Source organism: Cetorhinus maximus, chromosome 21 (genome assembly GCF_964194155.1).
Source record: "Cetorhinus maximus chromosome 21, sCetMax3.hap1.1, whole genome shotgun sequence".
NCBI lineage: Eukaryota > Metazoa > Chordata > Chondrichthyes > Lamniformes > Cetorhinidae > Cetorhinus > Cetorhinus maximus.
The window spans coordinates 64,937,064-64,988,924 of NC_135899.1; the positions used below are offsets into that span (position 1 = coordinate 64,937,064).

General features: G+C 43.6%; 1 protein-coding gene across 1 annotated transcript; it reads right to left on the reverse strand.

The window, feature by feature from the left end:
- Positions 1-9,406: 9,406 nt before the first annotated feature.
- LOC144695923 (tissue alpha-L-fucosidase-like) lies at positions 9,407-30,806 on the reverse strand. The gene is made up of 8 exons (XM_078567012.1): positions 30,428-30,806; positions 27,396-27,530; positions 26,190-26,327; positions 25,300-25,405; positions 24,023-24,223; positions 17,155-17,342; positions 13,567-13,666; positions 9,407-10,025 (listed from the first exon to the last, which is right to left on the reverse strand). Exons 1-8 carry the CDS (start codon positions 30,790-30,792, stop codon positions 9,885-9,887), a joined length of 1,374 nt encoding a protein of 457 aa, XP_078423138.1. The 5' UTR covers positions 30,793-30,806; the 3' UTR covers positions 9,407-9,884.
- Positions 30,807-51,861: the final 21,055 nt, after the last annotated feature.

The following is a 51,861-nucleotide window of genomic DNA, read 5'->3' on the forward strand; positions in this document are numbered from 1 at the left end:
GCGCACATCTCCCTGAAGCTAAGTGCAGCCTCAGGGAGATCGCTTCCACTTTGAAAAATATTAAAAATAGAAAAAATAATTCCCTAACATGTCCCCCTCATGTGACAATGTCACATGAGATGGGACATGTTCATAATTTACAGAATAACTTTATTAAAATTTTTAAAACCCTGCATGAAACCTCATCCCGCCGCTGGATGAGGTTTCATGTTTTCTCTATTTGCAGCCGGGGCTCCTGGCCTGCCCACCAAACTTGTCCTTTAATTGTTTCAATGATCCTATCAATGGCCTCAATTGGCCCACAGCTGCTTTTGCTGTGCCCCCACTTTCCTGAAAATTTAAATGGGGCAGGATGATGTCAGGGGTTCCGCCCGACATCATCCTGTGTCATTTTACACGTCGGCGAGCGGGCCCCGCCCCCTGCTTGCCGACGACAAAATTCTGCCCCATGTCTTTTTTTTGTTACAATGATGCACACAGGCCATCGACATTGTAGCTAAGCTAACTTTTTGATAACACATTTTCCTAACATAAACACATACCCCTGCAGTAACTGAATTCTACCAAGACAGGCTCCAACATGTAGTATCTGATCTTCAACTCTCAGGTCAGGTGACTCCCTTTCTAGTACAGAGTATCATATAGTATCTAATACTGGAATCTACTACCACAATCAGCTATTATCAAGAGATTTCACTCTTCCCCCTCTCCCTGCCTCTCTGTCTCCCTCTCTCCCTCAACACTCTCTCTCTTCGCTAACCCTCTCTCTCCCCCTTGTGTGTATGTGTGTGTGTTTGAGAGACAGAGAGATTGTGTGTGCATGAAAGCGAGAGAGGGACAGAGAGATTGTGTGCATGTGAGAGAGAGGGACAGAGAGATCGTGTGCATGTGAGAGAGAGGGACAGAGAGATCGTGTGTGTGTGCATGTGTATGTGTGTGAGGGACAGAGAGATTGTGTGTGAGAGAGAGAGACAGACAGATAGATAAACAGACAGAGAGATTGTTTTTGTGTATGTGAAAGAGGGACAGAGAGATTGGATCTGTGTGTGTGAGAGAGAGAGAGTGGCAGAGAGAAGGATGGAGAGATTTTGTGTGTGTGTGTGTATGTGGGTGAGAAAGAGAGACAGGCAGATCATATGTGTGTGTGAGAGAGAGAGACTATGTATGAATGTGGGTGTGAAAGAAATAGAGAGAGAGAGAGAGACTGTATGGGGTACAGGCCCTACACACATTGCCTCTCACTGGGGTAGAGTCCCATACACACTAATACTCACTAGGGTACAGGTTCCACACACAATGACTCTCACTGGGGTACAGGTTCTGCACACACTGGCTCTCATTGGGGTATGGGTTCCACACACACGGACTCTCTCTGTGGTATGGGTTCCACACACACAGACTCTCTCTGAGGCATGGGTTCCACACACACGGACTCTCTCTGCAGTAGGGGTTCCACACACACAGACTCTCTCTGAGGCATGGGTTCCACACACACGGACTCTCTCTGCGGTATGGGTTCGACACACACATACACTCTCTGCGGTATGGGTTCCACACACACGGACTCTCTCTGTGGTATGGGTTCCACACACACGGACTCTCTCTGTGGTATGGGTTCCACACACACGGACTCTCTCTGTGGTATGGGTTCCACACACATGGACTCTCTCTGTGTTATGGGTTCCACACACACGTGCTCTCTCTGTGGTATGGGTTCCACACACACGGATTCTCTCTGTAGTATGGGTTCCACACACACGTACTCTCTCTGTAGTATGGGTTCCACACACACGGACTCTCTCTGTAGTATGGGTTCCACACACACGGACTCTCTCTGTAGTATGGGTTCCACACACACGGACTCTCTCTGTGGTATGGGTTCCACACACACGGACTCTCTCTGCGGTATGGATTCCACACACACGGACTCTCTGTGGTATGGGTTCCACACACACGGACTCTCGCTGCGGTATGGGTTCCACACACACGGACTCTCTCTGCGGTATGGGTTCCACACACACGGACTCTCTGTGGTATGGGTTCCACACACACGGACTCTCTCTGATGTATGGGTTCCACACACACGGACTCTCTCTGTGGTATGGGTTCCATACACACTGTCTCATTGAAAATAAGGGATTCAATTTACAGGAGTTTGTTGCAGGTGGATGGATTTGCCAAAGCAATGATGATAGGGTTTCACATTCCTCGGTGCCACCCTCACAGCGGGAATTCACACTCCTGCAAGACCAGCACTTAGGACATTGCAATTCAGGGTGCAGATCAGCTAATTTCCTCTGAGGGATTGACTAGATCTATCTAATCCAATCCAACCCGCTCGGTCAAAGAATTGGCAAAGCACTAGTTAGCAGGCAGACACTGGAAGCCACTATCTTCCAAGGTGTAGCAGGCGCATCTCATTACCCAACAGCCAGAGGTACAATTACCACTTCCAGTCTTGAGACAAACATTAAACATCAGCAGCCTATCACTATACTTTCTCCTGACATTCAGAGAATGTTTGAATGTAGCATGAAATGGGGAAGTAGAAGCCTTATATGCTCACCTAGAGAAAGGACAGTGGTGGCGTTCAGACAACATCCATATGCAAATATCAGATGACAAATTTTAAGTGTTTTGTTTCTCCTTTGGGCGCGTCAATTTCATTTGGCAGGTCCACACTAAGGTAGCAACTGGTGGTAGCATAGCATAAGCCAGCAGTTTGTCTAAAATGGATGGAAATATGCAGTATGATGTGACATTTAATTCATCTATCACAAGTGGATAGGTTTGCCAAAGCCTTTACAGTGGGATTCACATTTCTCAATGCCAACTTACAGCCAGTTCTTAACACAGTTCATGAGTCATCCTGTATGACCAACATGGATTGGATCTGGGATTCAAAGAAGCAGTTATCAATGAGTATCTACCACCAATCTTCCTGGCCACAAGAATAAAAGGAATAGGAGCAGGACCAGACCACGTGGCCTGTCGCGGCTGCCCTGCCATTCAATACGATCATGGCTGATCCTGGGCTTCAACTCCATTTTCCTGTCCACTCCCCATATCCCTTAATTCCCTGAGAAATTAAAAATCTGTCTATTCTCAGCCTTAAATGCTGTAAACCTCCAATGCAAGTATATCCCTTGTGAAATGTGGAGACCAAAACTCCATACAGTATTCCAGGTGTGGTCTCACCAAAACCCTTTACAGTTGTAACAAGACTTATTTATTCTTCTACTCCAATCCCTTTGCAATAGAGGCCAACATGCTATTTGCCTTTCTAACTGCTTGCCGCACTTGCATGCTAACTTTCTGTATGAGCGTACCCAAATCCATTTGAACATCAACAGTTAAAAGTTTCACAACTTAGGAAAACTATTCTGCTTTTCTATTCTAAATGGCCAAAGTGAATAACTTTGCACTTTCCTACATTATAATACATCTGCCATCTTGGTATCCTGTCTATATCTTTTTGCAGCCCCTTGGTGCACAAACCACCCCCACCCTCTCCTCCCCACAAGCTTGCCTTCCCACCTAGCTTGGTATCATCAGCAAATTTGATATGTCACTGTCTGTCTCTTCATCTAAGTTTTTAATACAGATTGTAAATAGCAGAGGCCCCAGCACTGATCCTTCCAGCACTCCACTATTCACTGCCTGCCAACTTGAAAAAGCCTCATTTATCCCCACTCTCTGCTTTCTATCCATTAACCAATCCTCTATTCATGATAAAATATTACCCCCAATTCCATGAACCCTCATCTTGCCTATTAACCATTTGTGTGGTGCCTTATTGGATGCCTTTTGAAAATACAGGGATACTACATCTATTGATTACCTTTTATCTACCCTGCTAGTTACATCCTCAAAAATCTCTAATAAATTTGTCAAACAGGATTTCCCTTTACTAAAACCATGTTGACTTGTTCTAGTCATACTATGTTTTTCTAAGTGCATTATTAAGATTTCCTTAATAATAGATTCCAGCATTTTCCCAACAACTGATGTTAGGCTAACTGGTCTCTAGTTCAAAACCAGAATTACCTGGAAAAACTCAGCAGGTCTGGCAGCATCGGCGGAGAAGAAAAAAGTTGACGTTTCGAGTCCACATGACCCTTCAACAGAACTGAGTAATATTAGGAGAGGGGTGAAATATAAGCTGGTTTAAGGTGGGGTGGGAGGGGGGAGAGAGAAGTTGTGGGGGGGTGGTTGTGGTTGTAGGGATAAGCAAGCAGTGATAGGAGCAGATAATCAAAAGATGTCACAGACAAAAGAACAAAGAGGTGTTGAAGGTGGTGATATTATCTAAACGAATGTGCTAATTAAGAATGGATGGCAGGACACACAAGGTACAGCTCTAGTCGGGGTGGGGTGGAAAGACTAACAGGGCATAAAAAGTATAGATTTAAAAATAATGGAAATAGGTGGGAAAAGAAAAATCTATATAAATTATTGGAAAAAACAAAGGGAAGGGGGAAGAAACGGAAAGGGGGTAGGGATGGAGGAGGGAGTTCAAGATCTAAAGTTGTTGAATTCAATATTCAGTCCAGAAGGCTGTAAAGTGCCTAGTCGTAAGATGAGGTGCTTTTCCTCCAGTTTGCTTCACTGGAACAATGCAGCAAGCCAAGGGCAGACATGTGGGCAAGAGAGCAGGATGGAGTGTTAAAATGGCAAGCGGCAGGGAGGTTTGGGTCTTTCTTGTGGACAGACCGCAGGTGTTCTGCAAAGTGGTCGCCCAGTTTGCGTTTGGTCTCTCCAATGTAGAGGAGACCGCATTGGGAGCAACGAATGCAGTAGACTAAGTTGGGTGAAATGCAAGTGAAATGCTGCTTCACTTGAAAGGAGTGTTTGGGCCCTTGGACGGTGAGGAGAGAGGAAATGAAGCGGCAGATGTTGCATCTTGTGCATTTGCATGGGGAGGTGCCATAGGTGGGGGTTGAGGAGTAGGGGGTGATGGAGGAGTGGACCAGGGTGTCCCAGCGGGAACGATCCCTATGGAATGCCACCAGGGGGGGTGAAGGGAAGATGTGTTTGGTGGTGGCATCATGCTGGAGTTGGCGGAAATGGAAATCCTCCGCCATTTACCTCTATGTGTGCCATTAGTTCATCTACCTTACTGCAGATCCTTCGTGCATTCAGATAAAGAATCTTTAATTTTTGTTTTTTAACTTCTATTCCCTGCAATGACCTTATTGGCCAATGTACAATTTTTGTTAGACTCTGTCCCTTCCATTCCTGCCCCAATCTGCTTGTCTTTACCCACATTACCTCGACATTTCTCTTTGGATTTCTAAATATCCCTTCACCTGAACCACCCCACCCCCACAGCCCTAATTCTACGATTAGCCAGGGCACAGGTCCTAGCTCCCATTCTAGTAATTGTGCCTTCTATGCATGTTCTGAGAATGGTGTACACAGTAAGAAACATCACAGACTCACTGTATATCTGTTTCAATGCATGGGCTAGAAAACAGAGATTTTGGGTTGATTTTCAAATCTTAAAAATACTAACTGTATTTTACAACAAAACTTTCATAAATAGCTCAGTCTATAAAATTCCTTCGATTTGACTGTAATGTTTGAAAAATTAATTTGTACATCAAGTTAGCTTATTTTTAAAAACTTGTAAACATTGATGTTGTTCTTGAAGTGGATAAGATTTAGTTGTTGCTCAACAGCGCCACCTGCAGAGATTTGTCACTCCAACTCCCATTTTTTTTAAACTCAATTTAAAAATGTGCTTACAAAAGTCAAATACTGTTCATGCTGGAAATTAGAAATAGAAACAGAAAATGCTCTAAATACCCAGCAGGTCTGGCAGCAACCGTGGAGAGAGAAAACAAGTTAACATTTCAGGCCTGTGACCTTTCATCAGAACTGATAAAATTCTGTTTTTCTCTCTCCACAGACGCTGCCAGATCTGCTGAGAATTTCCTGCATTTTTGGTTTTAATTCAAGGATATTTCATCCTTGATCTTACTTATTCTGTATGTTTTTTCCAGGTACACGTGATGTAATACGTAAATTAGTGAGGGAGGGATTTCCAGAATTTTGACCCAGCACAACAGTGAAGGAACGGAGATATATTTCCAAGTCAAGACGGTGAGTGGCTTGGAGGTGAACAGGCAGGTGGTGGTGTTCCCATGTGTCTGTTGCCCTTGTCCTTCTAGATGGTAATGATCATGGGTTTGGAAGATGCTAAGGAGGCACCTAGTAAATGGTACACACTGCTGCCGCTGTGCGTTGGTGGTGGAGGGAGTGAATGTTTGTGGATGGGGTGCCAATCAAGTGGGCTGCTTTGTCCTGGATGGTGTCAAGGTTCATGAGTGTTGTTGGAGCTGCACTCATCCAGGCAACTGGAGAGTATTCCATCTCATTCCTGGCTTGTGCTTTGTAGATGGTGGACAGGCTTTGGGAAGTCAGGAGGTGAGTTACTTGCTGCAGGATTCCTAGCCTCTGACTTGGTCTTGTAGCCATAGTATTTATATGGCTAGTCCAGTGCAATTTCTAGTCAATGGTAGCCCCCCAGGATGTTGATAGTGGGGCATTCAGTGATGGTAGTACCATTGAATACCAAGGAGTGATGGTTAGATTCTCACTTGTTGGCAATGGTCATTGTGGCATTTGCCTGGCATGAATGTTACTTGCCACTTGTCAGCCCAAGCCTGGATATTGTCCAGGTCTTGCTGCATTTGGACATGGACTGCTTCAGTATCTGAGGAGTTGCAAATGGTGCGGAACATTGTGCGGTCATCAGCAAACATCTCCACTTCAGACCTTATGATGGAAGGAAGGTCATTGATGAAGCAGCTGAAGATGGTTGGGCCTGGGACACTACCCTGAGGAACTCCTGCAGTGATTGCCTGGAATTGAGATGATTGACCTCCAACAACCATAACCATCTTCCTTTGTGCTAGGTATAACTCCAGCCAGAGCAGAGTTTTTCCCGATTCCCATTGACTCCTTGAAGCCACACTCAGTCAAAAATGCCTTGATGTCAAGGGCAGTCACTCGCACCTCACCTCTGGAATTCAGCTCTTTTGTCTATGTTTGGACCAGGGCTGTAAAGGGGTCAGGAACTTAGTGGCCCTGGCGGAACCCAAATTGAGCGAAAGTAAGCAGATTATTGCTAAGCAAGTGCAGGTTGATAGCACTGGTGATGACCCCTTCCATCACTTTATTGATGATCAAGTGTAGACTGATGGGGCCATAATTGAGCAGGTTGGATTTGTATTGCTCTTTGAGCACAGGACCTACCTGAGCAATTTTCCACATTGCCGGGTGGCTGTCAGTGTTGTAGCTGTACTGGAACAGCTTGGCTAGGGACGTGGCAAGTTCTGGAGCACAAGTCTCCAGTACTATTGTCGGAATATTGTCAGGACCCATAGCTTTTGCACTTTCCTTGTGTTTGGCTTTCAGCTTAATGGAAGGGTGATGATTATTGGGCATATTGATGAATTTTTCTAATTCTCCTTCTGTAAGAGTTCAGACATCAACATTCCATGGGGAGGGGGTGACATAGTGGTTTATGTCACAGTTTTTATCACTGGACTGGTATTCCAAAGACCCAGGGTAATGCTCTGGGGACCCAGGTTCAAACTGCGCCATGGAAGATGGTGAAATTTGAAATCAATAAAAATCTGGAATCTGATGATGACCATGAAACCATTGTTGATTGTTGTAAAAACCCATCTGGTTCACTAATGCACTCTAGGGAAGGAACTCTGCTGTCCTTACCTGGTTTGGCTTACATGTGACTCCAGACCCACAGCAATGTAGTTGACTCTTAACAGGGATGGGCAATAAATGCTGGCATAGCCAGCAATGCCCACATCCCATGAACCAATAAAAAATTTCAAAATATCTGTAGTAACACATAGGGAGCCCGGGACACTTTTTAAATACGCTCTCTTCTCACTCTTCCATGTATCAGCTGGGATAAATTTCTTACCCATTGAGTGTGGAGACAGAAAGGTTGTGAAATGTGGTAGCTTGTTTCCTCGCTTTGCTCCAGACTAATAAATCTTTATAAGCTGATGTTCTGATATATTGGCTTAGTGAATCGACATCCACTTTTAACTTTTCAAAATGATTCTTAACCACTTTATTTAATTTGTTGGGTCATTGTGTAGTATGTTATAATTAACGGTTAACTTGGTGTTAACGTGTGTTGCAACAGTGGGTTGCCCAGCACTCTCAAAAAATTAGACTTTACATGTCCAAGGAATCTTTTTGAGTATCCTCTTTATCTTAATGCAGTAAAAAGGGTAGTAACTACCTGGCTAAAACCTTTTGGTTTTGTGCACGTGATGAAACGCATTCGCAGTGACCTCACCAGTCAGCGCAAGATATGTTTAGGGTGATCACTCTTTGTATGCAGAAGTGCGTATCAATTATCTTGAAAGAAACTTTTGTCACTAGCTTATGCCAGTTGTTTTCTTGTGCCAGATTAAATACTGTATGTCTAGGAAATTAACGCTTTCCTGTGTGTGGCTTTGAGTTCAATGAAGGGGTGATAATTATTGGGAATATTGATGAATTGTTCTAATTTTGCTTCTGTAAGAATTCAAATATCGCCAATCTAAATATCTGTACTAACACATAGGGAGCCTGGGAAACTTTAAACACACTCCCTTCTCGCTCTCCCATGTATAGGTTTGCATCAGCTGGGGTAAATTTCTTACCCATAGCTGTGCCTTTGGTTTGGAGTTAAAATTCATTACTGAATTCAGTCATTTTTTGATAAACATAAGTGTAGTAACTGCATTACAGCTTCATCTGGTCTTGTCAGGCTGGAGAAATTTATTGAAGATACTTCGGACGGCCAGCATAACTTTGTCTGTTTCTATATTTGTGTACAGACATTCAATGCCCATTGTAAAATGTATGGGATAGCAGGGGGTGGGTGGAGGTACAATTAGTGAGTTAACCATCTCTATAAATTTGTATATGTCTTTAATGCAACCAAGGGGTTCCAATCTATGTATCACTAGAGCACGGATGATCACATGAGAAAGTGCATTACCTTGGGGAAACAAAATCACTGAAATGTGAACTATATGTGAATTAAACTCATTTTTTAAGCTGATGTCTATCTTGGTGCTGCAGAATTAATTTGTGTGTGTGTATTCCCCTTGTTGTACAGTTCGATCTTTTGGAAATCAGCATCCAAATGTGTTCATCAGCAGTCACTTCAAACAGAAATATTGAGGGGAAAGAAACTTGAAATTGGCAGAACAAAACCAAAAAATGCTGCAGTGCACTAATTGCTTGCAATTAATTTTTAAAAGGGGCCGCAGATGTGAGATCCATTCCTAATAATTACCTTGTGCCAAATAGTTAGACTTTTCAGTTTGGAAATGCAGCATGGGAGATTTCTTTATAATAAATTAACAAAAACACCTTATTTATAGATTCCAAGTTAAAAGCTTTAATAACATACAGCCTTTGGTATTTGTGCTACCTTATCCATGTAAAGAAGGAAATCTTTTTAAAAATCAACACAAATGCAGAAGGTAATATTTCTACATGACTGCATCACTTAAAAAAGGAGTTAGCGAGATTGAAAAAAGGAGCTCCGAAAAGCCAAAAGGTAACCCCAAAACAGAGTCAAATTCCGCCACTAAGCCTTGCAATGGGTGACATAAGCTGTGATCTGCACAATAACCCTATCACCATCATTTTTATCCATCCACTTGGCACTGCCAAATCGAATTTCTGATTGTTATCAAAAAATAAAAACCACTCTGATCTATAAAAATTGAATCATACTGATTTATATTACAAATTTTAAAGCAATTGCTTTGTCAAATAGGTGCAAAGTCGCTAAAAATCATTTTCAAGCCAAGAGCTACTTCAAAGGACCGAGCTGCTTCTCCTGATTATGAAACTCCTTCAAGCTTCAATGTCCAACCATTTTGCGATGGGAGAGTAAACAGAGAAATAGAGGACAGGAAGACGAGGATGCCCTGCCCAGGAGAACTCTTCCATTTCAGAGGCTCGGGGATTCCCAGCATTGTCACCTGGAGACAGAACACAAGGATATGAAGCAAAAGGACAATCAACACATCAAGCTTGTTTCTTCCCCAAACCAGATACAATCCATTTCACCACAGAGTCTACACAACTATTTAACTTCCTGAGGAAGCTTTTATAAGTTCCCCCCCTAAATCCCACAAGTAACTCTAGGACTTGCAATATTCATTCGAACCTGTGCTCATTATTCCTCAACTATCACATTATGGTGGTTGATGAAGATGGTTGATGAAATCATCAAGTTTCATGCAGCATTTTGTCTCTATCCAGATTCATCTTTTTGACTTTTGGCTAATTTATAGCCAGATATATGGGGATACTTATAACGTTTGAGAAAGGTTATCTTGTCCAGCATTAACTATTTGAATTGGGAATCTGTTCCATGAGCAGATCGATCAAATCTCATTCATCTGCAGTGATTACATTTCAAAACTGCAAGCTTTCCTGAGCATGAGAAAAATTGGATGGGTTCGAAGTGGAGATAAATATGGAACTAGTAGAATTTCTGAAACCTGACTAGAGAGGATGAAAGGGAACAAATAGAAAAAAAGACTCGCATATAGATAGTGCTTAGCATGACTGTTGGACATCTCAATGTGCTTTACAGCCAATGAAGTACTTTTTAAGATGTTGTTGCACCTGTAATGTAGGAAACAGCAGCTAATTTATGCTCAGCAACAAGGATAAATCTGATAATAACCGGATAATCTATTTTTTTGTGATGTTGGTTGAGGTACAAATACTGGACAACTCCCCTTCAAAACCATGCCTTGAGACCACTTAGGTCTGCAAGCAGGCAGATGGGGTTTTGGTTTAACATCTCATCCAAAAGACAGCATTTCCAATGATGATGATGCTCCCTCAGCATTGGCCTGGGGTGGCAGCTTGATTTTTGTGCTCAAGGCCTCAGAGTGGGACTTGAGCCTGAAACCTTATGATTCAAAGGCAAGTGTGCCACTAACTGAGCCACAGCTGACACACAGGCTGGCTTACGCTTGCTTTAGGGAGATTAGAAAAGAAACGAAGATCTACAAGATGACACAGTTTATCAAGGAAGGTTACTGAGTACTGCTGAAAAAAGAAACATGTCGAAGCTTTTAGTCTTATACTCTTCAGGACACCTCAAGTATACCAATATGGCAACACCTGTACCACAGAATTTTAATGGCATAGGAGGAAGCCATTCGGCTCATCACGTCTGCACCAGCTCTCCAAATGACCATTATGACCTAGTGCCATTGCCCTACCTCTTCCTCGTGCCCCTGCACATTGTTTCTATTCAAATAATCATCTAATGCCGTCTTGAACGCCTCGATTGAACCTGCCTCCACCACGCTTCCAGGGAGTGCATTCTGGACCCGAACCACGTCATGTGTGAAAAAGGTTTTTCTCACATCACATTTGCTACTTTTGCAAATCACTTTAAATCTGTGCCCTCTCGTTCTTGATCCTTTTACGAGGGGGAACAGCTTCTCCCTATCTACTCTGTTCAGCCCCCCTCAATCAGAGTCCATGTGCCAACCAATCAGCACTCTCTTCACATACAGTATAACTTGTCTTCCCCCTATATTGATATTCTTGCAAAGTGTCCTGAAGAGTCAAAAACAAAAAATTTCAAAGCATGTCTCGTTTTTCAACAATACTCAAGTTCTGTACTACCAAACAACTATTTGAAGATTACTGAGAGGAAAGAATTGGGGATTAGCACAGAATCTTCTTAGGTGGATCTAGAAAGTAGAAAAGGGAAACAAGTCAGCGGCAGGAATAATGAATAACATGGAGATGAATGTACAGTCTAGAGAGGTTATAAAGATTAGTAGTATGGCTTCAGTTGTGATCATAATAGATTTTAATCTTCCTGACATAGATTGGGATTTGGGATCAGTATGTACAAGGTAATGTATTTCACAAATCTTACGGAAAAGGGGTACTGAATTGGCTCCTGGCCAATAAGGATATGCCAATAAGCCAAGTTTAAATGGGAGACCATTTGGATCCCAATGAATATAATATCTGTTTTTTTTTATATGTAACAACAAGAAAGCTAAACCAATGTGAATGAAAAGGGATGTCATGGAAGGCATGAAGGAGATAGAAAGGGCATATATAATTCTGAAATATCCTGGGAAGGAATAGGAAGTAACAAGGCAAAAGAACTGGAAAATTCAAGCGAATGAAGTACCAAGAAACTGTTGAAAGATGTAAAACAGGATCCATTAAATGAATATAGAAGGAAATATAACAGACAATAGCAGAGTGTTCTTTAAGTAACTCAGAAGCAAGAGAAGGTCAAAGAGAAATATTGGATCAGTCAACAGCAGCAGGGGGTTGAGGGTGGAGAGTCACTGAGGACAACGAGGTGGCAGAATGACTAAATCATTACTTTGTGATTTTTGATACCAGTCAAAGATGGGATGTGCGGGGGGTGGGGGCGCAGAAGAGAAAGAGATATCTGAGTGGAAAAGGAGTATGAGGGAGATTTCAGGCTGGAGTACTCTGAGTATCACAAGACAAGGTAAAACTATTATTAAAAATTCCTACAGTAAAATAAAAATGATTATAGCAGTTATTAAAAAAATGCACAAATTCCAAAAGGCATTCAATACTTAAAAGATTTAACAAAACAGGAGATAACTGGAAACAACATCAACTGGCATTTATATATCATAAAAGGTCCCAAGATGTTCCACAGGAGCTTCGTAAAGCAAAATCTCACACTGAGCCACATAAGGGTATTAGCATAGATAATCTAAAGCTTGGTCAAAGAGTTAGGTTTTAAGGATTGTCTTAAAGGAGGAAAGGGTGGAAGAGGAGATTAGGGAACGAACTCCAGAGCTTAGGGTCCTGCCAGCTGAAGGCATGGCTACCAATGATGGAGAGATTAATAGTGGGGATATTCAAAAGGCCAGAATTAGAGGAGTGCAGATATCCCAAGAGAGCTGCGGGGTGGAAGGAGATAGATAAATTTGAAAACAAGGGAATTTTGGACTTGTGGTGTTGCTTAACCGGGAGCCAATGTGGATCAGCGAGCACAGAGGGAGGTGGGTGAACGGAAATTGGTGCGAGTTAGGTCAGAAGTGCTTTGGATGATATCAAGATTGTGGAAGGTAGATTGTGAGAGTAAGGTGTGTTTCCAGTGGCAAGAGAGGAACATGGCTAAAGATCAAAATGTGAAAGTGAGACAAAGGAATAGAGAGGATAAGTACAGTGTATAAAAAGCACAAATAGTGGATTAAACAAGACAAAAAGAAACAGACAAAGAAAGATAAAGGAACGAATATCAGACACTCAGCTTTTTTTCTATCCAATCTTAGGACAATAATTGCAGAACCCAAGTAACACCTTTGCATATTTGGCAACTTTCTTGATAACTACCAGAGGCAAAATCAACTATGGAATTTCACTGTCTGCTGGTCCATGGGATTAACAGTCATCATGGATAAGTCTGTTGTCCAGCTCCTCTTGCAATTCTAGGTCAGGTAAAGGCTAAGAAACAGTCACCAAAGGAAACAGATCCTAAGCACTTACTTTGGTGCTCGATGAGCTCTTTGGAGATTCCAGTTTCAGGACATTATCAGTGGGCCACTTTGTGAACACGGCATAAACTGAGGATCCCTTACTCGTGTACCTGGGGGCAAAGACTCATCACATCACTGAATTCAAAGCAGAGGCTTGCGGGAAATGAGACAAAAAAAAGCAGCAAAGTTGCAATACATTAATATTTTTACAATAATCGTGACCTGCTTGATTATTTGATTACACAGTCCAACAGTGAACTTTCTTATTTCATAACTTTGTTTTTGTTTTTCCCTTGAAAACGCTACAATAACTTTATTATCTAGCATAACTTGTACTGGATTCAGGCTTTACATACACATCATACGTCAACACTGAACGTTTCTATCTCCAAGCTCCAGGCATTACTAAACTCAAAAATTCTGTTTTTCAGATATTCAGTGACAAAGTCTCACAGGGAACATAAGTGTTGAAATTGTGCAAAGGTACACCTGAAATTCGATACCACAGTTCCAAGCGGGTCCTAGGAAACCGACAGACGTGACATCACTTCCACAAAACTGACCTTCATCAATTGCACACAGGTGCAGTAACTACAGAATTTGACACTGTCCTCGAGACATTATCAACACTCAGATCATAAGCCATAGCTTTAGCTTTAGTTTTGTAGACCCATGGCGGGAATCACTTTTGAAAAATTTCCTTCAAAATTAATGATTGTTGGGAAAGAAGCAGCATTACAGAATCTGCTGCTACACATCCAGCACTTGTATGAAAAGCTGCATGTGAGCTCTCTTGGTGGCTGTGGGTAACTACACTGCCTGGTGTGAAAGGCTACAAGACCAGCAAAGACCTAAGATTGATATTCAAATGCTATACTAACCCCAGTATAACAACTGAATTTTGATATTGACATTGGAGAGCATACGAACATATGAATTAGGAGCAGGAGCTGCTCCACCATTCAATAAGATCATGGCTGACCTAATTTTAACCTTAACTTCATATTCCTACCTACCCGATAACCTATCACCCCCTTGCTTATCAAGAAGCAATCTACTTCTGCCTTAAAGATATTCAAAGACTCTGCCTCAACCACCTTTTTGAGGAAGACAATTCCAAAGTCTCACAACCCTTTGAAAGAAAACATTTTCCTCATCTCTGTCATAAATGGGCAACCCCTTATTTTGAAACAGTGGCCCCTAGTTCTAGATTCCCCCACAAGAGGAAACATCTTCTCCATATCCATCCAGTCAAGTCCCCTCAGGATCTTATATTATTTCAGTCACGTCACCTCTTATTCTTTTAAACTCCAGCGGATACAAGCCTAGCCTGTCCAACCTTTCCTCATAAGACAACCCACTCATTCCAGGTATTAGTCTAGTAAACCTTCTTTGAACTGCTTCCAATGCAATTACATCTTTCCTTAAATAAGTAGACCAATACTGTACACAGTACTCCAGATGTGGTCTCACCAACGCCCTGTATAACTGAAGGATAACTCCCCTGCTCCTGTATTCAATTCCCCTTGCAATAAATGATAACGTTCTATTAGCTTTGCTAAGTACTTGCTGCACCTGCATACTAACCTTTTGTGATTCATGCACCAGGACACCCAGCTCCTTCTGCATCTCAGAACTCTGCAATAACTTAGAGAATATGCTTCTTTTTTATTCATCCTGTCAAAACCTCCTCATATTTTCCCACATTATACTCCATTTACCAGATCTTTGCCCACTCCCCTAACCTATCTATATCCTTTTGCAGCCTCCTTATGTCCTCTTCACAACTTACTTCCCTACTTATCTTTGTGTCATCAAATTTAGCAAATATACCATCCAAATCCTTTGTATACATTGTAAAGAGTTGAGGCCCCAACACTGATCCCTGTGGCATACCACTGGTCACATCCTGCCAACCAGAAAGTTACACCCATTTGTGTTTCCTGTTAGCTAGCCAATCTTCTATCTGCCAATATGTTACCCCCTACATCATGAGCTTTTATTTTCCACAATAACCTTATCAAGTGCCTTCTGCAAATCTAAGTACAGTACATCCACCAGATGTCCTTTATCCATAGCACCTGTTACGTCTTCAAACAACTCCAATAAATTAGTTAAACATGATTTCCCTTTCACAAAACCATGTTGACTCTGCCTGATCACCTTGAATTTATCCAATTGCCCTGTTATAAAGTCTGATAATACCTTCTAACATTTTCCCTATGACAGATGTTAAGCAGGAACTGATCAATATTTTGCTATAGAAACACTAATATCAATCCACAAAGATTACTTTGTGAAAGTGTTTTTTTCCCAATAGTCGTTGTTTTTATACTTTTGTTGACCATGTATTATGACACAGCCAATGGTAAAGGCTGAGTTGTTCAAATCCCAGAGGGAAACTTGAAACAACTGTCATAACCCATTTTTGCAATTTGTACGTTTTGAGATGCAGGCTTTGAATTCAGTAGTAAAAAGACCACCGAGTCTCAAGAGGGTTTTATAAAACTAAATTAAATATTTATTAATACAAGGAAAATTGTAAGCGCACATATGTCTACAAAATTGCTAATACAATAACTACAAAAATCCCTAATTAATCTGATTCTCAGTTAGACCCCCGGTAAGGCAACAATAAATCTCATAGATTTAAACAGACACCTGACAAAGCACACCCTGGACAGTCACATTCAAAATGAGTTTCTTTCAGCTCTGGGTCCTTGCAAACAGCAGCTTGAGGCTTACAGGCTGGAGGCTTCTCATACTTGGTGGATCTTAAAATGTCTCTGCCTAACCCACAATCTCCTTTCTCCTTTATATATATATATCTTTCTCTTTGAATTTAAATTTTCCATTGTATCACTAAGTTTTTAATTTTACCTCTTCTAACAATAACATCCTTTCGTTCCACCAATTTTATTAGTGAGCTGAAAAAAAAAACCACATTGCTTGGTGTCTTCTAGCTAGGTGCAAGATTTCATCCATTCTTTAGAATGGTTTATTTAAAAATGCAAATTGCCCCTTGACACCTGTTTCTAAACTTCCCCATGTTTATCTAATTACCATTTCAAACCTACTTCTTTCTATACATCAAAGCCTCTAGACCAGCTGACTTTAATCCAATTAAGAAACACACACAGACACAGACATCACTAAGGTCGATTTTTAAAAAAATTTCCAATAGCATTTTAGACATTAATATCCCTTCATGACTAATGTTTCTTGTTCTTTGTTCAAATCCTTCCATCTCTACACCTCACCCTACATCCCTTCTCACCTCTGAAATCCTCCTTGTTCCCCACACTTTATACTGCACCATTGATGACTGCTCCTTCAATTACTGTGCACCTGACCCTCTCACCTGTCACCTCTTACCCACCCCCAGCCTCTCTTTTTCTCTTTCTTCCCTTCTGCTTTGTATCTACTCTTTGTCCATGGCCCTCTCTGTATTCAGCTGTGTCAAAGAAATGCAAGTTGTTTTCCATTTCTTGCTTTGTCTTTAAGCATGAAGTGCAAGTGAAGGTATCTACGGAGAATTGGGCAATAAAGTAAGGGAAAGAGAAACAGCTGTGCTATATTTAACCCTGATAGACTTTACCATATGTTCGTAGAGTTCTCCTTCTGAACTCGCCATGGTTTTGATGCATATATTGCTTCACCATTAACATTTAGCCATTGTCCCACGGCCTCCAGCCTTTCTTGGAAAATGACAGGGATAGTGCCTTCTTTGGTCGGACCAATATTAAGCAGCAAGTTGCCTCCATAAGACACTGTGTCCAGCAAATTCTGTCAGAGAAAGAAAAGTTAGCAAGATAGAGCTATTGTCTACGTTATCCTGTTCCTGTTTTAATCCTTGACCTCATAACAGTAATGGCACACACTTTGTTGACAGTTCTCTCGCACCCAACACATTCACAGAGAATTTACTGTGTTACCATTGTTAACATCATTTCAGTTCCTGCTGAATAAGTAGCCCTAATTTGTTATGAATAACATTGACAAAAAAAATGTGGCAAACATTCTTCCATTCATTTGCAAACCCTATAAACATTGGTATAAATCATGTCAAAACACATAGGCCATAATTTTTGGGTTGGCGAGCAGAGGCATTGCCCGCTTGCTGAGGCGTAAAATGACGCACGGTGACGTCGCGCGGGCGTCATTTAGATTTTCAGTTCGGCGGGCACACAGCAATGTCGGCTACGTGTTCGCCGAACTGTCAAAGGCCTATTTGGCCATTTAAATATCAATTAAACTAATAAACTGATCTGCCCATCCAACTTTAAGGTTGGCGGGCAGGTGAAGAGCCCAGGCGGACTTCTTATTTTTCATGGAACCTCATCCACGGGCGGGATGAGGTTTCATGAAGGGTTTATAAATTAAATAAATGTTTTCAATGATGTTCATTGACATTTCCCAGTTCATGTGACACTGTCACATGAGGGGACATGTCTTAAATTTTTTTCTTCCTTTTAGAGTAGGGCCCATAAGGGACTAAAGGGGCAATCTATGGGTGGAGCCAGAAGACATTGCTAGAGTGCTGAATGAATACTTCACATCCGTCTTCACCCAAGAGAATGAGGATGAAGGTATCGAACTTGGGGAGAGAGGCTGCGAGCTTCTTAAGCAAATTGATAGAGGGAGTGACAAGGTATTGGAGGTGTTGGCAGGCTTAAAAGTGGACAAATCTCTATGTCCGGATGACTTATGTCCCAGACTGCTGAGGGAGACAAGGGAGGAGATCGCAGGGGCTCTAACCCAAATTTTTAATTCCTCTCTGGCCACGGGGGATGTGCCAGAGGACTAGAGAACAGCTAATGTGGTTCTGCTATTTAAGAAGGAATGTAGAGATAAGCCAGGGAACTACAGGCCAGTAAGTCTCACGTCAGTGGTAGAGAAACTATTGGAGAAAATTCTGAAGGAGAGTATCTATCTCCACTTGGAGAGGCAAGGTTTCATCAGGGATAGTCAGCATGGCTTTGACAGAGGGAGGTCATGCCTAACAAATTTGATTGAATTTTTTGAGGAGGTGAACAGGCATGTAGATGAGGGTAGTGCAATTGATGTAGTCTATTTGGATTTCAGCAAAGCCTTTGACAAGGTCCCACATGGGAGACTTATAAAGAGGGCAAATGCACATGGGATACAGGGTAATTTGATAAGGTGGATTCAAAATTGGCTTAGTTGTAGGAGACAGAGGGTGATCACAGAAGGATGCTTTAGTGACTGGAAGCCAGTGTCCAGTGGCATACCACAGGGATCTGTGCTCGGTCCCCTATTATTTGTCATTTATATAAACGACATAGATGTCTATGTGGGGGGTAGGATTAGTAAGTTTACAGATGACACAAAGACTGGACGGGTGGTTAATAGTGATGTTGAGTGTCTTGGGCTACAGGAAGATATAGACGGGATGTTCAAATGGGTAGATAAGTAGCAGATGGAATTTAACCCTGAAAAGTGTGAGGTGATACACTTTGGAAGGAGTAATTTGACAAGAAGTATTCAATGAACGGCATGACACTAGGAAGTTCTGAGGAACAAAGGGACCTTGGCGTGTGTGTCCATAGATCTCTGAAGGCAGAGGGGCATGGTAGTGATGTGGTTAAAAAGGCATATGGGACACTTGCCTTTCTCAATCGAGGCATAGATTACAAAAGTAGGGAGGTCATGTTGGAGTTGTATAGAACCTTGGTGAGGCCACAGCTGGAGTACTGTGTGCAGTTCTGGTTACCACATTATAGGAAAGATGTGATTGCACTGGAGGGGGTGCAGAGGCGATTTACCAGGACATTGCCGGGGATGAAACATTTAAGTTATGAAGAGAGGTTGGATAGACTTGGGTTGTTTTCATTGGAGTAGAGAAGACTGAGGGGCGACCTGATCGAGGTGTACAAGATTATGAGGGGCATGGACAGGCTGGATAGGGAGCAGCTGTTCCCCTTAGTTGAAGGGGCAGTCACAAGGGAACATAAGTTCAAGGTGAGGGGCAGGAGGTTTAGGGGGGATGTGAGGAAAAACATTTTTACCCAGAGGGTGGTGTCAGTCTGGAACGCTCTGCCTGGGAGGGTGGTGGAGGCGGGTTGTCTCACAACCTTTAAAATGTACCTGGATGAACACTTGGCACATCATAACATTCAAGACTATGTGCCAAGTGCTGGTAAATGGGATTAGGTGGGTAGGTCAGGTGTTTCTCATATGTCGGTGCAGACTCAATGGGCTGAAGAGCCTCTTCCACACTCTGTGATTCTGTGATTTAAATTTTTAAAACTTAGACTAAACAAAAGGTCGCAGGCCCCGACTCAGGTAACCTTGATTGGCCCACCCATGTAAAATGGCGGCGCAGACTCGATCGGTGACACCGAACGGGTCCCCGCCCGCCCACAGACAACTCCCTCCCCCACCCTCACCCCGATGGGGGGGAAAGTTCTCCCCATTGTGATAAAAATGCTCACTCATCTCTTTCAGCTCTTTTCTGTCCCTAAATAAAAAATAAATAGTTAGTCAGACACTTTATCCGATATAAACGATCCCCCTTTAAATATAAAGATTTACTTTTTGCTGCTCATTATTACAGCTCATCAATTTTCTCCCCTCTTCCTTTAAAGATATCAACTCCTTGTTCGAGTTGATTGTCAGGAACCTTCAAAACCCTTATGGTTATGTGCGAGTGGTGATATGGAGCATCATAAGAACATAAGAGATAAGAACAGGAGTCGAGCATTCAACCTCCCAAGCCTGCTCCGCCATTCAACAAGGTCATGGCTAATCTGCTTGTCTTTTGAATTCCACATTCCCATCTACCCCCGACAACCTTTGATCCCCTTGCCTAACAAGAATCTGATCAACCTCTGCCTCCACCGCCTTCTTAGGCAAAGTTCAGAGTTCTCTGAGATAAAAAAATTCTCCTTATCTCTATCCTAAAAGGGCGACCCCTAATTTTAAAACAGTGCCCCCTAGTTCTGGACTCACCCACAAGAGGAAACATCCTTTCCACGTCCACTTTGTCAAGGCCGTTCAGGATCTCGTATACTTCAATCAAATCATCCCTCACTCTTCTAAACTCCAGTGTTAACAAGCCCAGTCTGTCCAACCTTTCCTCATAAGACAACCCACTCATTCCAGGTATCAATCTAGTAAACCTCCTCTGAACAACCTCCAACACATTTACATCCTTCCTTAAATAAAGAGACCAAAACTGTACACAGTATTCGAGGTGCAGTCCCACCAATGCCCTGTATAACTGAAGCATAACACCCTTACTTTTAGGTTCAATTCCTCTCATAATAAAGGATAGCATTCCATTAGGCTTCTTAACTACTTGCTGTTCCTGCATGCTAACTTTTTGTGACTCATGTACTAGAACACCTAGACCCCTCTACACCTCGGGAATTTTGCAGCCATTCTGTTTAAGTAATACTCTGCTTTTTTGTTCTTCCTGTCAAAGTGAACAACTTCACAGTTTACTACGTTAAACTCCATGAGCCAGATCTTTGCCCACTCAGGTCAACCTATCTATATCCATCTGCAACCTCCTTATGTCCACTTCACAACATACTCTCCTACACGTCATTGTGTCATCAGCAAATTTAGCTACCATGCCTTCACTCCCCTCTTCTAAGTCATTGTAAATAGTTAAGGCCCCAGCACAGACCCCTGTGGGACTCCACTTGTCACATCCTGCCTATCCGAGAAAGACCCATTTATGCATTCTCTCTGCTTTCAGCCAGCCAGCCAAACTTCTATCCATGCTGATAGGTTACTGCCTACACTTTGTGCTTTTATTTTCCGTAATAAGCTTTGATGTGGCACCTTATCAAATGTCTTCTGGAAATCCAAGTACAGGCATGTTATTCCTTCAAAAAAACTCCAATAAATTGGTTAAACAAAATTTTCCTTTCACAAAACTATGCTGACTCTTCCTGATTGCCATGAGCTCTTCTAAGTGCCCAGCTATAACCTCCTTAATGATCAATTCTAACAACTTCCCTATGACAGATGTCAAGCTAACTGGCCTATAGTTCCTGTTTTCTGTCTCCCTCCCTTCTTCAATAGAGGGGTTATATTTGCTACTTTCCAGTCTGATGGTACCTTTCCAGAATCTAGCGAATTTTAGAAAATTAACACCAGCGCATCGACTACCTCATTAGCCACCTCTTTTAAGATCCTAGGATGTCGCCCATCAGGACCCAGAGACTTGCCAGCCCGCAGCTCCATCAATTTGCTCAGTACCATTTCCCTAGTGATTTCAGTTTTACCAAGCTCCTCTCTCACTTTCACCTCCTGATTTGCAGCTACTACTGGAATGTTTTTTGTACCCTCTATAGTGAACACAGAAGCAAAATATTTGTTCATTTCTTCCACCATTTCCTTATTATCTACTATTAACTCCCCACTGTCACTCTCTAGAGGACCAACATTCACTTTACTTACTCTTTTCCTTTTTGAATACCTGTGGAAACTCTTTTACATTTCTAGCTACCTTCCTCTCAACTCTAATTTCTTTCTCCTGGTTAACCTTTTAGTCATTCCCTGCCATTCCTTATATTCTGACCAATCATCTGTCCTGCCACTCAGCTTTGTGGAGTTGTACACTTTTTCCTTAAGTTTGATGCTTTCCTTATCCTCTCTAGTTAACCACGGATGGTGGATCCTCCCCTTAGAATTTTTCTTTATAATAGGAATGTACTTATTGTGAATACTCTGAAAAATCCCCTTAAATGTCTGCCACTTCTTCTCTATTGATCTATCCTCTAGCCTTTGCGTCCCAGTTCACTTCAGCTAGCTCAGCTTTCATGCCCACATAGTTGCCCTTATTTAAGTTTAAGTTTAAGATACTAGCCTTAGACACATTCTTCTCTCTTTCAAACTGGATGTAAAATTCAATCATATTGTAGTTGCTGTTACCTAGGGGTGCCTTCAATCTGAGGTCATTAATTAATCCTCTCACATTACAAATACCAAGTCTAATATACTCTTCTCTCTGGCTGATTCCAGAACATGCTGCTCTAAGAAACTATCTCAAAAGCATTCTAAGAACTCCTCGTCCTGGCTACTACTGCCAACCTGATTTTTCATGTTTATATGTAGATTAAAATCACCCACGATTATTGCCATCCCTTTATCACAAGCACACAATACTTCTTCTTGAATACTTTGTCCGACATTGTAGCTACTGTTAGTGGGCCTGTGGACCACTTGTGACTTATTTCTCCTACTTTTCCTCATCTCCACCCAAACCGATTCTACATCCTGACCTCCTGAACCAAGGTCATCTCTAACTATTGCACAAATGCCCTCTTTGATTAACAGTGCTATGCCTCCACTTTTACCTAACTTCCTAATCTCTTTGAATCTCACGCACCGCTCAATATTCAGGACCCAATCTTTGTCATACTGCAGTCACATCTCCATAATTGCTATCAGATATTATTTATTTACTTCAATGTGGGCCATCAATTAATTTACTTTATGAATGCTACGCGCAGATTCGGAGCCTTCAGCTTTGACTTTTTGTTACCTTTGTAACATCTAGTCTTGACTGTTGATGTACTCTTAGGTTTTTTTTTCTCTTTGTCCCTATCTGCCATTCTCTGACCCTCATTTCTCATATTACTATTTTGCTCTCCTGTCTTGACTCTACGCCTTGAATTGCTACCTCTACCCAAACTTGATCCCCCACCCCTCTTGTTTAGTTTAAAGCCCTCTCTACTTCCCTGGTTAGGCGATTTGCCAAGACACTCATCCCAGCACGGTTCAGGTGTAAACCGTCCCAACGGTACAGCCCCCACTTTCCCCAGTACTGATGCCAGTGCCCCACAAACTGGAACCCACTTCTCCCACATCAGTCTTTGAGCCATGCATTCATCTCTCTAATCTTATTTGCCCTATACCTATTTGCACGTGGTTCAGTTAATGATCCAGAGATTATCTCTGAGGTTCTGCTTCTTAATTTGGTACCTAGCTCCTCATACTGACCTCTTTCCTCGTGGTACCAATGTCATTGGTACCTATATGGACCACGACAACTGGATCCTCCCCCCCAACCACTGCAAATCCCTCTCGAGCCCTGAGCAGATGTCCTGAACCCTGGAACCAGGCAGGCAACACAGCCGTCTAGACTCTCGCCCCTCGCTGCAGAGAACAGTGTCAATCCCCCGCACAGGCTATTTACCATAGAGGCATCACTGCTGTACCTAACATCCAATGCACTTTCAACATAGGATGCTTGTTGACAATCAAAAACACCATTCCCAAATTCAGGAAGATTCAGGTCAACTGTAACATCCCGGAACAGGCTGGGTAACAACCTGGGAACAATCCTGATATGAATGATTAAGCTACTCATTTGATAAACTCTGATTCAATTGTTGACAAGCCAAGCACACACCGAGCTCCACTGCACATTCACATGAACGTAATACCATTTTAGTAATGTTCACCATTAATTAATCAGGAGTACGTACAGTGATAATGGATTGCAAATCCATCAATTCATTCAAATGCATGTTTCTACGATATCCCCATGACCTTTTGTCAACCGTGGTGCACTTCTCCCATTTGTGGTTTGGCAATGTGCTCGGGGTGTATTTGTCCGCACAGTTGAAGAAGCCGCCATGTTTACAGCGACAGTCGGATCCCCAGCGGTCATTGATTACCACAGTATCCTAGCAACAGAGATAAAGGAGCAGATATTTATATAGTGCCTTACAAATCCCTCCGACGTCACTAAGCAATTTACTTTCAACTCAGTACTTCTGAAGTGTAGTTACTGTTAAGTGTAGGAAACATGGCAGCTGATTTATGCACAGCAAGATCCCAAAACAGCAGTGAGATAATGACCAGTTGGTCTCTATTTTTTATTTACATAATCTTGGTCGAGGGATTCAGTCCAATAATTTCAGGTCATGACCGCTACCCATCTTTTTTGTCTGGATCGCAGCATTTGGTGATCATCCTGATACTCCCACTTACACCTCCTCCAGACGCATTTTTTGTTTCTTTACTTTCCCCATTACCATCTCCTTGGCCTTGCACCATCATCCCTTTTGTCATTTAATCTCTCATGCCTTCTACCCAATCCCAGACCTTACCTTTTGTTCTGTCCTGCCTCCCCTCACTACCCCTTTTTCCCTACATTGCATTCCCTAAATTACAGGCAGGTTTTTCCGGTTGGCCGACACGTCAAATGACGTGGGGATACATCAGGCGTGCGTCCTGACGTCATCCCGCGTCATTTAGACTTTCAGTTTGGCGGGCGTGCAGCCAATTCGGCTTTAATGAGCTATCATTAAAAAACTAATTAACTTGATTGATGGACCTGCCCATTCAACCTTGGGGTTGGTGGGCAGGCCAGGGGCCCAGGCAGGCCTCGGAAAAAGCATGAAACCTCATCCACGGGCGGTTATACCAGCCCTGAGGGTGGGGAAGGAGACACTGGCCACAGAATGGCCAAGTTTAACATGAGCTGCAAACAGGAACGCCCAGAACCAGAAGCCAAATATGTCATTTTAACACAGCTAAATTCAATGCAATGAGGGAACAAGTAAAGCAGCTGGATGGTGGGAGGGAGGGCAGTTGTTCAACAAAGGAAATGGGACATCTTTAAAAGATATGATGCTGAATACGCAGGGTAAAAAAGAATAAACTCAGTTTAACAAGCCTGAGCCAAATCGGTTAACAAATTCAATGCGAGGTAATTATAATCCTCGGTAATGATCTTGTAAATATTGACAATGAGTACCTTGACGGGGCTATCATTGTAAAGCCAGGCCAGAAATTCAGTGGAATTCCAGTAGGAACCTGGTGCTTCCCAGTCTCCATCTGACCAGATTACATCTGGTTTGTACCTGTCAAGGGAGAAGAGACAAAATTCCTAGTTATTCCCAGAGTGTGACCATGTAAAAAACAGAAACAATTTATCACTAACAAATGCAGTCTTCTTAAAAAATGCCTCTGATCATTGACTGTGGTGGCAATTTAACCAACTTTAAATGCAGCTTTTATATTTTTCCTGAAACACAAGATGCTTCCTGTGTTCCTAATAGCAGGATTATTGGCACTGGAGAAATTGGTGCATTGTTTGGGGTCTATTCTGAATGGTGTTAAAAGCTAACAAAAAGGAATTACAAAAAATTATACCACCTTAGCTATAAGCCTGGAAATTACACTGTGCAATATCATTGTGCAAACACCACATCACGTGCCTGAAATGATTCTGCTGTTATGTTAGCAGGGCTATTTACCCATTTGGAAAGAAAGGAATTTGTTGCTTTCCCATACCAATACCACACTGTATAATTTCCAGGCAAGTTTACTGACTTGGGGGCAGCACGAGGACCTTTCAGTTGAGATGGTGGAGCAGATAATTCTTGTCCATTTTAAAATGAATTCTGCTGAAAAATTCTCCCATACCTAACATGTCCCTCTCTCTCTCTCTCCCACCCACCAGCAACACCATTTAAACTGATGATCCCAGCCACCTTTAGGGTTTGAAATACTTTCAGGTCTACATAGTAAAGGCAGAGAACTGAATTGAGTCTGAAGTTAATGCCATCACCTGTGCATAAACTCTGTGTTTCAGTAATGAGGTGAGCTCACAGACAATACTGCAGAACTGCCATATTTCATTACCTCATGACCAATTCATACAGCTCTGGTAACGATTTTTCCGCAACAAATTTCTGGGTCTTGAAATGGTTCTTTTTATCATACAAGTAGAAAGGATGAAACCAGTCAAGGAGAGAATGATACACTCCATAATACAAATTCCTGTTGCAACAGAAGAACGTTTGATATAGTAAATTTCAAAATTCATTTCTTTTTCAAAGCTTTCACACATTATGGGAAAAAAAAACGCCCAGCAGTGTAAGATCAATAGTGAAACAACCATTGTGGGTATAAATAACCTCGGGAGCAATCTTATTCTTTTTACAAGATCAGTAAGGCACTAGATGAAGAAAACCTGGAGTTCACAGAGCATTTGAGAATCCACAAGGTTGTAACTAGTAGAGGTGCGGAACAACAAAAGATTCAGCAACGAGGAAATGAATGCCTCAAGTGCATTGGCTGAGACTGTATGGAGGGAGGAGGTAACTGTTGAGAAGGATAGGTGTACATGAAGTAGTCAGAGAGTGGGCTTTTAAGAGTGCTTGTGGGACTTTCCAAATTTACCCAGGCCATTATCCCCAGCAGTGCATTTCGATGGCTCAGACTCGCAAGTAATCCTCATTCATTGAGAATAGGAAACTCAGCTAAACGTTAATGGTTTCTTTTAACACACCACTCCCCACTTTCCCTTAACTAATGAAATTTATTTTCTTTGGCATGCATCTGCCATCTGAAGTTTCAAAAGCTGAAAAATGGAAATGCTAAACTTCAAATTTATCAGCAAGTTTCACTTCAGTTCTCAACATCAGTCTGGGGATATTCCTGTTGAAATTAGAAAATGTCACAGAAATAAAATGATGGTTAAATAATAAAATGATAATAAAGTAATGATTATAAGACATTGCTTTAATTTTATCTGATATTTCTGTAAATACAAGAATAAAAACAAAATCATATCATCACAAAGACAGTTCAATAATTGCAGGGATTCACTGCACAGGAAAGTCTATGCACATTATACCAAGATACAAATTCCCAGAGAGCTTCCAGCTTTGTATTAAACATTTGTGAAGGTATTATTGAACAAACCCTGACCTGTATCAGGATGGTACATTTCGGAACCAGTCTGCCATATTGTGTGGGTTTAGCGTGGGTTTTCACTGTCAATATGCATCAATGTGATTATAAATACATTGCAATTTCCCCAAATGCATAAAATTAAACACAAACCTTTTTCGAACTGCGGCTGCAAGATCACCCACCAAATCTCGATGTGGACCTGTATCAACTGAGTTCCAGTTCCAGGACACAGGTGATCCCCAGTTTGTGAATCCTTCATGGTGTTTGGTTGTCAGAACCACATACCTGAAATCACAAACCACAAGCTGTTGAGAATCGACACTTCTGTATATTATAGATTATTGCAAACTAAGGTCAGTCTATGAGAAGCAAAGGGTTCAAACGGAAACTACGTTGCACAGATTAATATACAAGCAAAATACTGCGGATCCTGTAAACCTGAAATAAAAGCAGAAAATGCTGGAAAAACTCAGCAGGTCTAACTGCATCTGTGGAGAGAAAAAAAACAGTTAACGTTTCAAGTCCTTACGGCTATTCTTTAGAGCTAAAGAGAAGTAAAAATGTAAGGAAATTTATACTGTATAAGGTGGGGTGGGACAGGTGAAGCTGGATAGAAGGCCAGTGATATGTGGAGGCAAAGGAGAGATCGCCAGAGATATCATGGACGAAAGGACAAAGGGTAATGATAGTGATATTGACTTTGTTAGACCTGCTGAGTTTTTCCAGCATTTTCTGTTTTTGTTCCAGATTTTCACCCTCTTTAAACAGCATAAATTTCATCACATTTTTACTTCTCTTTAGCTCTGAAGAAGAGCCACATGGACTCGAAACATTAACTTTTTTTTCCTTTCCACAGATGCTGTTAGTCCTGCTGAGTTTTTCCAGCATTTTCTGTTTTTGTTGTACAGATTAATGTTTGACCTTCAATTCAGATTTTGTGTTCAGCTTTTAGCAAGTATTGGAAAGATTTTCTTTCTACCAATTTTTTTTCCCCCTCGGACCACACAAGTGACATTAAGAAATACATACTGGAATACTTCCAAAAGGGGTCCGGTGTTATAAATGAGATTAATGCATTGAAATCCATTGAAATCCATGGTGGAGTTAGGAGTTTTTTCAATGCACAGCAACAAATCTGCAGGAAGTATGCAGCAAATGAACAGATTTAAAGTGATTTTGGAGGCTATTTTGGTAACTGAATGTAGATTTGCAAACAATTGCAATATGGGGACTATGTTCATAGAAAACACCAGTCTATTACTGGGATGTAAAAGCAGTCAATTCTCACCTGAAAGACAGCAATGCCAATGCCTAAAATCCACTACAGAATAAAATCAATCTTCTGACTGCGTCACAAATATATAATGTTTCTGACAAAACATTACAGACACGTTAAACAAACAGAACATTCTAGCTATCATGGTGAGGCATGAAGAGAGGTGATCCTCTACACATCAATAGGACAGACTTCAGTTTTAACAATATATTTTAATGATGGCCTTCATTACAAGAGGATTTGCGTATAGGAGTCAAGATGTATTATTGCAATTATATAGAGCCTTGGTGAGACCACACCTGGAGTACTGTGTGCAGTTTTGGTCTCCTTACTGAAGGAAGGATGTATTTACCATAGAGGGAATGCAACAAAGGTTCACCAGGCTGATCCCTGGGATGCAGGCATTGTCCTATGAAAAACAATTAAGTAGACTAGGCTTTTATTGTCTAGAGCTCAGAAAAATCAGAGGTGATCTTTTTCAAACACATAAAATTCTTACAGGGCTCAACAGGGTTGATGCAGGAAGGATGTTTCCCCAGGCTGGGGGTATAGAACCAGGGGACACCATTTCAGAATAAGGGGCGGGTCATTTAGGACTGAGACGAGGACGAATTTCTTCACTCAAAGGATGGTGAATTTTTGGAATTCTCTGCCCCAGAGGGCTGTGGTGGCTCAGTCATTGAGAATGTTCAAAACTGAGATCGATAGATTTATACATATTAAAAACATCAATGAATACAGGGACAGTGCAGGAAAATAGTGTTCAAGTAGATCAGCCATGATCTCATTCAGTGGCAGAATGGGCTCCAAAGGCTGAATCTTGCTCCTATTTCTTACGTTATAAAAATAATGTTTAAAAGCAGTGGATTACAAAGAAACTACTCTTAACCCCAAAACAGATTCAGATGCAGTAATCCTATTTACAATATCGGAACCCATTTGGAAGTACTTTCCTGTATCTCATACGCTCACCATCATCAGTAGGTTTTATTACAGCATCTAATAATGAGCCCCGAACAGAGGGATTCATTTGGGAACAGGTTTGTGGGAATACAGAATCAATTTGTTTTGGGATGAGGGATCGAAGGTGCTAACAGATCTCTGCCAGAGTAACTTCTCTGTTCTCAGAAACTGCTGGACCTGCTGTGGTTTCAACATTTTCTGGTTTTAATTCAAATTTCCAGCTTTTAAACTCTGTCACTGTGACACAACTCTGACCAATTTACTGAAGAAATAATTCGTGGAGCTGGCTTCAGTTTTCACATTGCGGGAGGAGGATACAATACTAGAGCAGGGAGGGGAGGTGGTATGAAATGAGCAAAGGTAAACAGGGAACCACACCCGGATAGCAGAATAACATTTGCAGAAATGTATCAAGTGATTCTGTGTCCCATGGTGAAATGTCATGTGGTGCGAGTCTCACATGATCAAACCTCAAAGAGATGCCGGCAGCCAGAGTTCAGCAGACCTGCTGAAATAGGCATTAAATATGACTTTGCTGGTATTGACCATACCCAGGACAATGAAAAGAAATTGCTGTCGGACTGTCAGATGCCATGATTATTTGAGTGGCAAATACTTTAATTACAGTAACTGCCCCAGGATTTTTCTCACCCTGAAACTCTTTCGAGTTATCAACAGTCACAGATTGCAACTCTTTCGAGTACAATCACAGTTCTTGGTTTCCGGGAGTGGGACATGAACCCACAACCCTCTGATTCAAAGGCGAGGGTGCTATGAACTGAGCCACAGCAAGGCTCCCATTTGAGTGGCAAATACTCTTTTTGCTTTAAAATTGTGACTAGTTTTGTTGTCTGTCAACTCCATAAGCAGCACTCAGTAAATATTAACTTCCGCCACTACTCATTCATAACATTTTCTGGGTTTTGGAAGTTTAATCTTGTACCTGGCTCCGGATTTCTGAATCACCTCTGCCCACTGATCCGGATCGAAGAACTCCGCGGTAAACGCTGTGGCGAACTCGCTGTACGTGAACCCCTCTGGGTAGTTCTTTTTCATAAAGTCTACATATTCCAGTCGCTGCACACCTTTCCAGTACCACCAGAACCACTCGGTCCCGAAACTGGGCACGGAAAAGACACCCCAGTGAATGAAAATTCCAAATTTACTCTCGTCGTACCAGGAGGGCAAGGGTCTGCTGTCCAGACTCTTCCAGTCCGGCTGGTAGCGGCGATCGGGAGCAACCCCCGGCCATAAAATGCCAGTAATACAAATACAATTGACAAAACTCTTCCATCCCATTATCAGCATCCAGCCCCACTGTAATAGCTAGAGCGGAAATTGTCCCTCGTGTTAGTTCCCTCTTAAAGGCTACTCTTGCAGTGGGAGGGCTCAAGGGCAGCCCTGACATTGAGGCGACTTGTGAGGGGGAGGGGGCGGGAAGAGCTGCCTTGCAGTTGAGGCAACTTCGGGGGGGGGGCGCAGTGTCAAGGGCAGCTCTGCTGTTGAATAAAGCACACAATTGGTGGGGGGGGGTGGGGGTGGACGAGAGAAGTGACCACCCATTGGGGTCACCTTGTATAAAAGTGACCATTCCTCTTCAACTGACACAGTTTAAATGCAGCCATTGATATGATTGGAGTTGGGCTTCTGGCTTATCTGCCCACTCAAGCAATGCAGAGTCAACAAAGTGCCACCAAGTGCTCCAAAGCTTTTCACCACAACCACCCCCGGCACAGATTGCAAAGTCATGAACATTTTAGTGGACTACAGAACAGCTGGACAACTGCAGACACTGTACAATCTCCTTGCGAAAGTTGGCCATGGAGCAGTCACTGGTGGAGGTACTCACACCCCCTCGCAATGTCATCATCCCGGTTTGGACCAGTCTCCCTGATGGTTCAAGCTAACAGTGCAGCCTTGCAGCATGGGTTAGGAGAATGCCTGCACCTGAGCTGAGAGCACAGCATGCAGTCCAATGGGCAAAGCTGCTGCCAATCGGTCGAGTGGAGTGGGGTAGAGGTGGGTGGGGCTTTGGGCAGCCACGCAACGCAGTAATCTCTGGCCATCCAAGTGGTGGCCAGCACTCTCCAGGAAGCGTTAAGGGCCATCACACTTAACCAGGACAGGTTCATAGTACACCCATGCTAACCACGTGTCTCTCTTTTACCCTGCAGGAGGAGTACATCAGGATCATGGAATCTGGTGAACTATCTGTATGCCTGATGGCCTACAGAGTGCAAAGACGATGTAGGAGAGAGCAACTGAGGCTCCTGCCTGCGCAGAGGCAGGAGCAGCAACCTTAGGAAGAAGGGGTGGCTGGGGCTCCTGCACATGCCACTGAAGAGCCACAGCGAGCTGTCACTTGTTGGCACCTAGCGACACTCAGGAGGCGTCTATATCCCCCTTTTCCTGCAGATGACTCAGAACCAGTGTTGCCAAAGACTGCGCATGTCTAGGGAACTGGTTGGTCACATCTGCCAGTTACTGCAGGATTTGGCGCCACAGGAACATGGAGGGCATCCACTGCCAGTGGCCATGAAAGTGACTGCAGCGCTCAATTTCTATACCAGTGGCTCCTTTCAGGGCTCCTCTGTGGGATATTGCAAGCCTCCACCCGCAAATGCATTTATGAGATCACGGATGTTGTCTTTGCGAGGGCACACAACTTTGAGCATTTCGCCCAGGACCAGGAGAGCCAGGATGCAAGAACGATTGGATTCGCAGAGATCTCGCGCTTCCCATAGGTGCAGGGGGCAATTGACCGCACTCATGTGGTGCTCAGATCTCTGTCACAACAGGCGGTGAACTATATCAACAGCAAGGGCTTCCATTCGCTTAATGTGCAGCTAATGCGCAACCACCAGAAAAGCATCCTGCACGTCAGCGCAAGGTTTCCAGTGAATGTGCACGACTCCTACATCCACAGTCAGTCACAGATCCCTGAAGTCTTCCAGGGTCCACAGAAGTTGCAGGGGAGGCTCCTTGGGGAAAAGGGCTACCCACAGAGGCCGTGGCTGATGACATATGTTCAGCGGCCTCAAACTGCAACAGAACGACGGTATAACAAGGCTCATGCTGCAGCTCACAACTTGGTGCAGCAAACCATCGGGATGCTGAAAATGAGGTTCCGGTGCCTAGATCGGTCTGGTGGTGCCCTGCAATATAGTCCACAGAGAATGTCACACATCGTCGTCGTCGCCTGTTGCACCCTATACAACCTGGCGCTGCAACAGGGAGTGGAGCTGGCTGAGGAGGAGATGGAGGAGCTGCGGGTCTCCTCCAATGAGGAGGACACTGTTGGGAATGAGGGTGAGGAAGTCCTCGAAGGCAACAATGATGGGGATGTGGCCCTCGCACAGGCTAGACAAGGCAGGCACACTCAGGAGGCCCGAATAGCTGCTAGATTTGTGGAAGATGATAACAACATGCAGTGAGGGGACACCATAGATCCTCACATCACAGTTGTGAACGTTTGACTCCAGTCTGGCTTATGGCAGCACCAATACTCTCTGAGAATGCTCCTGTCATGGAGATGCGTGGAGGCCCTAATAGTCGCTCAATTGCAGGAGGATGATGACAACATGCAGTGAGGACACTCCATAGATCTTCACATAGCCTCTGAGAATGTCTGACTCCTGTCTGGCTGAGGGCAGCTCGCTTGCGATCTGTGCTCAGGGTCATATCATAGAGACGCAGCCCTGAAACTTTAGAAGCATCTGATCCTTTGTCCGCCTTCAGCACCTGAGACCTTCAGGAGCAAAGCGTCACTGGTCACAGATGATGAAGAGATGGGGACCAGCCCCACCTTAAAGGCGCTGAGAGCACACAGAGACAATGCTGAAACTCTGTGATGCCTGCCTACTACATTCTGGCAGCAATGACCAGCACCGCCGAGGTGCAGGCACCAGTAACATCTCCAGGGGGTGTGAGGCCGGACCATCACTTTAGTCTGAAGGTTGCACAGAGCACAGGGAAGAGGCCCTGGACTGAGACACCTGCCTTCATCTTGTGCAGAAATTTTCACATCTGAGTGACAAGAACACTGCTCATCAGAACAAGGAGCCATAGGCAGGGAGACATTCTTGGGAGTTTATTGACAATAGTGAACAGTATGTGCAGGTGATTAACACCCATACCCAGGCTGTGCAACTCATTCTTAATTTCCTAACCCTGCCGCTACATCGTGGTGCTTCCCGGATATCCACAGCGGAGGTGGAGCAGCCTCCTGACTGCAACGCCCTGTGATGATCTTGGCGGGCGTCCTCTGGAGGGCTGAGACTTGGAGGACCCTGGCCTGCTTTCAGGATCCTGCTGTGTGGCAGTAGCACCCTCCTCGGCCTGTGGAGCTGGAACTGCTGAGGCCACAGGAAGAGGGGAGTCATGGGCTGGACATTCTTGGAGTCACCTAGATGGATGGCCCTGGGGTATGCACCTGCTGACCCTCCTCCCTGTGGGTGCTCAAGGGCCCCAGGCTGACCACTTGAGGAGAAAGTGTAGCTGCAGTGAGATCGAGCTGCCCGGCACTCCACTCATGTGCACACTGTTGGAGGCCAGCTATGGCGTCAGCGATGGAGTTGAGCCCGCGCAGCAGTGTAGGACCAATGTCATGGACCAAGGTCTTCATGGCGGCCGCCATCCTACCAGTGTTGACCTCAGTGCGTTGGTATGCCGTCGCTGTCACCTCAGCCTGAAGACCAACGGACTGTTCCATCGTACCTTGCAGAGGAGTGCAGCGGACATCCCTTCCTGATGTTCCCGAGCTTGCCTTTGCAGCTCCAGCAACTGTGACATGACCGAGTCCAGAGGCTCATCATCTGATTCGCACTCAGCAAATATCTGGCCTCCAACAGTCCTCCGAGTGCCGGACACCAGGGAAGTCCCTGCTGCCAGATCAGACAGTGCGATATGCTCACCAGATTGTGATCCCGAAGCTATTCTAAAGTTTGGTCCCATCGAGGTGTGTGTCTCTGCACTGGTGGAGGGTTTGGGTGAGCGAGGTGATGGGCCTTTAAGGAGGGTGCGTACTCTTCATGAGTTTTCTTTGGGGCTTCATTGGAGGTCCTTGATCATTGACTCCATTGGCTGTTTCCCAGATATGCCTTCAGAAGCAAGGGGAGATACTTAGTGCATGACAGTGGCCTATGAAACAGGACATATCATTCACAGTATGGTTGTCTGATGGATGTTGCACCAGAAAGGCATCCGAAAGGCATTCCAGCGATGCATCATTGAACCTGGGGGCTGCAATCTTTTTGCCTTTCGTGGACAACTTCCCTGCAGCAGTCGTGGGCTGGAAGCACTGAGATGTGTGCACACGACAGGACTTTAAATATGATGCCCGGCATGATGAAGCGGCGAGGTGCTTCACATTTCATAATTTGCTGTGCATTATTGTAAGTAAACAGCAAGGACACTTTTGTTATAAATGTCAAGGAAGTGTTGCTCATTCTAATATAATTTAACATTATTTCAATGTACAGTTTTGATTTAATTGTGATGAACCTAATCATCTTGTTATGTTGATTTTCGCTAATCACTTCCTCTAAGAAACACTGCAGTGGGTGAAGATTCCTGATCTGAGTGCTATTTATTCTACCTTTTCTATTTGGCCACTATACTATAACGAATGGTGTTTTTCTTTTAAATTGTAACATTTTATAAACTGTTCTATAAAATTCTATTCATGTGTGATGTGGCTAAACAAACCTGTCAGAGTGATCATCCTTCACTGAACATAAAAGCTAAACTCAGGAGAGCATTTTTTTAACAATTCCAGAAAGATTATTTAAAAGTAAAATAAAAACTTTGGTGCAAAAACTACTGGGTAACTTGTTGACATTTATTCCTTTCAAATTAGATGCCAGAATTTCACCATTTCTAGTGAAGATTCAGATAGATTAACAAACTGCACCTCAACAGTCAATCTGATTTTATAAGATTCACATAGAATCAGAGAATAGTACATTGCAGAAGGCCATTGAGTCTATGCCAGCTCTTTTGAAGAGCAATCAGTTAGACACATTTATCTGCTATTTCCCCCTATCTCTGTAATTATATCTCCTTCAAGTATTCATCTATTTCCCTATTCAGGGCTACAACTGAATCGGTATCACCCACTCTAAGCCAGTGCATTCCAAATCCTAACCACTTGTTAGTCTGCGATGCAACCTCACGTTTGGGGAAAAGAAACAGAGATTAGACATCAGTTACAGATTTGTATGTTTGTAACAATTTGCAAAGTCCTATTAAAAGATCTTATAAAAATTAGAAAATATACATTTCCTGTCTTGGTAAAACCTTCCTCATTTGTAGCATGGAACATTCTCCACACATCACAGGAGTCCCTAATTCTATTTATCTTGGGTAGTCATGTCATTGATATGTAGATTATGTTCATAAACCCTGTCAACATGTTCACACCCTCTATAAAAGGCAGTTGGATTTCCCTCCAAGCTGAGCTCTCCCAGTGGTTTCAGAAACTCCATTGCTGCGTTTAGTTTACTTCTGACACCATGGGCAGAATTTTCTGCCTATCGGGCAGGCGGGCCCGACCCAATCTCCAGTGGGTGGGAAGCCGATCCCTGCCGGATAAGCAGGCCGCGCCGCTATTTTACGTGGGCGGGCCAATTAAGGCGCGCCCAGCGTGACATCCGGCGGGAAGCGCTATGCGCTCCCCATGCGGGCAGGGGGGGATTCACTAAAAGCGAGAGTGCGGTTTTTCATGCATGCACACGAAAGAGTGCACATCTCCCTGAGGCTAAGTGCAGCCTCAGGGGGATCGCTTACACCTTGTAAAATATAAGATGGGACATGTTCATAATTTACAGAATAACTTTATTAAAATTTTTAAAACCCTGCATGAAACCTCATCCCGCCGCTGGATGAGGTTTCATGTTTTCTCTATTTGCAGCCGGGGCTCCTGGCCTGCCCACCAACCTTGTCCTTTAATTGTTTCAATTATTCTCTCAATGACCTCAATTGGCCATTGACAGGTCGGCGGGCCCACAGCTGATTTTGCTGCGCCCCCGCCTTCCTGAAATTTAAATGGGGCGGGATGATTTCAGGGGTTCCGCCCGACATCATTTTGCGTCATTTTACACGTCGGCGAGCGGGCCCCGCCCCCTGCTTGCCGACGACAAAATTCTGCCCCATGTCTTTTTTTTGTTACAATGATGCACACAGGCCATCGACATTGTAGCTAAGCTAACTTTTTGATAACACATTTTCCTAACATAAACACATTCCCCTGCAGTAACTGAATTCTATCAAGACAGGCTCCAACATGTAGTATCTGCTCTTCAACTCTCAGGTCAGGTGACTCCCTTTCTAGTACAGAGTATCATATAGTATCTAATACTGGAATCTACTACCACAATCAGCTATTATCAAGATATTTCACTCTTCCCCCTCTCCCTCTCACTGCCTCTCTGTCTCCATCTGCCCCTCAACTCTCTCTCTCTTCCCTAACCCTCTCTCTCCCCCTTGTGTGTATGTGTGTGTGTTTGAGAGACAGAGAGATTGTGTGCACATGAAAGTGAGAGAGGGACAGAGAGATCGTGTGCATGTGAGAGAGAGGGACAGAGAGATCGTGTGTGTGTGCATGTGTATGTGTGTGAGGGACAGAGAAATTATGTGTAACAGAGAGAGAGAGAGACAGACAGATAGATAAACAGACAGAGAGATTGTTTTTGTGTGTGTGAAAGAGGATACAGAGATATTGGGTCTGTGTATGTGAGAGAGAGAGTGGCAGAGAGAAGGATGGAGAGATTTTGTGTGTGTGTGGATTGTACCCTTGAAATGGTGTTTTTGGAATGGTTTGGAATGTGATTGAAGATATTTTATGAATAAAGTATATTTTTGCAAAAAAAAAGGTGGTTCTCCCAGGACGAAAGCTTGGGGCAGCTGCCGCAAAGGCGCAATGGGGAAGGGTCGCTGTCTAAGACCTTTCTGCCACAGCGCACCGAGTGGCTGGGAACTGTTTAAACCCCCTCGGGCTGTACAGCTCAAAATGAAAGGCTGTAAACGATTGTAATATTGCTTGTACTGATGCACCTGGTGATACATTTTGTAAAAGTTGAACCGGATTGTACCCTTGAAATGGTGTTTTTGGAATGTGATTGAAGATATTTTATGAATAAAGTATATTTTTGCAAAAAAAAAGTGTGTGTATGTGGGTGAGAAAGAGAGACAGGCAGATCATGTGTGTGTGTGTGAGAGAGAGTCTATGTATGAGTGTGGGTGTGAAAGAAATAGAGAGAGAGAGAGAGACTGTATGGGGTACAGGCCCTACACACATTGCCTCTCACTGGGGTAGAGTCCCATACACACTAATACTCACTGGGGTACAGGTTCCACACACTGGCTCTCATTGGGGTATGGGTTCCACACACACATACTCTCTCTCTGAGGCATGGGTTCCACACACACGGACTCTCTCTGCGGTATGGGTTCCACACACACGGACTCTCTCTCTGCGGTATGGGTTCCACACACACGGACTCTCTCTGCGGTATGGGTTCCACACAGATGGACTCTCTCTGTGGGATGGGTTCCACACACACGGACTCTCTCTGCGATATGGGTTCCACACACACGGACTCTCTCTGAGGCATGGGTTCCACACACACGGACTCTCTCTGAGGCATGGGTTCCACACACACGGACTCTCTCTGAGGCATGGGTTCCACACACACGGACTCTCTCTGCGATATGGGTTCCACACACACGGACTCTCTCTGAGGCATGGGTTCCACACACACGGACTCTCTCTGAGGTATGGGTTCCACACACACGGTCTCATTGAAAATAAGGGATTCAATTTACAGGAGTTTGTCGCAGATGGATAGATTTGCCAAAGCAATGATGATAGGGTTTCACATTCCTCGGTGCCACCCTCACAGCGGGAACTCACACTCCTGCAAGACCAGCACTTAGGACATGGCTATTCAGGGTGCAGATCAGCTAATTTCCTCTGAGGGATTGACTAGATCTATCTAATCCAATCCAACCCGCTCAGTCAAAGAATTGGCAAAGCACTAGTTAGCAGGCAGACACTGGAAGCCACTATCTTCCAAGGTGTAGCAGGCGCATCTCATTACCCGACAGCCAGAGGTACAATTACCACTACCAGTCTTGAGACATACATTAAACATCAGCAGCCTATCACTATACTTTCTCCTGACATTCAGAGAATGTTTGAATGTAGCATGAAATGGGGAAGTAGAAGCCTTATATGCTCACCTAGAGAAAGGACAGTGGTGGCGTTCAGACAACATCCATATGCAAATATCAGGTGACGAATTTTAAGTGTTTTGTTTCTCCTTTGGGCGCGTCAATTTCATTTGGCAGGTCCACACTAAGGTAGCAACTGGTGGTAGCATAGCATAAGCCAGCAGTTTGTCTAAAATGGATGGAAATATGCAGTATGATGTGACATTTAATTCATCTATCACAAGTGGATAGGTTTGCCAAAGCCTTTACAGTGGGATTCACATTTCTCAATGCCAACTTACAGCCAGTTCTTAACACAGTTCATGAGTCATCCTGTATGACCAACATGGATTGGATCTGGGATTCAAAGGAAGCAGTTATCAATGAGTATCTACCACCAATCTTCCTGGTCACAAGAATAAAAGGAATAGGAGCAGGACCAGACCACGTGGCCTGTCGCGGCTGCCCTGCCATTCAATACGATCATGGCTGATCCTGGGCTTCAACTCCATTTTCCTGTCCACTCCCCATATCCCTTAATTCCCTGAGAAATTAAAAATCTGTCTATTCTCAGCCTTAAATGCTGTAAACCTTTTTTTTTGCAAAAATATACTTTATTCATAAAATATCTTCAATCACATTCCAAACCATTTCAAAAACACCATTACAAGGGTACAATCCGGTTCAACTTTTACAAAATGTATCATCAGGTGCATCAGTACAAACAATATTACAATCATTTACAGCCTTTCATTTTGAGCTGTACAGCCCGAGGGGCTCTACACAGTTCCCAGCCCCTCGGTGCACTATGGCAGAAAGGTCTTAGACAGCGACCCTTCCCCATTGCGCCTTTGCAGCAGCTGCCCCAAGCTTTAGTGCGTCCCTCAGCACATAGTCCTGGACTTTGGATTGTGCCAGTCCGCAACACTCGGTCGGGGACAAATCTTTGTGCTGGAAGACCAACAAGTTTCGGGCAGACCAAAGCGCATCTTTCACCGAGTTGATGATCCTCCAGCTGCAGTTGATGTTTGTCTCGGTGTGTGTCCCTGGGAACAGCCCGTAGAGCACAGAGTCCTGTGTCACAGAACTGCTCGGGATGAACCTCGACAGCAACCACTGCATCTCTCTCCAGACCTTCTTTGCAAAGGCACAATCCACAAGGAGGTGAACAACGGTCTCTTCCCCACCACAGCCACCTCGAGGGCAACGTGCAGAGGGGGTGAGACTCCTGGCATGTAGGAAGGATCTGACGGGGAGGGCCTTTCTCACCACCAGCCAAGCCACATCTTGGTGCTTGTTGGAAAGTTCTGGCGATGAGGCATTCTGCCAAATGAATTTGACAGTCTGCTCGGGGAACCATCCCACAGGATCCACCCTCTCCTTTTCCCTCAGGGCCTCTAAGACGTTACGTGCTGACCACTGCCTGATGGACTTGTGGTCAAAGGTGTTTTTCTGCATAAATTTTTCCACGAGGGACAGGTGGTACGGCACGGTCCAACTACTTGGAGCGTTCCGCGGCAGCGTGGCCAGACCCATCCTTCGCAACACCGGGGACAGGTAGAACCTCAGCACGTAGTGACACTTGGTGTTTGCGTACTGGGGGTCTACACACCGCTTGATGCAGTCGCACACAAAGGTGGCCATCAGTATGAGGGCGATGTTGGGCACGTTTTTTCCCCCTTTATCTAGAGGCTTGTACATCGTGTCCCTGCGGACCCGATCCATTTTCGACCTCCGGATAAAGCGGAAGATGGCTCGGGTGATCGCCACCACGCAGGAGTGTGGAATGGGCCAGACCTGCGCCACATACAGCAACAGTGAGAGTGCCTCACACCTGATGACCAGGTTCTTACCCGCAATGGAGAGGGAGCGTCGCTCCCACATGCCCAGTTTCCTTTTCACCATAGACACTCGCTCCTTCCAGTTTCTAACGCATGCCCTGGTCCCTCCGAACCATATCCCCAGCACCTTCAGGCCGTCAGCCCTGACAGTGAAGGGGACAAAGGATCGGTCAGCCCAGTTCCCAAAGAACATGGCCTCGCTCTTCCCACGATTTACCTTGGTTCCCAAGGACAGTTCGAACTGGTCGCAGATGTGGATCAGTCTGCGCACCGACAGCGGATCCGAGCAGAAGACGGCGACATCATCCATGTACAGGGAGGCTTTGACCTGAGTGCCTCCACTGCCTGGGATCGTCACTCCTCTTATGCCCGGATCCTTCCTGATGGACTCGGCAAAGGGTTCTATGCAACACACGAAAAGAACAGGCGAGAGAGGACAGCCCTGCCTGACTCCAGATTTAATCGGAAAACTATCTGTTTCCCACCCATTGATTGAGACTGCGCTACTGATGTTAGTGTAGAGCAGTTGGATCTAATTTCGAATTCCCTCCCCAAACCCCATTTTGGAGAGCACATCCACCATGTAGGTGTGCAATATTCTGTCAAAGGCCTTCTCCTGATCCAAGCTGATGAGGCAGGTATCCACACCCCTGTCCTGTACATAGGCAATCGTATCCCTGAGCAGCGCGAGGCTGTCAGAGATCTTCCTGCCTGGCACAGTGCAGGTCTGGTCAGGGTGAATCACCAATTCCAGAACGGATTTGACCTGATTGGCGATGACCTTGGACAGAATCTTATAGCCCACATTCAACAGTGAAATGGGTCGCCAATTTCTAATTTCCTCCCTTCCCCCCTTGTGCTTGTAGATGAGGGTGATGATGCCTTTCCTCATGGATTCTGACATGCTGCCGGCCAGGAGCATACTCTCGTACACTTCTAGCAGGTCTGGGCCGATCAAGTCCCACAGAGCCGAATACAACTCCGCCGGCAAGCCGTCGCTTCCGGGAGTTTTACTCTTCTCGAAGGACTCAAGGACCTTAGTCAGTTCATCAGGAGTTAGCGGTTTGTCCAGGCTCTCCCGCGTACTGTCGTCTATGACCTCCGTGATAGAGGACAGGAAGGACTGGGAGGCCGTGCTGTCTGTGGGCTTCACGTCATACAATCCGGCATAAAAGGATTTGCTGATCCTCAAAATGTCGGACTGCGATGACATTACTGAGCCGTCTTCTTCCTTCAGGCTGCTGATCACAGAGCTCTCTCTGTGTACCTTTTGGAAGAAGAAACGTGAGCACGTCTCATCCTGCTCCACGGAGCGGACTCTGGAACGGAAGATGATCTTGGAGGCCTCCGAGGCAAAGTGCGAGGCTTGCTGGCTCTTCACCTCTTGGAGTTCCTCCTTGACATCGACCCCCATCGACTGCAGCCGGAGCAGATTCTGCATGTTTTTCTGGAGTCGGGACATTTCCCTCTGTTCCTTTCTAGCTTTCTGGGTGCCTTTGAGGATGAAAAACCTTTTGATGTTTCCCTCGATCGCTTCCCACCAGTGTGTCAGGGACTCAAAGAGGGGTTTCACGGTTCTCCAACCTTTGTAATCCCTCTTGAGCTCCTCAATGTTCTCTGGGGTCAGCAGTTGCACACTTAGCTTCCATGCCCCCCTGCCCACCCTCAGGTCCTTCTCCAAGTGGCAGTCCGCCAGTAGGAGGCAGTGGTCAGAGAAAAACACCGGCTTGACGTCGGTGGATCTGACTGTGAATGCACGGGACACAAACAGGAAGTCTATCCTGGAACGAATGGACCCGTCTGGCCGCGACCAAGTGTATCTACGCTGCGCTCCGTCTGCAGGGTTGCTGAAGACGTCGTGCAGCCTGGCATCCTTAATTGTTTCCATCAGGGATCTGGACGTAGCGTCCAATCTGCTGTCGGCCCTGCTGGATCGTCCAGCCGCATCGATGATGCAGTTGAAGTCACCACCCAGAATGACCGGTCTGGAGGTTGCCAGCAGCAGTGGGAGCTGCTGAAAAACCTCCAGCCACTCGGCACCTTGTGACGGGCCATACACGTTAATTAACCGGAGTGGAGCGTTCTTGTACATTACGTCTGCTATGAGGAGGCGCCCGCCCACCACTTCCTTAACCTTGGAGACGGTGAAGTTGCCTCCCCGCAGCAGAATACCCAGGCCGGAGGAATGAGAGTCGTTTCCGCCCGACCGGATCGATGGCCCATGGGACCACCATCGTGACCATTGCCTTTAAACCATTGAAATTAAACATCTGTCTATTCTCAGCCTTATATGTTGTAAACCTCCAATGCAAGTATATCGTTTGTTAAATGTGGAGACCAAAACTCCACACAGTATTCAAGGTGTGGTCTCACCAAAACCCTTTACAGTTGTAACAAGACTTATTTATTCTTCTACTCCAATCCCTTTGCAATAGAGGCCAACATGCTATTTGCCTTTCTAGCTGCTTGCTGCACTTGCATGCTAACTTTCTGTATGAGCGTACCCAAATCCATTTGAACATCAATAGTTAAAAGTTTCACAACTTAGGAAAACTATTCTGCTTTTCTATTCTAAATGACCAAAGTCAATGACTTCGCACTTTCCTACATTATAATACATCTGCCATCTTGGTACCCTGTCTTTATCTTTTTGCAGCCCCTTGGTGCCCACACACCCGCCCCCCCACCCCCACCCCCCCCCCCCACCCCGCCTCTCCTCCCCACAAGCTTGCCTTCCCACCTAGCTTGCTATCATCAGCAAATTTGATACGTCACTGTCTGTCTCTTCATCTAAGTTTTTAATACAGATTGTAAATAGCAGAGGCCCCAGCACTGATCCTTCCAGCACTCCACTATTCACTGCCTGCCAACTTGAAAAAGCCTCATTTATCCCCACTCTCTGCTTTCTATCCATTAACCAATCCTCTATTCATGATAAAATGTTACCCCCAATTCCATGAACCCTCATCTTGCCTATTAACCATTTGTGTGGTGCCTTATTGGATGCCTTTTGAAAATACAGGGATACTACATATATTGATTACCTTTTATCTACCCTGCTAGTTACATCCTCAAAAATCTCTAATAAATTTGTCAAACAGGATTTCCCTTTACTAAAACCATGTTGACTTGTTCTAGTCATACTATGTTTTTCTAAGTGCATTATTAAGATTTCCTTAATAATAGATTCCAGCATTTTCCCAACAACTGATGTTAGGCTAACTGGTCTCTAGTTCAAAACCAGAATTACCTGGAAAAACTCAGCAGGTCTGGCAGCATCGGCGGAGAAGAAAAAAGTTGACGTTTCGAATCCTCATGACCCTTCAACTGAGTAATATTAGGAGAGGGGTGAAATATAAGCTGGTTTAAGGTGGGGGGGTGGGGGGAGAGAAGTTGGGGGCGGGTGGGGTGGTGGCATCATGCTGGAGTTGACGGAAATGGAAATCCTCCGCCATTTCCGCCAACTCCAGCATGATGCCACCAAACACATCTTCCTTTCACCCCCCCGGCGGCATTCCGTAGGGATCATTCCCGCTGGGACACCCTGGTCCACTCCTCCATCACCCCCTACTCCTCAACCCCCACCTATGGCACCTCCCCATGCAAACGCAAAGGATGCAACACCTGCCCCTTCACTTCCTCTCTCCTCACCGTCCAAGCGCCCAAACATTCCTTTCAAGTGAAGCAGCATTTCACTTGCATTTCCCCCAACTTAGTCTACTGCATTCATTGCTCCCAATGCAGTCTCCTCTACATTGGAGAGACCAAACACAAACTGAGCGACCACTTTGCAGAACATCTGCGGTCTGTCCGCAAGAAAGACCCAAACCTCCCTGTCGCTTGCCATTTTAACACTCCACCCTGCTCTCTTGCCCACAAGTCTGTCCTTGGCTTGCTGCATTGTTCCAGAGAAGCCCAACGCAAACTGGAGGAACAGCACCTCATCTTCCGACTAGGCATTTTACAGCCTTCCGGACTGAATATTGAATTCAACAACTTTAGATCTTGAACTCCCTCCTCCATCCCCACCCCCTTTCCGTTTCTTCCCCCTTCCTTTTGTTTTTTCAAATAATTTATATAGATTGTTCTTTTCCCACCTATTTCCATTATTTTTAAATCTATACCTTTTATGCCCTGTTAGTCTTTCCACCCCACCCCCACTAGAGCTGTACCTTGTGTGTCCTGCCATCCATTCTTAAATAGCACATTTGTTTAGATAATATCACCACACTCAACACCTCTTTGATCTTTTGTCTGTGACATCTTTTGATTATCTGCTCCTATCACTGCTTGCTTGTCCCTACAACCACACCCCACCCCATCTACTCTCCCCCCATCCCCCACCTTAAACCACCTTATATTTCACCCCTCTCCTAATATTACTCAGTTCTGTTGAGGGGTCATGCAGACTCGAAACGTCAACTTTTTTCTTCTCCGCCGATGTTGCCAGACCTGCTGAGTTTTTCCAGGTAATTCTGTTTCTGTTTTGGATTTCCAGCATCTGCAGTTTTTTGTTTTTATTTTGGTCTCTAGTTCACTGTTTTCTCTCTCCTTCCTTTCTTAAAAAGCAATGTAACATTTGCCAACTTCCAATCTAGTGGTACCATTCCCAAATCTTAGGAATTTTGGAAAATCATAGCCAGTACATTTACTGTCTCTGCAGCTATCTCTTTTAGAACCCCAGGGTGTAGGCCATCAGGTCCCTGGGATTTGTCAGATTTTAATCCCTAAGTTTCTCCAATACTTTTTCTCTGCTGATATTAATGTCCTTAATTTTCTCACTCTTTTTAGCCCCTAGGCTACTGTCTGTTTCTGGTCTGAAACCTGTCTCTTCTACTATGAAAACAGACACAAAATATTTGTACAATGCTTCTGTCATTCTTTAATTCCCGTGATAATTTCTCCTGTCTCTCCTCAGTTACTCACGTCTTTTTTGTCTACTTATAAAAGCTCTTACAATCTGTTTTTATATTTCTGGCTAGTTTACTCTCATATTCTATTTTTTCCCTTTTTATCACATTTCTGATGGCCCTCTGCTGATTTTGAAACAATCCAAATCCTCAGACTTGCTGCTGTTTTTTACAACATTGTAAACTGTACCTTTAATCTAATACTATCCTTAACTCCCTAAGTGAGCCACAGATGAGTCTGTCTTGCTTTTTGTTTTTCAATGGAATGTGTTTTTGTTGAACATTTTGAATTATTTCTTTAAATCTTTCCCACTGGAAAGGTTCATTTACCTCCTTACCTTTTCATCTATTTACTCAATTAACCTTAGCCAGTTCTCCTCTCATACATATGTAAATGATTTGTTTAAGTTTAAGATTTTTGTTTGCGATTGAAGTATGTCACTTTCAAACTTAACATGGAATTCCATGGTGTTATGATCACTATTTCCCAGTGGATCTTTTAATACATCATTACTAATGTCTAGTTACACAATATTAAATCTAAGATAGTCTTATCCCTAATCATTTCCACAATGTATTGCTCCAATAAACTGTCACAAAAGCATTTTCTAAACTCATCATCAAGACCACTCTTAATTTGATTGTCCCACTATCATGAGCATGTAGTTGTGATATTATAGGTTTTGTAAAAGATCTAATCTTCCTTTTGAAATGAACACAAGAAGCCTTATGTGAAGGCATTTGGAATTCAATTTGCATTTACACCAGGGTAAACAAACTCATCCTGGTTCTTTAGAGGTGTGAATATCTTTTTCTTATCTCCTCAGGCCTGGCAGAATGGGAACCATTCAAATTAATGGCTAAGACCTTTAAAGGTTTAATTACCTCGGTTAAAAAGGTGATGAATGGGACTATGCCCTCCAGACAAACCCGTTACTTAACATGGAAGCATGATTTGACAGTTTGCGATAGCAGCCATTTTAATTTTTTGAACTTTATAAAGTCTGGCTGCGAACAGCCATTTTGTGTGCAGAATCTTCTTGAACACCGTGGGAAAGACACCCTGAAACAGAAACTCATTCTCAACAGGGAGAGACCAAGGAAGGTTTCCAGAAACAGCTGTCAAACTGCTCTTCTAAATCAGGCCATCAAGATGCACCAGCTGCAGTACAATAAAAGTGAAAACAGGAGTCTTCACTCACTCCCAGAATCTTTTCTGCTTATTGAGTCCACTTGCAAAGGCAAACTTCAACACTTCAATTACAGAAGCCATTGCAGCTGCTAAACTAAACCTCAAGTTTCAACCCCTTCACTTCGGAAAGAAGGAATTCAAACAACGGGTCCATAATGATCTCTGAGAAAGTGACTTGAAATCTTACCTTTAAACATCTTTTTCTCTTTACCTGCTTTTAATCTTTGTATTTGTATTTTAGTTAATAACTTTATCATGTTTACCTAAGTAACTTTCAGCATTAGTTTTGTAATAAATTAACTATTATCTTGTTTAAGACTAAAGCTTGTCTGCTGGGTTATTTTTGAAATTGAACCATTCATAAATTAAAAGGGGGCAACACTCACGCATACACACCATACGCATAGACACACACACTCATACACACACATACACACACGCATACACAGACACACACACGCATACACACACGCATTCACACACACACACATACACATGCATACACATACACACACACGCATACACACACACATACACACACGCATACACACACACACACATACACACACACACGCATACACACATACACACACACACACATATACACACACATACACACACGCATACACACACACACACGCATTCACACATACATACACACATGCATTCACACAAACTCTCTCTCACACACACATACACACACATACACACACTTAGCTTGTGCACCACTTTAAGGAAATGCCTTTTATGTGGTCGTGATACCTAGTCTATATGAAGTTGAAAGTCCCCCACAATTATTACATTTCCTTTGTTTCAAGATCCAATAATTTATTGTTTAATGCTCTGTCCAACAGTACAAATACTCTTAGGGGCCCTATAAACTACTCCCACCAGTGTTTTCTGATTCTTGCTATTCCTAATTTCCACCCATACTGATTCCACTTCATGATTTCTGAGGCCAGATCCTTTCTCACTAATGCCCTTATGTCATCCTTTACTATCAAAACTACCGCTCTGCCTTTGCCATTCTGTCTTCTTTCCGAAATATTGTGTAAACTGGAATATTTATTTCCCAACCTTAATCACCTTATAACTATGTCTCTATAATGGTGATTAGATCTAAATTATTTACCTCTATGTGTGCCATTAGTTCATCTATCTTATTGCAGATGCTTCGTGCATTCAGATAAAGAACCTTTAATTTCGTTTTTTAACTTCTATTCCCTGCAATGGCCTTTTTGGCCAATGTACAATTTTTGTTAGACTCTGTCCCTTCCATTCGTGCCCCACTCTGCTTGTCTTTACCCACATTTCTCTCTGGATTTCTAAATATCCCTTCACCTGAACCACCCCATCCCCACAGCCCTAATTCTACGATTAGCCAGGGCACAGGTCCTAGCTCCCATTCTAGTAATTGTGCCTTCTATGCATGTTCTGAGAATGGTGTAATCAGTAAGAAACATCACAGACTCACTGTATATCTGTTTCAATGCATGGGCTGATGCTAGAAAACAGTGATTTTGGGTTGATTTTTAAATCTTAAAAATACTAACTGTATTTTACAACAAAACTTTCATAAATAGCTCAGTCTATAAAATTCCTTCGATTTGACTGTAATGTTTGAAAAATTAATTTGTACATCGAGTTAGCTTATATTTAAAAACTTGTGAACATTGATGTTGTTCTTGAAGTGGATAAGATTTAGTTGTTGCTCAGCAGCGCCACCTGCAGAGATTTGTCACTCCAACTCCCATTTTTTTTAAACTCAATTTAAAAATGTGCTTATAAAAGTCAAATACTGTTCATGCTGGAAATTAGAAATAGAAACAGAAAATGCTCTAAATACCCAGCAGGTCTGGCAGCAACCGTGGAGAGAGAAAACAAGTTAACATTTCAGGCCTGTGACCTTTCATCAGAACTGATAAAATTCTGTTTTTCTCTCTCCACAGACGCTGCCAGATCTGCTGAGAATTTCCTGCATTTTTGGTTTTAATTCAAAGATATTTCATCCTTGATCTTACTTATTCTGTATGTTTTTTCCAGGTACACGTGATGTAATATGTAAATTAGTGAGGGAGGGATTTCCAGAATTTTGACCCAGAACAACAGTGAAGGAACGGCGATATATTTCCAAGTCAAGATGGTGAGTGGCCCTGGAGGTGAACATGCAGGTGGTGGTGTTCCCATGTGTCTGTTGCCCTTGTCCTTCTAGATGGTAATGATCATGGGTTTGGAAGATGCTAAGGAGGCACCTAGTAAATGGTACACACTGCTGCCACTGTGCGTTGGTGGTGGAAGGAGTGAATGTTTGTGGATGGGGTGCCAATCAAGTGGGCTGCTTTGTCCTGGATGGTGTCAAGGTTCATGAGGTGTTGTTGGAGCTGCACTCATCCAGGCAACTGGAGAGTATTCCATCTCATTCCTGGCTTGTGCTTTGTAGATGGTGGACAGAGTTTGGGAAGTCAAGAAGTGAGTTACTCGCTGCAGAATTCCTAGCCTCTGACTTGGTCTTGTAGCCATAGTATTTATATGGCTAGTCCAGTGCAGTTTCTAGTCAATGGTAACCCCCCAGGATGTTGATAGTGGGGCATTCAGTGATGGTAATGCCATTGAATACCAAGGGGTGATGGTTAGATTCTCTCTTGTTGGCAATGGTCATTGTGGCATTTGTATGGCATGAATGTAACTTGCCACTTGTCAGCCCAAGCCAGGATATTGTCCAGGTCTTGCTGCATTTGGACATGGACTGCTTCAGTATCTGAGGAGTTGCAAATGGTGCGGAACATTGTGCAGTCATCAGCAAACATCTCCACTTCTGACCTTATGATGGAAGGAAGGTCATTGATGAAGCAGCTGAAGATGGTTGGGCCTGGGACACTGCCCTGAGGAACTCCTTCAGTGATTGCCTGGAACTGAGATGATTGACCTCCAACAACCACAACCATCTTGCTTTGTGCTAGATATAACTCCAGCCAAGGCAGAGTTTTTCCTGATTCCTATTGACTCCTTGATGCTACGCTCAGTCAAAAACGCCCTTGATGTCAAGGGCAGTCATTCGCACCTCACCTCTGGAATTCAGCTCTTTTGTCTATGTTTGGACCAGGGCTGTAAAGGGGTCAGGAACTGAATGGCCCTGGAGGAACCCAAATTGAGTGAAAGTAAGCAGATTATTGCTAAGCAAGTGCAGGTTGATAGCACTGGTGATGACACCTTCCATCACTTTATTGATGATCAAGTGTAGACTGATGGGGCCATAATTGAGCAGGTTGGATTTGTATTGCTCTTTGTGTACAGGACGTACCTGAGCAATTTTCCACATTGCTGGGTGGATGTCAGTGTTGTAGCTGTACTGGAACAGCTTGGCTAGGGACGCGGCAAGTTCTGGAGCACAAGTCTGCAGTACTATTGTCGGAATATTGTCAGGGCCCATAGCTTTTGCACTTTCCTTGTGTGTGGCTTTTAGCGTAATGGAAGGGTGATGATTATTGGGCATATTGATGAATTTTTCTAATTCTCCTTCTGTAAGAGTTCAAACATCGACAATCCATGGGGAGGGGGGTGACATACTGGTTTATGTCACAGTTTTTAACACTGGACTGGTATTCCAAAGACCCAGGGTAATGCTCTGGGGACCCAGGTTCAAATTGCACCATGGAAGATGGTGAAATTTGAAATCAATAAAAATCTGGAATCTGATGATAACCATGAAACCATTGTTGACTGTTGTAAAAACCCATCTGGTTCACTAATGCCCTCTAGGGAAGGAACTCTGCTGTCCTTACCTGGTTTGGCCTACATGTGACTCCAGACCCACAGCAATGTAGTTGACTCTTAACAGGGATGGGCAATAAATGCTGGCATAGCCAGCAATGCCCACATCCCATGAACCAATAAAAAATATCCAAATATCTGTAGTAACACATAGGGAGCCTGGGACACTTTTTAAATACGCTCTCTTCTCACTCTTCCATGTATCAGCTGGGATAAATTTCTTACCCATTTAGTGTGGAGACAGGAAGGTTGTGAAATGTGGTAGCTTGTTTCCTAGCTCTGCTCCAGACTAATAAATCTTTAAAAGCTGATGTTCTGATATATTGGCTTAGTGAAGCGACATCCACTTTTAACTTTTCAAAATGATTCTTAATCACTTTATTTATTTGTTGGGTCATTGTGTAGTATGTTATAATTAGCGGTGGTCTTGGTGTTAACGAGTGTTGCAACAGTGGGTCAAAAAATTAGACTTCACATGTCCAAGCAATCTTTTGAGTATCCTCTTTATCTTAATGCGGTAAAAAGGGTAGTAACTACCTGGCTAAAACCTTTTGGTTTTGTGCACGTGATGAAACGCATTCGCAGTGACCTCACCAGTCAGCGCAAGATATGTTTAGGGTGATCACTCTTTGTATGAAGAAGTGCGTATCAATTATCTTGAAAGAAACTTTTGTCGCTAACTTCTGCCAGTTGTTTTCTTGTGCCAGCTTAAATACTGTATGTCTAGGAAATTAACGCTTTCCTGTGTGTGGCTTTAAGTTCAATGAAGGGGTGATAATTATTGGGAATATTGATGAATTGTTCTAATTTTGCTTCTGTAAGAATTCAAATATCGCCACTCTAAATATCTGTAGTAACACATAGGGAGCCTGGGAAACTTTAAACAGACTCTCTTCTCGCTCTCCCATGTATAGGTTTGTATCGGCTGGGGTAAATTTCTTACCCATAGCTGTGCCTTTGGTTTGGAGTTAAAATTCATTACTGAATTCAGTCATTTTTTGATAAACATAAGTGTAGTAACTGGATTACAGCTTCATCTGGTCTTGTCAGGCTGAAGAAATTTATTGAAGATACTTCGGACGGCCAGCATAACTTTGTCTGTTTCTGTTTTTGTGTACAGACATCCAATGCCCATTGTAAAATGGATGGGATAGTGGGGGCTGGGGGGAGGTACAATTAGTGAGTTAACCATCTCTATAAATTTGTATATGTCTTTAATGCAACCAAGGGCTTCAGTGCTAAGGGGTTCCAATCTATGTCTCACTAAAGCACGGATGATCATATGAGAAAGTGCATTACCTTGGGGAAACAAATCATGAAATGTGAAGTATATGTGAGTTAAACTCATTTTTTAAGCTGATGTCTCGCTTGGTGCTACAGAATTAATTTGTGTGTGTGTATTCCCCTTGTTGTACAGTTCGATCTTTTGGAAGTCAGCATCCAAATGTGTTCA

Coding starts and splice junctions, on each gene's coding strand:
- LOC144695923 (XM_078567012.1), bottom strand. CDS start 30,792: ATGCTGATAATGGGATGGAAGAGTTTTGTCAATTGTATTTGTATTACT. Junction 27,531..30,427: donor ATTCAGAAATCCGGAGCCAG/GTACAAGATTAA, acceptor TTGTGATTTCAG/GTATGTGGTTCTGACAACCA. Junction 26,328..27,395: donor GCAGCCGCAGTTCGAAAAAG/GTTTGTGTTTAA, acceptor CTGTTGCAACAG/GAATTTGTATTATGGAGTGT.